The sequence below is a fragment of the Pogona vitticeps genome, chromosome 3 (genome assembly GCF_051106095.1).
Source record: "Pogona vitticeps strain Pit_001003342236 chromosome 3, PviZW2.1, whole genome shotgun sequence".
Classification (NCBI taxonomy): domain Eukaryota; kingdom Metazoa; phylum Chordata; class Lepidosauria; order Squamata; family Agamidae; genus Pogona; species Pogona vitticeps.
In genome coordinates this window covers 241744494-241816582 of record NC_135785.1, presented here as the reverse complement: position 1 = coordinate 241816582, position 72089 = coordinate 241744494, and the positions used below count along the sequence as shown (strand labels likewise).

At 40.2% G+C, this 72089-nt stretch overlaps 2 protein-coding genes and 1 pseudogene across 4 annotated transcripts; 2 read left to right on the top strand and 1 right to left on the bottom strand.

Moving 5' to 3' along the window:
* Nucleotides 1–11424: 11424 nt before the first annotated feature.
* MTMR6 (myotubularin related protein 6) lies at nt 11425–43336 on the bottom strand. 2 transcript variants are annotated; one of them, XM_078390022.1, is made up of 14 exons: nt 43236–43336; nt 29506–29622; nt 26029–26191; nt 25754–25911; nt 23770–23898; nt 22680–22814; nt 21826–21958; nt 19953–20062; nt 17616–17741; nt 16995–17044; nt 16628–16828; nt 15291–15425; nt 15074–15200; nt 11425–13935 (listed from the first exon to the last, which is right to left on the bottom strand). In XM_078390022.1, the coding sequence occupies exons 4-14, from the start codon at nt 25805–25807 to the stop codon at nt 13672–13674; spliced, it is 1464 nt and encodes a 487-aa protein (XP_078246148.1). In that variant the 5' UTR covers nt 25808–25911; nt 26029–26191; nt 29506–29622; nt 43236–43336; the 3' UTR covers nt 11425–13671. The 2 variants fall into 2 exon arrangements, with proteins under 2 accessions (XP_078246148.1, XP_072849819.2); XM_072993718.2 differs by lacking the exon at nt 43236–43336 and adding an exon at nt 38435–38568.
* LOC140706242 (U2 spliceosomal RNA) lies at nt 28599–28702 on the top strand (annotated as a pseudogene).
* A 73-nt stretch (nt 43337–43409) lies between the features above and the next one.
* On the top strand, nt 43410–71786 carry NUP58 (nucleoporin 58). Of its 2 annotated transcripts, XM_020788541.3 has the most exons (16): nt 43410–43658; nt 44989–45125; nt 46215–46241; nt 46541–46690; nt 49094–49228; nt 50738–50848; nt 53856–53880; nt 54223–54288; nt 54577–54751; nt 56151–56230; nt 56770–56888; nt 57873–57955; nt 58966–59167; nt 64460–64558; nt 66648–66743; nt 69648–71786. In XM_020788541.3, exons 1-16 carry the CDS (start codon nt 43546–43548, stop codon nt 69815–69817), a joined length of 1788 nt encoding a protein of 595 aa, XP_020644200.3. In that variant the 5' UTR covers nt 43410–43545; the 3' UTR covers nt 69818–71786. The 2 variants fall into 2 exon arrangements, with proteins under 2 accessions (XP_020644200.3, XP_020644203.3); XM_020788544.3 differs by lacking the exon at nt 46215–46241.
* Nucleotides 71787–72089: the final 303 nt, after the last annotated feature.

Below are 72089 nucleotides of genomic sequence, written 5' to 3'. Positions count from 1 at the left end.
TTCTGTAAATGTTAGGGGCGGGGAGGAATAAAATGAATTTTGATGGTCCATATGTTCTCCAGACGGGAGATAAATCTCAGGGGCAACAATGATGGAGGATAATTTTTTTTATTTTAGAGGGCCATGTGGTGTTAAACCATGGTTATGCATATCTGCATATTTCTGGCACTAGGTTTCACTGACTTAGTGTGAAGATGCTTTAGTGTGCACGATGCTTGTGCCAGACTGGCATATAAAAATGTCAGGAGGTGAAAAGGGCTGGCAAGAGAATTAATGTGTGTGTGTTTCAATGCACTTGTGGTCCTTAGGTGATTTAGAAGCAGGCAGTGAGCTTCTCCCAGCTAAAGAATTATCTCCCCCCCCCTTTTGTTGTGAGTTATCATCTCATGTGTTATGGATTCAGAGCCTATTTACCTTGATTCCTTTTATACCTATTACAAGAATCATTTGATCCAGTAGTAGTTTTGCTTCTTCCCCAAATCCTAGCCTGCTCTGCTAATGCGGCATCACGAGGATGTGTCCTCTGAGGTCTGGTTTTGGCCCTGAAACCTCAGGGGATGATACACTGCTGAGTTAGCAATCCTGGAATGGTGTGGATCATTGTGGGTATGTGTTAGTATGTACATGTATGTGTGAATAGGTCTCCTAGGGCAGAGGAAGGAAAAAGTCAAATTTGAGAGTTACAAGGTTGCCGGGCCCTGGATGAAGTCTGGGTAGTGTTCGATATGGAGGATCCAGCCTCCTGTATACACTAAGCACCAGCATATGCTTCCTTTTGATAGATACTGCCAAATATAAACACCATCCTTTTCACATACTGCTGTATTAACATATTCCTCTGCCTTTACCCGTATTCTTGAAAAACCATAGGCAGCCTTCCTAAAAATGCGTACCTGAAGGTAGGGCTCGTCCACACTGTCATTCTGAGGTTGCTCTGGCTCATTCTGGTGCTTTTTATTGCAGATTTCAATATCCCAGTACTGGCTTCCACACATGGGAAGGGTATTTTTTTATTTTTGCAAAAGCTGTAACATATTTTTTTTTAAAAGCAGAATGCAGAAAAAGCTGCAATCCCAAGGAAACTGAACAAGGTACCCAACCTTTGAAGCTATTCATATAAAACTATATTCTACAGTCTAGTAATGAGGTCAGTTGGGTTGAAACGGACTGGAGCCTTGTACTCATTGCCCAAGTACTGTATTTGTATACACTGTGATCAGTATGCCTCTTGGTATTCAGCTGATGTTTACTTTCATCTGCTTTTGAAAGACACTTCCCAAACAGGCGGCCTTGACAAGTGAAATTAACCATGTTTTGTTTGACTAGCATTTCTGGATTTTCTACAAGCTGTTGATCATTCCCTTTGGAATCTTTCTCTGCACACATCAGGAATGAGGCATAAACAATACAAATATTTGTGATAACTCCTCCCAGATGGAGCAGTGGTAGGACTGCATGGTAATAATTTGCAATGCATCAAGACATGTGCTGACCTTTTTTTTTTAATTCATGCAGGGACTTTGCTGATGCTAGTACCACATATATAGCCTTCCTTTTGCGTATTTTTGCTGCAGCCTGTACCCATTTTCCATCACCAGAACTTACACATCTGTTCGGATGGGTCTTCCACTCCCACTCCATGGAAAGGTCTTCTTTTGATGAGACTCTCATAACACCAAGCCAAGAGTTCAGCTGTGCAATTTACCCAGTATAACTAACAAGAAAGCACATATCCTTCATGTTACAGGCTGGCACCATGGTAAAAGGAAGCTATTATCACAAGACAGGTGGTCAGTGAGGCCAGCCCTGCTGCTTCTGGTGACTCAAAGGTATGAACAAATCAGCCTTGTTCTGAGACTTTACATTTATCAGCTGAGTTTTGTTGTCCTTTTTTTGGATATAGCAGGGATAGTATCCGGTAAAAAGATGTGTCCCTGCTAGAGCAATAGACATGTGTGGGGATAGTTCGTTTATACCTGTGCAGGTTACGCAGAAATGCCTGCATCTGCTTTGTTTACTTAATCTGTACCCCAGGAAGGATTCCTGTGCTATTATTCTGCCTTTTTACAATGCTTTTTTAAAATAATGTGTTGTACTGCTTTTTAATATGCAATAAACTTAACCCTTTCTCAGAAAAAAAAATCCAGCCTGCTCAAGGCCTTATCTTCTTTGCAAGCATATCAGAGATCTTCCTAGCTAGAAAGGGGAAGAATGTACTTGGATTTCTGTTTATTGAGTCCTGAGTTCTAGGGAAAAGAACAGATACTCCATGACAGAAATCTTCCAGTTTGTTGAGTGAAAAGGGATTTCCTTCATCTCTGGTGGGAGAAAGAGGGCTGTCAATTTTACTGGTAAATACATTAGGCTCTCTGTCCTCTTGCAAAGACCCAGCTGAAGGGAAAACCTACAGATCGGCTACAAGGAAAATGGGTGTGAAACGTGTAGGCAAGTGAAAATAAATGAGTAGCACTTGATAAAATAAGGTACAGCTTGACAATTGGGTCAAAAATAAAAAAAATGAAGTATTTGCCAAGCAAAAATGCTAGTATCTCCCCCCCCCCAAATAATACACAAACTTAGTCTAAACCAGCGATGGTGAGCCTATGGCATGCGTACCACAGCTGGCACATAGAGTTCTCTCTGTGGGCACGCAAGCCATAAGTTGCCATCGAGAAATACTTACCCATCCTCCAATTCTGGATTTCGGCACTCCCCTTTGCTGGTGCAGTGATCCAGCAGAGGGATGCAATGGCGGCCATTACCAGTCTAGCCCAACAGGGATTGGAGGACTGGTAAGTATTTCTCTGTTAATACCACCCCTGGGGGGCGGGGGGAAAACCAAGCATTTAACCCTTGCAGAGCAAGGGCAGTTTTTTTTTTCTAAACTAAAACTTCAGTATTCAGGTTTAATTGCAGTGTTGGCCCTTTGAAATAAATAAGTTGGTTTTGTGTTGCAGTTTGAGCACTCAGGCTCAAAAAGGTTCGCCATCACTGATCTAAACTGATGGGCTGCAGCTGACCATTTTTAATTGCAGAGCACTTTTTCCCTTTCCCAAAGTGTGTCAACAGAGCAGGTCCGTAAAACCAATTAATCCTGTGCTCTACTTACAAGTGAATTAAATTCTCTGAATATTGAGGGGGGTCTGCTGATGCAACTTTTTGCCTATAAAGCAAGGAGAGTGGGCCTGCACGTGGCAATTCTCCAATGCTTGCCGCATGAGCTCATTTACTTTATGCACCAGTTAGTCAGCCAGTGGGAAGAACCAATCAATACTTGTGGCACATTTTGCAAACCAAAAAATGTTTTAGGTTTGTCATGTTTTAGAGAAAGCAGAAGAAATGGCTACACAAGCTTTAGAAAGCAGAATTGCCCTCTAAAGCATAATAGACGGCCTAACTGGGGATTTAAGGAGCAGAATCATTTTTAAAAGATAATTGTTCACAATATAAAATGCATTTGAAGGAGGATGTTCACCCACAGGCCAGCCCAGGGAGCAGTCAAAGAAACACTTTACTGTTGCTATGTCCTCAATTGAGCTGAACTTGAATTCTTCATTTGTTTGTTTGTTTGTATGTACAAACAAACAAACACTATTTACCTTGGGAAGTTATATTTTTGGGACTATAGTTCCAAGACTACACCCCAACTGCAGAAGACTACTGGATTTTGATAATTCTTCATTCCCATGGTCTGTTTTGGTGATTTCCTCTCCCCCACTTCAAAACACTCATTTCCAATTGTGTCACCCTACAGTCTGCTTATTTTATCAACAGCCATTTCTGTCCCATTGTAGCAGATGAGGTGTGCAGTACCGTGGCATCATCCTATGAAATTCCATATGGAGAGAGGTCTTCAGGAGCATCCTTCCCCAACTTGGTGCCTTCCAGATGTATTGGACAACCATCATAATTGGTCATGCTGTTTGGGGACAATGGACTTGTAGTCTAACACAATCCAGCAGCAACTGCATTTACTCGGTAACTGTTTCACAACCACTCATCCATTCTTTCCACAGCACAGCTAAGGAGCAAAAAAAAATAAAAATAAAATAAAATAAAAAAGCAGGCCCCAGACTGACTGCTTCTTCCTTCTGTATCTGGGTTATAAACTGGGTAGTTGACTTATTTGCTTCCATTTGTCCTCTTTTTCCCTTTCTTACATCCACCCCCTTTTTAAAAAACAACAATGAGATGAAGCTGAGAATTCAAAAGAATGAGAACATATGTGGTGGGCTGACCAATCATTTCCATAAAGGAGGCAGGCAGGAGTGGGCTGGCTGTGGGTAGCTTGGACCTGAAGTCCATAATGGCCCATTTATCCTAATGGATGACCCTCTACTGCTAGGCAGGTAGTTGATAACAGGAGCTCTGTAACCAAAGACAAATATAGAGCCCTACATAGACCCTACACATGGCAAATGCACAAGGATCTGGAATGCTGCCAGGTGAATGGAGATATTCAGAGATGGAGCTTATATGTGAACCCTTGTCAATTTGCTCATTCTATACATGAGATGGCAAACGCCTGCATAGAGCTTATGTCACCCTCCTAGCCTGCTCTGCTTGTGTCTCCTATCAAATTGCTGTAACTGTGCAATGTAAATACATCATTATGTTTTGTGTACATGTTGGGATTTGGGAGCATCACACTTTGGAATAACTCCTTCCCAACTGCCATGAACAAACTCTGGTCCCTAGCAAAGGTCCTATTCTTTTTTCACTGAAGAATCCAAGTTAGTACAGAATCAATCAACTTCACTGGCACACTGCCTCACAATCTGGTCATGCCAGGCAGTATAGCTGCATGGTTGAGTGATTCTTGTGATCCTGCCTGCTCAGAGGGGAGGAGGAGGAGGAATAGAAGAGTTTACACAGACCATCCACACTTTCCATGCTGGAGACATGATAGAACATGTTTCCACCCCCACCATACCCCTATAGTTATGGATAGTGGCAGGCAGATAAATAAAGAATCAGGACTAAAAGTATCACATGAGGACGAGAATTTTCAGAAAGCACACATCCAAAGAGCTGGAGGTGTACACAATGGCAAGTGATGATGAATTCATATACGATCCGCCATTCTTATGTTTCCCTGTGCATATATCATCTGCAGGGTCAGTTTCCCCCCCCTTCCCCCAACACACACTCCATTAAGGTGTCCGCATATAATATGAGATGAAAAGGCAAATGATGGAAGTCTGGCTCCTCGGCAAGAGCCATGAAAGGGAAGAGCCAAGCAGTGCTTTTCGAGTTCAGTAGCTCATGAAAAAGCCCAGAGAACTACAGTATAAAAGAGGGAGCAGTAAATCAGTGGTCCTACACGGAAGCGGGCTTCTGAATAGAACTTACAGTTAATAGACGACAATGGTTCTTAAAAACCACCACCAAGACACCAAGTGTCTTTCAGAATGCAAATGTTGGTGAAAGAACCAATCCCACCCCCACAAACAATTTAAACTCTACCCTTAACTTGGGGAACAGAGGAAATAAATGCAGCCCATACCTTTTGTGAATATACAAAATGGTAAAAGGAAAATCTGGCATGAGCTTGAAAATCAGATGGTAAGATAAAAGGACCCAGAGCTGGAGTGCAATTTATTAAACTTGCGCCCGTGGTGGTAAAATGGCTGCATTTTAGAAGGAGCTACACTGTCTTGTTCAGGCTGGACCAGGATGGGTTGGATTTTAAAACCCCTGTTTGAGAATACCACCACCACGGACAGATTTAAAGCCACCTTTGAAAAGCAGATGTATTGGACAAGGAGAGGGGCACAGGCAGAGGGAATTATGTTGTAGAGAAACAAACATGGATTATGGAGCAGGAAAAGATACTTTGGGTAAGTGCAGATGCACACAAATGACTTACGGAAACCGTGAGAAACAATTCTTGGAAAGGTTTGTGACTGGGAAGGGAAATCCTTTCAAACCTTTTAAATTCAACCCATTTAAAGCCCCCTGAGTGTTTTAAGCTGCTGTTTTCTTCAAATTGCTTTTTTAGCATTCTGCCACACGATTATAGGTAGCTTACGAGTCTCTCTGCAGTTTCATCCCACTGTTGATGATATACATACATTTCTCACACTGTGGTGTTAACATCTAATTTTCCAATATGCCTCATAGTTCATGGCTCTGCAAGGCTGCATGCAAATAAAGTGGACACTAAGCAAGCCTTGAGCAACTCTTCACTCTTCCTTTACCAAAAATCAGAGGAGATACACCCAGTGCACTGTAGTTCAAATCTTAAAGCTCTAAATGGAGCCCAGCTGCATGTACCAGAATCTGTTATCTGTATCTGACCCTGTAAGTCCATTGGATGATTGATGTTTATTTGTGGGGTTTATTTCTTAGGATGTTATTTCATGTTTATTTTATGCCTACATTACTTCGGATGAAAACCACCCACAGCACTGCCCAGAACTAACTGGTGCAGTATAAAAGTAAATAAATCCTTCTTCAAATTATTTGACAGCATTTCTAGAACCCTTTACTTCAAGAACATCTGTGGATCCAAGGTTGGGAACCACTGATTTAGACAGTGAAAAAATGTGGTGCTAGAGAGCATGATTCCTCCCATTGATGTTTACTGCTGGAAAGATGTGGATCTGCCCGCATCCCCAGGACCAGGGGAGGGGTAACACCAAACTTGATAAATAACAAGTATGCAAAAATCAGAACATAATCATCCTAGATGTCTACTTGTAGTTTTTTTTTGTTTGCTTGGATGGCCGGGTATGGGTTTGGGGAGCTCTGAACCATTGTTGGTGTTTAGTTGTGTCCGACTCTTTGTGACCCCATGGATCAGAGCACGCCAGGCCCTCCTGTCTTCCACTGCCTCCCGGAGTTTGATGAAAGTCATGTTGATAGCTTCAATGACACTGTCCAACCATCTTGTCCTCTGTCGTCTCCTTCTCCTCCTGCCTTCAACTTTCCCAACATCAGTGTCTTTTCCAGGGAGTCTTCTCTTCTTATGAGATGGCCAAAGTACTGGAGCCTCAGCTTCAGGATCTGTCCTTCCAGTGAGCACTCAGGGTTGATTTTCTTTAGAATTGATAGGTTTGTTCTCCTTGCAGTCCAGGGGACTCTTTGAACCCTATTTTACTGCAAAACCATCACTCCTGGAGACCCTAGGAACAGAAAACCAGCTTTTGTTTTTCACCAGAAAAGACATCTGGAGCTACACTTTGCCCATCAAAGGTAAGCAGGCAAAGACCTTTCCCTCAGTGACTGGCTACCCAAGTGTGATTTTTAGATGGATTGCTATGCTTTACTTGATTTGACTGAGTCTTTAGTGCTACTTGTGTTTACTGTTTCTCAGACTGGTATTGTTTGATTCTTTTTTTTTTTTTTTGCATACTTATTTTTAGCTTTAGTATTGTCTCTTAATGATGTAAACCACCTTGGGTCCTTTTTAAGGAGAAAGGTGGGGAAAGTAAGTAAAGCATACAAATATGGACTCTGTTATTACTGAGCAACATTCCAGGAGAATTTGGTTTTCCACTGTCACAGAGCTGAGAAATGCTGTTTTTTGGATTACAACATCCAAAACCCCACAACTAACATGAGCTAGCATTTCCAAGCTCTACCCCCCACGCCCAGAAAAATCAGATCAACAGCACCCTGCAGTACTGTGGATGGGTAGAAAGCAGCTGCTCCTGAAGACACTACGTATAGCATATTCAAACAGATACACAATCGCACAGAAAACACTAAGTGAGGAGAAGAGTTGAAACACCAGAAAAGATAATCAGAAGGTATTCAATGGCTCCATTTGTATGTTGTTGTTTCTAAAAAGCCAATACCTAGATCTTACAATTCCAGCTTATTTCTCTGTCTTGGTAAAGCAGTTGGGGAAATCTTGTTGAGCAGAGAGTGGATGGACAGGCTTCTTTTTATAATAACAGCAACGACTGAGCATTGTGTTATCTCAGTGCTTTCCAGATGTGCTGTATTACAACAGGAGTCTAATGAAAAGGTCTTTGGCTAGGGAAAGGGGAGATTACCGCAGCAAAAGAAGATAGCACAGGGCCAATTCACTGAAGGGCTTCCTTCCATGCTAAAGCAAGAACAGGATCTGATCTTTTCACATTCCAGCCTACTCTTTGAAGCGTACAATAAAGTCTTTTTGTTTCAAACTGCAAAGGAGGCCGAGGCTCTGCAATGGTAGGGATGTTCCTGCCTCTCTGTGTGGGTAGATGCTTTTAGGTTGCAGCATTTCTAGATTCAGGTCACTAGTAATTGGATATGTATGGAAAATGCACAAGCTCAGCAGAGCTCTGCTGCATTTGCTCTTATGCCCATTTGGCAGCTGCCTTGCAGAACTCAATGAATGTAAATGGAAAACTCCAATTAAACACAAAGAATCCTACTACGCAATTAAACCCTGCCCATAAGGCTTTTAGAACAGTACCTATGTGCACCTGGGAGAACACTTTAAAAATTAGATTTCTTTCTGCAAGATTTTTTTAAGAATTAAAGAACCAGAGCTTCTGCAGAGGTGGTTTAATCATTATGATGAATCCAGCCAAATACAATTCCATATTTAGGCTATTTTTTGTGTTAAAGATTAAATTAGAAGCACACTTTTCACATAATGTAGGTGTAGAACCCAGAAACTTCAAAGCAATGCTTCAGTCTGAAATAAGACCTTCTCTTGAGTCAGTTACTTATGGGGTACCTACTTGAAACAACATGTAAATGAGGGATTGAAGTCTGATAAGTGAGCAAGGATGTTCTTAAAAATGTAATTCATAATAGTTTGCCATTGTCTTCATTTGCATAGTATTACCAAAAGTTAAAATCACCTTCAGCTATTGATACTGTCCAAGCTGCCCTTCAGAAGTTCCTCTGTTGGTGTTATTGGCCGAGGCAGCCGTTACTCTTGATGAGGGTGGATGCATCTGACTGAACATTCCATATTGGATGACTGGTAAGACTCTACATTCATAATGGAGTCTTGTCTCGTGAGGAACCAAACCAAACAAACCAAGAAGGAAAAATTCCCAAAAGAAATCAAGGGGGTGGGGATAGAATCCAAGCAATAATCCCAAGAGGACAGACTAGCAGGCAAACCTCCCCTCACAAACATTAAAAACATGAAAAAAAAGACAAGAAAGGTAAGGATTCAATATGGAGGACCACATGCAGACAGACAACAGCAATTCAAGATGGAGGATACCAGGAGCTCAGTATACAGTAATCCCATATGGAAAGCTGAAACAGCCCTCAAGCCCCCAACATTCTGATTGACTGCTGAAGCCCTTCCTTGTACCACTATTGGAAGGGGGGGGGGAACCCTGATAGAAGACAGAATGAAAAGGCACTGAAAGATTACATAAAAGTGGGAACACGGAAGAGACATGAATGTCTGTATCCCTCTTTTGTAAACATGGAATAGAGAGGGGGGTATTTGTATATGAATATCCCCCCCACAGGTGTAGATAACTCACAATTCCACTGATGCCGTGAGCTCCAGACTCCCTCCCTATCGCTCCGGAGCTCGCAATGGATTAGCCACTCTCTGACCTGGCAGAGGGGGTTGTCATCCCGCCTTCTGCCAGGAGTGGCTAATTCATCATGAGCTCCGGAGCAATAGGAAAGGATCACGGAGTCCATAGCAGCGGTGGAATTGTGAATGGTAGGTCCATTGTGAATGGGCCTTCATTATCTGCACCTGTGGGGGGATATTCGTATTTGTGTACAAATACCCCCGACTCTAACATGGAATCATTTGTGTTTAGAAGCTCTCTTTCACCAATGGTTGAAAGAACACAAATTACATGAAAGAGACCCTCTTGTGTGTTTCGGGTCTTTTGTTGAAACACAAAAGGCCCACTCCTAACAATAGTGTTGTCTCCTCCTCAATTCCCAGTTGTTTATATGACACACACTATGTTATTAGCTTCTAGGCCGTTTGATACATAGTGGTGCTTGCTTCTGTAGAATGTGGCATCCTGGAAGAAGGCATGGCAGACAAGCTGGAACCCTGAACAGAAGCATTTCTGCAGGGAGTGGATATAAAACACCATGATTCTACGGCCATCATCTCTACATATTGAATATGTAGCCACACATGCTTATTCCTTGAATCTGTAAATAGCTACTAACACAACGTCTTTAAGATATCCCGCCAGGTATATGTAAGAGAAATTTGAACCACTGGTAGTATATAAAGTACTGCTTTAGTCAAAAATGAAATATAATGGCTGCAGGCATTTAATAGTTTTGCATGCTGCAAAGCTTGCTGCAATTCCTGTGTAGAACTCAGCTCTTGAGTATCAAAGTTCTAGAGTAATATCCATTAAGTTAAAAATAAGGCAAACTTCCAATTTCTCTAGAATTCTTCATCAAGCAAAGATGGTACAAAATCTGGGTTTAAGACAAGAAATCAAAAATGGGGTTAAACCTTTTGAGAAGAAAGTCATAGGTCCATTTGCATGGCAGCTTAAAATAAAACTGATATTACACCCAGAGTGAAGGGAGACACAAGAGTTTCAATTATTATGAGTTATCCAGTCTGATTTTAGTTTTGTAACTTGCAAGTCACAGCAATGACTGGGTTAAAGTGGACTAGGGCTTGAAAACTTCAAATCCCTGCTTGGCCATGAAACTCACTAGACAACTTTGGGCCAGTTACACTCTCTCTGACTGACCTACTTCTCAGGACTGTTGTGAAAATAAAGAGAGGCGCTCATTGGAGGAAAGGTGAGACAGGATTATAACAATTAAAAATAAATGTATGTCCCATAAGTCAACAGATGATGCGGCCATAGGTCTTTTTCTTCTCCCACATGCTTCATATATTTCTGTGTCATAATAATAAAAGAAGTAGAAAAGGAGTATGTTCAGACTAAAATGCACTATCTGCAACTGATTTCAGTGTAGTGCAACCTCAATCATGTCGAAAATCTGGAGACAGAAACACACAAGTTCCCTACTGTTCCAACAATGTACTTCTCAAGCTCACATGGATCTCATCAGTCAATACTTGTGTGTTATATGAGGAGTCAAAGTTATGGCAGTGGTTCTACAGAAGGACTGAGGATTCTAGTGGATGAAACATTATCTTGTGTCTTCTGAAATCACGTTGTTTTATTTTTACTTTTTAGTTAATGGCCACCAGGGATCAGGGAGTTTTTCTTAGAATTGTAGTGAACCGGAATGGGTGGCTTAATCAACTTCTCCCAAATTGCAGTCACAATAAAAATGGTTTACCCTGTTAGTTGGCATTAGCCCTAAAGAAAAAGGAGGTTCACCTTGGTGTCAATGAGAGCTTTCTTGCTAAAGCTAACAGTAGCTATGTATTTTCTGACAGGACTGCAGACAGGGAGGAAGGGGTTAAATCTCCCCATGTACCACAGTTCTGATAAACCCATGATGCCCTGTAGCAACTAAATGCTTAAATAAACAAACAAACCAAAGATATAACTTCAGGTAATACATTTAACATCAAATATATTTTTCCTGGAACATTCATAACAAGAATGCTTTCTCCCCCATTATGCAAGGATTAGTATAAAGACATTAATTATGTAGGCCTACAAGAGGCCTTATATGCAGGTTATTTTTATAGGTATTAAAAATGCACACAAAACAGTGAAACCACATTTAGCCTTGTATTTTCAGTGTTTTAAGTAACATACCGACCCACAGCAGAAAACTAGGAGAAACAAGCAAAAGGCACAGATTTCTCTAGCTGCATATTTCCCTCAAAATTAATGTCAATGCAAAATTTGCACCTTGTTTAAAATGGCAGGAAATGCGAGAATATACAGTTGATGCAGGATTATACAGTTTATGTAGGATTTATTACACCAAATGCTGGAATTACCTTTCTCCTCTCACACACCATTGGCAAAAACATCATTAAGACAATGCTGAAGAATACATGCCTTCAACTTCTTCCTTCTGTTAACACATCACAATGAAAAACTTGTGGAATGACCTGTATTGCTCCTGTTTATGAACAGCAGGATCCCCACTTGGGGCAAGGGAAACACAACCAACTCTGTGTCACGTTTTGTTGTGTGCCGTGTGGCCAGTTTTGAACAAACAGCCTTCAGGGATTAAAGCGAGTCTAAACTAATTTTCACTTTGAGCCAAAGAAGCATTTGATCCCTCAGGTACAAATCAACCTACTCTACCACCCAGGGAGCTGTATACCGCAAGGCGTACATGTTTATAACCTCAGCTCTCAAAGCTCATTTCTTTTCTTTCATTTGGACCGTAAAAACAAATTAGGAAAAGCCAACAGAGGAGGATCATGGACTGAAAGCAAATCCAATCTCTATTCTGGTCACCAAGAAACAACCATGCTGGGAACACATTTGATTTACCTATATGAGATATACAACATAACCCTCCTAATCAAAGTCATCTTGTTAACTAGAGATCATTTCAATCCCAGGTGGTATAACTACATCTTGAAGATGTGATCATTAACAAGCTTTTAAAGCAAGTGGCTTTAGACAGACTAGAGCCAGCTGGCCTGTAAACTTGGTGTCTTTTCTCCCTCAGTTCTCAAGCAAGAGAAGCTGCTCACTCTGTTATCTGAGGGCAACTGTTCAGCATTCCTACTGATTAAGAGTGGCACCTTTTCAAAGAGAAAAAACCCAAAGCTGCTTGTTTTAAAAACAGATCATCAAAAGGAATAAAAATCATACACCTAGCCACCAGTGCAGTGAAGAATAGGTGCTGCTCCCAAAATCGTATTTTTCTTTGATTACCTAAATTGGTTTGTAGGCAGCTGCCAAATACGTGGAATATCCAAAAGCATAACCAATTTGAAACAAAGACTTTGCTTACTACCGGTTTTGTTCTAATTGAAAGGAAAATACATACACAGTCTACAGGTACACAAAGATTACAAATCTCCTCTTACCACTTTCAGCTAGCCAGGGAAGAAGTATGCAGAAAATGCACAGCCTCATGGGTGCAGTTTCAATCCATTAACAGTGTAGCCAACCAATTTTTCAGATTATTATAAAAGGACATTTAAAGAAAAGGATCTGGCATTCTATAGCTACTGATGCAGACAAATATGTCCATAGGCAAAAACTACTAAGCATCTTCCACTTAGATCTTAAATCTAATTGTATTATTCTGATGGAAACAAATTTCAAGAAGTCCCTGTGCATTCTCTGAGGTATTGCAGACTGAAAAATATTAAGAATAGCACTTTCTAGTATAATATACAGTACTTTCAATGGCAACTGAGTTATCATAAATTTAGTAACAAGCATCAGATTAAATAGCAGCACACATACACTGTATACGCACAAACATATATTTACATTCAACAGTCCCAATAAATAGCCTATTTAGTGTGAGAAGCATCTCTTCAGAGGCCATTAGCCATTTGGCAATAAACACATTAAAGAACATTCTGAGTTATCTAGTGCAAACTGTCATGTTATACTATCCTAGTTAAACCGCTCCGTTCAAGCCACAGAAGGTTTACTAAATTCACCACAATTCTTCTGATACTCTTAAATTCAATTACTCCCCACAGTATGCCTTTTTTAAAAAACCAATGTGTAGTTCTTGTCTACATTAAGGAGGCTTTCCATTACTCTTTTTTTTGGGGGGGGGTCATGCTCCAGGAGACCAGTCTCATAATGCCCTTTCGTCTTGAACTTGCGTTCTTCCAGCCCACAATGCGCTATGTGATACTCAACATGTCATTTTTGCTACTCCATACTCCAGAGTGACAACATTGGGCTCAGCTTTAGAGAGTTCTTCCATGTATTCGCTGTACCGATTGTCTGCTGCATTGGAGCCCTCTACTGTTCGAATGCAGTCACTGCCATGTAAGATTGGCTGCTCTTTCTTAAAGCACGGAGGCGTTTTCAGGACGAGGGACCCAGGACTAACAGACTGCAAAGGCTCCTTGGTGAAAAGTGTATCCAACTCCTTGTTTCCGTGGCACTCAAGTTTCTGGGTACAAGAAAAATAATTCCAAGTAACTTGTTTGGTGAAACCTTTCCTTTTCTGCCTTTCCAGATTTGATAAATGATCAATAACACACACTCCCTTACCAACTGGACTTTGATCTTTTATATCAACATATGAAGTTACCCTATAAAAGTCAATTTTGTTTATTGAGCCTACTACTATTCTTTTACTTCTTTTACTATTTCTTTGTAAAAAAAATAGTAGTATACTACTGTTTCAGATTGTTTTAACTGAAGACACTAGGGAATGAACCTTATGCCAGTATCCAGTATCACCTTTTGCCCCCCAGAAATATCAGGTTCTTCCAGAGGTTGGAAAGTTGCTTTTAATAAGAATATCATGACAATGCTGAGGCTTGTCCATGACATAACAGAGGGAGGATGGTATTCTGTGACTTCAAAGTAACTTTCCAAGCTCCAGTTCCTGATCTTTCCTCCATCCTCTACTGCTCATCAGCAACAGTACTACATGCACCAAAAGATAATTTTGCTTCTCATCTGTTGTGGACAGCATCCCTAGGTAACTGCCCAGGTAATCTGCTAGCAGCTATAGAAATGAATCCTATAGCAGCAAAAAAATAAACCTGAACACACGAAGTGTGTTCTAAAATATGGGCTAAAATATGGCTTGATTGAATGCAGAATGAAAAAAGGTTCTTGTGTGGGAGAGGGGAAAGTGCAACCCTTTGCATACTGTTGGACTCCAACCCCCATCATCCCTCACCAATTACTATGCTGGCTAAGTATGATGGGCATTGCAGTCCACCAATATCTAGAAAGCCACACATAACCAATCATCCTTTATTATTGCATATGCTGGCCAAAAATGATGGATTTATTTGGCCATATACACAACCCATCCTTGCCTTAGCGGAAAGCACTCCCTGATTCTTTCCAGTCAAATTGTGTGCAGGTATTCTTGAATGGGCTCAGTGGTGAAGTGCTAACTTTCTGTTACCAATAACAAAAAAAATCAAGAAGTTCAAAACAATAGAGAGAAAATGATTATTTTCAAAGGAATATATGGGATGTAGCCTATAACAAAGGAAGGACATTTTCAGAAGAAAGCAGTTCTATGTCAGAATCTAAAATAAAAAAAACAGTTATTTGCTAATACTCACAGCTTCCAGTTCCTTAATTTCTTTCTCCATAATTTTGTTTTGTTCACTCAGGGTCATGACATGTTTGAGGATAGACTGCCTTGGATGCATTGTGTGATCAAACTGGTGATACATATTTCTCCAAAACCTGTAGATGCCAGCAACATTGTCATTTTATTACACCACTGTGATTGATTGATGGCATAGAAAAATAAATAAATATAATTTACATACTTACTTAAAATTAAAGGATATTGTGTCAGGCTCCATGACCGTAAGTGACTGAGAAAAATTCTCATTGTAGAAAGGGTTTAGATATTTCTGGTGTTCATCCAGAAGGAAAGGCCACAGTGAATAAGTCTTCTCTTTAAGCCTCAAGGTAAAAAAACTCTTAATTAGTTACTATCATTTTTGTACCATTATAATACAGCAGCAAACTCATCCATTTCATGGACACCAGCACCTAGACAATGGCTAAAATCGAGGAAATCTTCTGCACACATCTCAAGCTCTAAATATTAAACCAGAAGAGGCAAAAATAGCACACCTTGCTAAATGGATGAATGCTGAAGAATGAATCCCACCTGGACAAGACTCTAGCTGGACCATCTGGAAGTCACTTAGACTTTGAAGTGAAGTAAGAAGATCAAAAAATAATGAAGTAAAATGGGGCTACATACTTGGATACAGGGCAAATGTTCTGTGACTATGGAGAAATTCTATCAATGCAGCACTTATGTACATGCAATTTATGCCCCAGCACGTGTACAAAAGAAGATTGAGCAAATGGCTAAAATAAGGCTCTTGAAAAAGATGGCTTCTGGTCAAAAGATCTACCAATCTTCATATTTTAATTTGTTTTTAATTTTACCTATATTTCATATACTTACATAATTTTAAATTGTGTAATACTCTGATATGAAAAAAGAAGGAAAGATCTCAGTGGCAAACTACACATGATTTGGATTGTGTTACATTCCTATGGATCAGAATTGCTGCTTCTTTTTTGAAATTGCAATGATGTGGAGAACTATGATCTTGAAGCAGTGACTGAACTGTGGTCACAGTGCCACAACCCATTTTCTTTTAACTGGCCTCTTCACACAGTCCTTCTCCACAATGCTGTTTCCTCAGTTCCCCAATGTGGAAGAGGGACAACAGAATCAAACACTTGTGCTTATTTATTGCTTTGGAAGACAACTTAAATCATTTAAATGGAATATATGGGGGGGGGGCAACTACTAAGATTCTCTCTTCCTGGAGCAGGGATGGGGTCCATGAGGCCATCAAGACATTGCTACACTGAAATTCCAAATAGTCAACAGTATGGGATGGCAGGAGTTACAATCCAATAATATCTGAAGAATCACAAATTTCCTACCCCTCTCCCAAAGAAATACACTCTCAGGAAGGATTTTAAGCACTCGCTGTTTTCTAATTGAGCAAAGCTTGCTCTCCTCCAAATGTTACCTAATGTCTAAATATTAGACATAGGCAGGCTGTCTAATTCATTCATCTCGGGGAAAATGGGAGATGCTGCACTGCGAATAACAGATTGCTAATAAAAAGCCCTACTTGAGTTCTTCCCGCTCTTTCTGGCAGTTTCCAATGAAGTTTCCAAACTGGCATGAATGGACGTGTTCGTGGATCTGAAGGAGAAAAGCTTCATTGTACTCAAAAGCTTGGGGAAACTGCTCTGTCAGATGCCAGACGCTTTCTAAAAACTGGGCAAACACTGGTGAGATTTCCTTTGGGTCACCATCCAGTTGACCACATCTATAAAATATATTCAATGTTAATGAGAGAGAAAAAATCATACTTTAAGATCGTTGTTTTACAAATCTGTATAGTTTTATGCAAATATATACATTAGATATTAAACAAGATGAACCACAATTCATTAAGCAGTTTAACACAATATCTTTGTAACAAGACATCTTACCTGTCTGAAAATTTGTGTCCAAAAGCAATCCAGTCTTTTTCTATCAAAACCTGGGGGGCGGGGGAATACGTTATCCACTTTACAGTAAGCTTTACATAGTATCTCTGAGGTCACATTTCCCATGTTGGGTTTCTGAACTAGACTGCTAGAGCAGAATCCAGAAGAACCCCAACTCAAAATATATAATACACTTCTATCTACAATCAAGAGTTGCAAAGCAAAAAAATACAACCAGTTGAACCAACACGTTTAGTACTTAAAATAAGGACAAGAATAAAAGCAGCATTTTCTTGTACAGTTGGACCTCTATTTCCTGTTCACTAAGGAATAAACAGAACAATTGGATTTTTCCAAGATGATACCGGAAACCATAATAATTATAAAGTGCAAGTACAACCTGTGTCTTACTGACATAAAGCTTTTTTTTAATCTGAATTTGGGTCTTTTCCACATATAGCATAAAACAGACCTTTGTTTTTGCTTGCTTTCATTTGAAAAATTCCACCTTAATCTGCAACATATATTCCAATAAACTCTCTATGAGCAACATCATGTTTTCCAATCTATATGTATTCTAGCATGCATCTACTAAAAGCAACTTCATGTTCTTTTGATACTCACCATGAATCCCTTAATTGTTCTGTAAAATGGATCCAACAGTACAGATCCCAGGGAACACACTTGAGACGTCCGGTCCCAACCGTCAGAGCAATGTACAAGGACACTTGCACCCTCAAAAGCTATGGCCTGTGAAAATGAGAAGACTTAACTTGCATGTGCCACAGAGACGACAACAAATGGTTCAAATACATAGCCTCTTCCCTGTCTCACCTGAGCCTCTGAACACTGCCTCCTAGTGCTGTCTTAACTTGGATCTGCTCTAGTTGTGCCAACAGATTGCAGCTAATTTTCTTGAACAGATCTCTGGTTTTTCCCTTTCTATTATTTTCCTCTATTTCTTTGCACTGTTCATTTAAGAAGGCCCTCTTGTCTCTCCTTGCTGTTCTTTGGAAGTCTGCATTCCATTTTCTGTAACTTCCCCTATCTCTCTTGCATTTTCTTTCCCTTCTCTTCTCTGCTATTTGTAAGGCCTCGTTCGACAGCCACTTTGCTTTCTTGTCTTTTCTTTTCTTTGGGGTGTTTTTTGTTGCTGCCTCCTGTACAATGTTACGAGCGTCCATCCATAGATCTTCAGGCATTCTGTCCACCAAATCTAGTTCCTTAAATCTGTTCTTCACTTCTACTGTGTATTCATAAGGGATTTGGTTTAGATTATACCTGACTAGCCCAGTGGTTTTTCCTACTTTCTTCAGTTTAATCTTGCATTTTGCTATATGAAGAAGATTATCAGAGCCACAATTATCTCCAGGTCTTGTTTTTGCTGACTGTATAGAGCTTCGTCATATTTGGCTGCAGATAATACAATCAATCTGATTTCGGTATTGCCCATCTGGTGATGTTCATGTGTAGAGTCACCTCTTGTGTTGATGGAAAAGAGTGTTTGTGATGAACAGCTTGTTCTCTTGACAAAACTCTATTAGCCTTTGCCCTGCTTCATTTTGAACTCCAAGGCCAAACTTACCTGTTGTTCCTTTTATCTCTGGACTCCCTACTTTAGCATTCCAGTCCCCTATCATAAGAACATCTTTCTTTGGTGTCAGTTCTAGAAGGTGTTGTAAGTCTTCATAGAATAGGTCAATTTCAGCCTCTTCAGTATCGGTGGTTGGTGCATAAACTTGGATTACTGTGATGTTGAAAGGTCTGCCTTGGATTCATATTGAAATCATTCTATCATTTTTGAGGTTGTATCCCAGTACAGCTTTTCCCACTCTTTTGCTGGCTATGAGGGCTACTCCATTTCTTCTACGGGATTCTTGCCTAGAATAGTAGATATAATGGTCTGAATTGATTTCACCCATTCCCATCCATTTTAGTTCCCTGATGCCCAGGATGTCCATGTTTATTTTTGCCATCTCCTGTTTGACCACATCCAGCTTACCAAGGTTCATAGATCTTAAATTCCAGGTTCCTATGCAGTATTTTTCTTTGCAGCATCGGACTTTCCTTTCACTTCCAGGCACATCCAGAGTTGAGCGTCCTTTCGGCTCTGGCCCAACCACTTCATTAGCTCTGGAGCTACTTGTACTTGTCCTCCACTCTTCCTCAGTAGCATATTGGACGCCTTCTTACCTGAGGGGCTCATCTTCCAGCGTCATATCTTTTAGCCTTTTGTTTCTGTCCATGGAGTTTTCTTGGCAAAGATACTGGAGTGGCTTGCCAGTTCCTGCTCCAGGCGGATCGCGTTTAGTCAGAACTCTCCACTATAAACTGTCCATCTTAGGTGTCCCTGCATGGCATAGCCCATAGCTTCTCTGAATTACTCAAGCCCCATCGCCACGACAAGGCAGCAATCCGTGAAGGGGTTAGCATTGGTACTTTTATTATTTACAATGAATTGACATCTGGCACCATGGTGAATTTTTTTAAAACATAAAGTAGAGATTTTATTTACAACAAGCACACATCTCTTTGGTACTTCTGTTTGGGGGAGGGTAAGGACACGAAGGGATCAGCACAGCCCACAGCTTAAATTACTCAAGTCCCTTCACCATGACAAGGCAGCAATCCATGAAGGAGATGTCACCACTACCAAATCCTTTTATTAAACAGAGACTGAAACTGGGTCTTTCTGCATGCAGAGCATATGTTCTGCTACTGAGCTACAGTCCCATTTCAAACTGGGAGAATGGGAACTCTGAACATGATAGAGTGCAGAACCTCCTGGAATACTCCAAGTTCTAAATTATTTCAGTAGTAAGACAGAATGAAGACAGGTGTGGCTGCGGTACAGGTAAAAAGCCCAGAAAATAATAAAGCATGCAAACTAAGAGTTGAATTTCCTGGCATGTATTATTGGCATTTGCCATTTCCCCTAAACTAAAGGATGCTAATAATTACTTTGGATAGGAAGATGGCAGCATCCAAAACGGCTTTGATGTGTCGCAGCCACCCAGAGCTTTCCAAACCGGACAGAAAGTCGTTGACTGACAGCCCTCTTGTCCCACAGACTAAAAAGAGAAGAAATTTAGTTGTTAAACACAAATGGCACGTTGTTCCCAAGGGATTAAAAATTACCAAAGTGAAGACTTTGAGCATGCACAAAACCTGGAAGTATGATGTATAGAGAACACCATGAAAAGAATGGAAAATTTTGAGACTTGCCAAATATAAGTAGATCTGTCCTTACCCCCATTTATCAACATGACACAAGCATTTATCAGAAGAGGATGTTAAATTATCTGTGTTGCTGGGAGCTTGAATGAGTTTCATGGAGCAAAAAAGGGCAGTTCTTGGGTAGGAAGCAATGGGTGTGTTCACAAAGCTGCCAGCAATTGTGGAAAGTGCATTCCACCCCTCCAGTGTCCCATTTATCTGCTGACCATGTATGCGGTGGCAATCTGTAAACTGTCCCTTCAAAAAGGCAGTTTAATTCTTTAATTACATCCTTACTTTAAAGGGGTACATTCATCACAAAATGGTCTCTTTGTGTGTTCTTAATGTTCTGATCAAACTAAGTATTCAGTTACATATTAGATTTCATAGATCAGGGGTTCCCTACCTTGGACTGCAGCTCCCAGAAACTCTGGTGGTAAGAGCTTCTGGGAATTGTGGCCCAAGAACACCTGGGTTCCCCAAGGTTGGGAGCTGCTGCCCTAGGTTTATCTTGTTAACTAACTTACCTGCTCTTTTAGAAGTAGCCATTTACTCAGGCAAACACCAAGTTAGCTCCAGCAACTACAACTGCCACCAGAAGTGGCTTTTATCTCACTTTGAGCAATGGGTATGTTACAAGCATTGTTCAAGTGGATGGAATAAGCTCATGAGAGCTTAACTTTTCATGTGTAAAATTTAAGTGACAATAACAAGCTACAGTTACTAGGATGCCAAAACAAGATCACATGATGTTCTGCTTATATAAATAAGCACTTGCTGTCGGTGAAACAGATGCACATTCTGTTCAGCAAACACATTTCCTCAATTCAAATAGATGGCTGCGGCTCACAGAAATTCACAAAAGTTGCCTAACCTTCAGTTTGTGCAGTATAAGCAGTCTTTTAGACATAACAGTTGATCCACTCTGTTCTGTCTTCTTTTTTGTGGCTTGGTGATCACATAATTTATCTGAGCTTTAGGTCTATTAACAGTCAAACAGTAGAACTGCGTTCTTGTTTTGCCATTCCACCTACTCTTGCCAGCGTCCAACAAGCTTTTGGTGTCCAACCTTCTTCTCCTCTCTTTTTAATGTTCCTTTCCTTTCCTGCCCCCTGAGTGATGGGCGAGCCACTCCTTGCCTGCAGCCCCATCTCACTAAGTTTCCTATCCCCTCCACTTCCAGGTTCCAATGCTCCCGAGCGCTCCCCTTTTTCCTGGGGAAGCCTTTGGGAGCCCTGGAAAAGGGGTGAGTGGGGAACCTTTGATAGTAAAACAATTGCCACCATATCACCAGCGGCAGTTCTAATCACAGTGGTGGTAATCTGGCAATGATTTCTATTGAAGGCTCTCTACCACCATCCCAAGGCTCCCAAATGCTTCTCCAAAGCAAAAGGGAGCCATGGCAAGCCTCTAAATCAAAAAGGAAGTGAGACAGGAAGCTTTCAATTCCTTTAAATTAATTATTTCCAGCACCCAGATGCAATTTATGGCAGAGTAATAACAAGATTTTGCACACTGATTCATTGCTTTCTCCAAGAAGTCCTTTAGACTTTTTACATGAGCATCATTGTTCTTATTTCAGCTCCTTTATATCACTTACAAACACCTATACACATACCTTCCAAAAGTTTCTGCAGGCTGGACCTCATTACATGGATGTTTTCAATACCAACAAACTGGAATCTAATATTGGAATAATTATCTTCATTTTCATAGCCTTTACCTGCTGCTCTGTTTGCCATTGCATTCAGCTGGGGGGGGGGGAGGTGAAATAAGCAAAAAAAAAAAACCTTTAAAAATTATTATTTATTTTTGCATCCAGAACAGTGCTTAATTGGGAGCGAGAACTATATTATAGCCTTCATATTACATGACTTCCGGACCATATAGAAGTTCTGCTTGTCTTCGTAACCTCTCCTAACAAAGGCAAGCCACTAGCTCTGCTGAATCTCAGTTCATTACAGTGGGTAACACTTCATCTTGTGTTTGTACATAGGGAGGAAATAACGTTATACTATCTAGCTGCATGTTACACAGAAAAGTTGAAAAGTTATGAACAAGCACTATCAAAATCTATGCTGTGACTGGGATCAAAGATACTTTAGGACTTCACAAACATAATCTGCTTCTGAAAATATTTTCCATTTTCAATATGCCTTACTATGTCACATAGAAAACTGCTCTTTTGAGAAACACTCGACTAAAAGACTCTTGGAGACACAGAGTTAATTGCACACTTCACTGAATCTTGGACAGGCTTTCAGTCAAATAAGTCAATCCTTCAAAACATATTTTTAAAGAATATAAATGGATACAAAAGACAGAAAGGCAGGTTCAGTAACAGTAGTTTTCCTATGGGAAAATGCAGCTGCTAGCACATTCTGGGTAACAGTAATTCCAACTCATTCTTCCCAATTCAGAACTAAAGTATCATTTAATACTGAAAATCAAGCAGAAAGGAAAGGTACATACTTTAGGTCTGGTGTCTACAACATACATATAGTTATTAGTAGGATTGGCTTTACTGATTGCTTGCAACATGTGTTCATCCTCCAAACATCTGGCACTGAATCCTGAGAGAGGCTGACTACATCTGCAAATGGTAGCCTAGTGAGAAGACAAAAGGGATGAACACAAAAATAACAGTACAGAAATATAAAATCTCTTAAGGGATAATAATAGCACACTGAGCTTTTAAATTTAGCTTTTCATCTTCTTGTTACTGTAACAAAAGATGAAAGGTAAAACCACAACAGTGTGGAGTGTGAACATGGGATGCCTTCAGGGAAACACTCTCCTTCCCCAACTAAAAACTGATATACTGAGCATATTTTATTATTTCCCATTGTGACTGGTAGAAAAGGTTTGCCCTTCAGTGATAAAGCTAAAGACTGAAGAGGACAGATACAGACTAGTTGCTTAAAGACAGACATGCAGTTAACAATATATACGAAAGTATATTTGTAATGGTGGCTGACTGAAATCAACTTCAGTACTGAAGATGTGTTATCGACTAATAACTGAAGTCCCATTGTGTAATATAGTAAGTTGCAATTAAAGCAGACACACTGAATCAGTGGAAATTATAATAATATAATTTATTGTCATTGTAAGTACTGTATATACACAGTATACCCATACAACGAAATTCACATTCAGGAGAGAAGTAATTACAGAAGTAATTACAGTAGTAATTACAGATTACTACTCATTAAATCCCCACTAATTCAATGGGCCTACCCTAGTTGTGACCTACTACTTTAAGCAACACAATTTCAGCTTCCTAGAGGATATCCTAAAGTAACAACAAGTTCAGATTCTTCAAACAGTGTGAATAACTGCAATACAAAACGTTAAGCTGTAAAGGTTCTTCAACAAATTTAGTAGAGGTAAGAAGGACCTAACTGAGAGGGACATAGCATATTATTACACACCACTATCATCCATTTTTGCTCAACTACATACACCTAGGGACCTAGGTAACTATACTCACCCTCTTGTCTTTTCCTGTGTTGGAAAATGGCCGTTAGCCCACTTGGACTGAAAGGAAATCAGACTATACCTCATTAACTTTATGATAATATGACAGCACAGGGAACCTTCCTTTGCTTCGGAACTTAGAACTGCCAACAATTATAGGCTTGCTTGCACTCCGGGGAACATAAAGTTCTCTGGGATATGTTTCACAGATCTGCAGTGGGGAAAAAGGAACTGAAGAATTATCACACATTTTAAACATGGTGTACAAGTGACAGCACTCCCTGAAATCAATGGAGAAGGCCTCACAGGTAGAACTGTCTGAATGCCATTTCTGCCAGTTAGCTGGATTTGGGATTGTCTGATCTAGCAGAATTCTGATACTGGAGCACTAGAAAAATTCTGTGAAATGAATCCTGGGGTAAACTGAATGAAGAAACAGAATGCAGTCCCAGGCATAAAAAGGTCCACACTTTAGCCATTCCTCTTAAGGCTGATGGTAACAAGAGTGAAGAACAGCAGTAGCATCTAAATCAGGGGTCTCAAACATGCAGCCTGGGGGGCATTTGCGGCCCCCCAGATGATAGTTTGTGGCCCTCGCCTTGCCTGCCCCCCCAAAGTGCCCACACATCATCTGCTGTCAAGAGTAAAAAAAAAGCCTTGCCTCGCTCGCCGGCTCTCTCCCAAGACAGCACCTCTTGCACCCTCCATCCAGAACTGCAGCCTGCCAGCCAGCCCACCTGTCTGTCGGCTAAGGAAACTCCTGGGTGGCTTCCTCGGGCTCTGATGCGGCCCAGCCTCACCCAGACTCTGCCTCTAGCGGCCTCCAGGTAAATTGAGTTTAAAACCCCTGATCTAAATAGTAGATAATATTCATATCTTAGCACAATCAGACCAATCCACCAACACATATATGTGGGGCAGCTGTACAGTTGCCTCATGAAACCCGTTAAAAGCCTTCTTCAAGATGCTAGTTGTTATGCATACTTGAAAACAAATAAAACTATAAATAATAAAGCAAAATAAAATGGGGTACTTCTCACTCTCACCCTGATGTTTCCAATAGTTAATTGATCTATGGATTTCCACAATAGTTTCAGCATTATTTTCCCAGACAATTTACAGATAATGGATTATATTGTTTTTCTAAAGTTAAAAGTGTGCAAATAAAGTGATGAATGCCCCTACAGAAAGGAATTTTTTAAACCAGAACTGCTACTAAAATTTACCATAGGCAGGACAGAAAATAAAAAGCTATTAAAAATGCAAGAAAAAATAGTAAATGCATTGTTATCTGAGGAACCTTGTCAGTTATAGTGCTGGCTTTGTAGCCATCAAGATTAAAAGCAATGGCAGACAAGCTAAGGAAAATCTCTGAAATAAGAGAAGGGTAATACAGAAGAAGAAAACTGTCTAGCTAGGAACTTGGAGTATGGTTGTTGTGGGTTTTTCGGGCTCTTGGAGTATGTCTGTGTGTGTGTCTGTGTGTCTGTGTGTGTGTGTGGAGTACTAGAAAATAAAATACCTCAACTACCTGATGCAGAATATTCAAATAAAATAGCTCAGCTAGCTGGTATAAAATATTCAACGTAACTCAGAAATTACAATTTAATAAAAGGTTTTTGTTAAAACTAAGGAAAAAAATCAGGAACCAGGGATATGGAAGCATTTATTTCAACTAAAACTCAACTTCTGACGTTTATCCTGCTCTGTCTCGTCTCTACTAACACCAGAGTTGGGCAAAGTAGCTTTAAAATTGGTGCAAGAAATGAAGTTTCCAGAGAGCACCTTTAAAATAGAATTATTATATAATGACGAAGAGCAGGGTGCACTCTTCAAGCATCATTATTCTAGCAGCAAGGGCAAGGAGTGTGACTCCTAATCTTAGACTTCAATTCACAGGAACCTAAAGGAAACTGACTGGATAATTTGAGAGTCATTGATTCCAGATATGAGCAAATACCTCCCAGCTTTCAAAGCCAACATACTCTATACACAGAACATAGAAGCTTAAGAACTAACTAAGAACTAACACTCAGCATAAGTCATAACAAGTTGTAATTTATTACCTTATAATCACGGTTTGCATCTGATAAATGCCAGTCAGAGTTTGGCACACCCATCCGATTGTATTCCTCTGCCAGATCAATGATCTGCCACCCTTGCACCCTCTCCACTTCATTCTGCTTCGGGTTGTATGAGAATGCATACAGCTCATCGTATCTTGCTAAAAAAGAAAAAGAGAGGAAGACAAGAAGACTCAGCTCAGCTGTCCAGCCTTAAGACAAAATGCATAGGAACCTCTGGATCAATTGCACTGTGATATGGAGGGCAGTCACCTTACCTGGCCTTGAAAGCTGAAGCAAGGAGTTATAAATATCATGACAATCCCTTTCTCTGGGAACAATGAAGTGAACTACCCTGAAGTTCTTGCACTGGATCACTAGGGGGCAGCCAGAAGTAGTCAAGGCAAGTTTTTCCACAGCAGCAATATGATGGTGCAGTATCTGTAACACACAAGAAGCCACAAAGGCTAAAAATTACACTAATGGAAAAGTACTGACCATAGGAGTGTTCAAAGACATCTTCACAAGCCACAGTTTCCATAGAAGACACACAAACTCTGAATGTACATATAATATTACAAGAACAATGATAAATAATCATATGTCATCAGTCAATTCTGACTTATGGCAATCCGTTTCAGAGTTTTCAAGATTGAAAATACTCAGAAGTTGTTTACCATTTCCTTCCTCTGCGGGCACCCTAGCATTGTGAAGCTTGCTTAAGGCTTCACAGGCTGGATTTACTTGGAGGAGGCAGGAGGCACAGCGGGGAATCAAACTCTCAGCCTCTGGCTCCGCAACCAGATACGTACCTAAACCATTGGACTTTCCAACCAGCTATAATATTACAAGAAATCACACCATAACTATCTTTTTATCCTTCAGTCTCTTACAGAGTTTAAAGATAAAAGGCAAATTCAGTGGAATTTTGACCTTTTCACTAATATATACACACTACACATTGACAACTTTATTTCAAATTTCCCCTTAGATTCAAAAGAAATTTATCATTTGGGATGACCAGACTATAAGTAGGGGCTCTTATTCAAGAACACAATGCAAGGCTCCTTTGAGTCTTAGCCTACACTACACAGCAGTGCGCAGAGCAGGACACAAAGACAGAGATTCACACACAGAGGCGGCATGGGAAATTAATACAATGGTCCTATAGTTAATGCACTCTTCAGTGTCATCTTTTCTGAACAGGGGAATGCACATTGAACGTTTGCTTCCAATCTGTAGACCATTGTATTGTTTTCAATGTTTGTTGCCATAGCATTATGAGGACCTAGACAGATTCCGTCTCTATAACTTAAAATAATTCTATAAGTATCCCATCTACACCCAGTAATTTATTTTTTCCAACCACTTTGACAGCAGCTTTCACTTCACTTTTTAAAACTGCAGGTTCTTCATTACACAACTCTTCTTCAAAGGAATCTGTTGCCCTTGTACCACATCTGTACAATTCCTCAGTATAACATTTCCATGTCTTCATTTTATCCTGGTCAGATACAGTGGTGCCTCGAGTTATGAACTTAATCTGTCCCAGAAGATGTTTGTAAGTGGAAATGCTCGTAAATCGAAGCACCATTTCCCACTGAAATGCATGGGAATGGGATTAATCTGTCCCAGCATTTTTAAAAAATACCATAAACAAACAAACAAACAAAGCACACAGAAAGCTCCATTGGAAGGCACTGGGGCTTTAAAAAACACACAACCAAAAATAAACAGAGCAAGCCCCAAAGGCTGCAAAAAAAACCCTCCCAAAAAATAAACATTGAGCAATCCCCACGCTGGGACTGAAAAAAAAAGCACAGAAACATAACCCCCCCTCAGCCCAACCCCCCCCTGCAATTCCCAGCCAGAAGTTTTTAAAGAGCAAAAAGCAGCACCTTATCAGGCAGACTGAAGCCTCCTCTGATGGCACTCACTCCCCGGCGGATGGCAGCCGGCAGTGTAGTGGGCCCTTACTCGTGAGTAGACCCGTTCCTTCAGTGGCCCTTACTAATGAGTAGACCCGCGCCAGGGATGGGCAGGGAGCGCACCGGCTTCTCATGCCCAGCGGCAAACTGGAGATGCCCTGCCCCTCCTTCCTCCTCCTGCACCGCAGGAGTAAAAAAGCTCCCTGACCCCCTGCTCTGACCATTGGGTCAAGACCTACAAAGAATCAGCCTCTTTACCACCAATGGTTTGAATTTCCCACCTTTCCCCCTGCCTTTTTCTGTTCTTACATCGAAGCTCCCCTCGCAATTTGAAGCAAAATTTTGTGAGCGGTGCTGCTCGTAAGTTGAAATGTTCGTAGGTAGGGGCATTCGTAAGTCGAGGCATCACCGTAGTATGTTCACCTATCAATCTTTCAGCATCCCTAATATAAGTTTAAATTTCCCTTTTATTTCTTGGAGCAAATGGAAGAATTCTTGTTTTTCCTCAATTGTTGTTCTATTTCTTTGCACTCATTTCTATAATATTTCTCCTTTTATCTATGTGATTGTTGCTGAAAAGCTACATTCTGTTCCTACTTGGCACTTTTTTAAATTTTTCCTTCTTGTCTGTTTTTAACAGTATTTCTTCAGTGATCAGTCTAGGCTTTTCTTTTCACTAACAGAATCTTTCCCTAATAAAATCTGTGGTTTTAAACCATACTTCCTTTGGCTCAGGGTCAACTGACATTAGTAACATAAATCTGTGCTTTATATGTACTTTAAATTAATCATAAATGTTGTTTACATTATATTTTGGCAAAGGGTGGATAAAAATGAATTATTTTTAAAAATCAAATTTATTTGAATTAAAAATCAATTTTTTATTCAAATTGTCAAAAAATCTAGTTTTTTAGCTGTAAATCGCTTCTCGGCCTTTTAGCTAAGATCAAGTGTAGAAACTGATATTGAAATTTAAATTCTGATTTAAATAATGATCCACCCTGTTTTGGCACTAGGATTCTTTTATTGTTCTTTTCCAACTTCAGACTAATTTTTAATATAATCAATTCATATCTACTACCACAGTCTGCTCCTGGTTTTATACTGGAAGAGAGAATAAAAGTTCTTCATCTACCATCAGGAGATACTCATGTATACAGTCATCTGTCTGGTTACCTGAAGCATGTAATTGCACTAACCTGGTTGGTTGTTGACTTCACATAAGTCTATAAGTCCCTAGCAAATTCTATGATTTGCTAGTGAAATAATAACATTATTTCTTTGCAAAGATTAAAATTAAGATGTAGAAGGGGGGAGTAAATTACAGTATTCAGAAGTCAGTAAAATGGGATGGAATTATACAGCTTATGACACAATACATGGAACACTTTAAAAAACATCAGCTTGAAGAATCAGTTTCCAGTTTTACATGTGAAGGAATGCAACTGTGTGTCTTGTATCTTAGCAAGGCACAGAAGGAGGCAGTGACAACAATTCTCATGCTTAACATAAATTCCACAAACATGCTGTAACAATATCTAGAAGTAGAGCTACAGCTCACAATTCCTGAAAGAGTGCACTGTAACACGTTGAAAAAGTGAGGATTAAAATCAGCAATCTCATGGAGGTGCACAATTAAATAGTCATTTAAAACAATCAGTCTTTCCATCTCTCACACATAAGGCCACTTGCAGCTGCAAACCACTGGCATAAACCACAATAATGATTTCAGGGAGTTGTCCACATCCGTTCACTTCACCCAGAAGACATAAAAAGCAAAGTGTAATTAAAGAAGTAAATGTGAGAAAGTGCACTCAGAATGCTTACCCATGTTTCCTTCTGGTTAGAATCAATAAACAACAGATGAGTTGCCGTGAGATAAAGAGTTCCTGTTTGTGACTTGATACTGGTGCTGAAGCGGTCTAATAATTTCACCTGTTCAACCTGTGAGTGAGAGGGGAAGAAAAGCAATATACTTCCATAAGGTGTAGCTGGATGAGTCTGCAAATTGCTGCCCTCACTGTCTGAAAAATATCTCTCAATTTAGACCTTTTCTAAGAGTGATCTATCCTCTGCCCCCACAGAAGGGAAAGGAAGGAAGGAATGTGCTCTGGCACCACCCACTGCTGACTTCAACTTTGCCCCTCACTTGCACATAACCTATGTTAAATTATCCCAAGATAATAGAGCCCTTGAAAGTTATTTTTTTAAAAATATTTCACTTCTGTTTTGGCCATGACTTAAGACTCATCCCTTTCCCTCTTACTAAAGAGAATACCTGAGAACACATTTTCCCAGTATAGTATTTGCACTTGCAAATCTTTAGCCTTCACAGGACTCTATAGTACAAATGCATGTACTAAGCATGTGATGTTTTAGTGCACATCTATATGATGCAAGAAATCATACACATACAGTAGTGGGATGAACAGCTCCATCAGTATATTTTCTGAGTTTGCATTGTCCAACTCATGCTGATTAAGATGACAAAATTCTGCCAATGCCAGTAAAATTCTAATTGAGCAGTAATTCTAAAACAACTCGCTTTAGAGACTTCTTTTGCCTAGGTAGTCTCTGGTGAGGTACTTGGTGATGCCTATAGTAAAAGTGGAGACTCTAGATAAGTAATGGAGAGTCTCAAAGAGTAACACATCATGTCAAAGAGGAATAATTACCACACCACTTTGACCACATCAAATCACACCTGATTTCTGAAACAAAGTAAGGTCCAGTCTTGTTAATACTTAGATGGGAGATCATCACAAAGTACTTTGGATATCCAGGTAGGACTAGGGAAAGGATCCTGACTAAAACCTCTGGCAGTCAGAACTGAAGTACTAGGATAGATAGGCAGACTCAGTATAAGAAAGCTTATGTCTGTCTTAGAAAAACTTGCAGGAGCATGTAAAGCATTGTGTTCAATGTGTATTCATCAATCTTTAAACTGAAGACTGTGGGCTAAATCCAGTAGCTAGTCCTAAACAAAGCATGCTCACTGACTGAATGAGACTTAAGCCAATACATATACAGTATAAGCTCCATTGATTCAGCGAGTCTACCATGTCTGGGACCAACAACTGGATTTAACTCACAGCCATGTTTTCGAGATTCTGAGTGCGCACAGCTCCTAAATTCTATGTGCTAAGCAGCTAAAGAATTCGAATTTGAAATACAAAGTAGCAAGAGAATATCCTGCATCAGCAATACAGAAAACTGCAGTTTCTGATATCCTAAGAAAGGTTTTATGATTGCTTATTCTACTGTTTCGTTTTCTAAAGTATTGGCAGCATGAAAAAGTAAATATATCTTCCTTATAATGTTCAGAAAAGTGAGGAAATTGGGAAGAAACAGATAAATAGTCTTTCAGTTTGTGTTTTCAATCAAGTGTGAAATTAAAACAGCTTCCTGTGGACATTCTATGCAAATTTACATTGTAAACTATTTAGAACTATCTATGCAAACAAACTGGATTAGAGCCTCAGAATGGAAGATTGTGGGGGAGAGGCAGAAATTTGACCATTTATAAACAACTGCAATAACTTGCTTCACTCAGTTATCCTGTATCTTCTTCATAAGCACAAATAAAACGCCAGAGGAGGGCAACTGTAGCTTTCCATATATTGTTGGATTGCTCCTCACATAATCCTTTACCACTGAGGGTGGCATGAGCTGATGGGAACTGCAGTTCAAGAACAACTGGATGTCCACAACTGTCCAAAACTGCTGCATACCAATAAATATTTACTTATAAATGTCATCTAAAATAGTTTAGCTGTACCAGCAGCTATTTATATATTTTGGGTCATAGGAAAAAGAATTTAAAAATGAAACCTTCCAGAAGGTGTTGCCTTTATGTTATAAAACATAGCTTTATTCCTTTTCTCCATAATTTATTTATGGTTAGTCCGATGAAGTCCTGTAAATGATAATTTGTGGAGGAATAGTAACCTAAGTGGCAATTGATTTTTTTCTACTGTCTGATTATTTGCATTACACATCAACAGAGTAACAGACAATCCATAAAAAAATAAAATAAAATGTTGAAACTGAAGAGCAATGTGGCATAGATGCCATTAGTTAAGAATTAGTGAAGAAAAAAGGAAATCTGCACTTCTTTTAAGCCCTACTAAACAAAATGCTGCATAAGCCATGTTGCATTATGCTGAATTCACCAACACAGGCAGTCTGAACCTATAACAAATAGCTTTTCCCCCTAACAGATTTAAATGTTTCGATGTACCTTAAAATGGAATGCCATTCAGGATGTAAATTATTCCCCATATTATTTTTGTGATAAATGTTGCTTTCAAAATACAGGAGACTTTTCTTCAATATTCTTCCTCAAGAAATAAAAGAGCAATTTCCTTAATCTTCGGGAGTAGACAAAGGATTAGAGCCTGCTTCCTCTTCCCATCTGATATAATTTTGTCAAAGCTAAAGATACCACACACCATCACTTAGCAAAAGTGTTATCTGTCGTGCTGATACAGCATATTATAATGGCAAGCATATGTCTAAAGGATTTAGAGTTTCTAGCACACAACTTGCATTTTCAAACAACATCAGAGATCCTCTGCACTGCAACCAAGTTTTAACTGGAATGAAGTAATAAATGGTTGTGGAGTAAACTTTTATTTACTTCTCCATGTTATGTACTTTATCCGTACCCCTCCTTTCTCCTGGAAAGGGACTCCAGGCAGCATACAACAGCTTCAAAATATATGCTTAAATGCACAATAAATTAAGATGTCAATATTAAAATACTATTAAACCAAATAGTGTTAAAAAATCATTAGGTAAAATATAAAAATAAATGCAACTTAAAACAGGGGGGAAATGCACCAGTATCTGGCCAGCAAGGGTGTTTTGCTGCCATACTGATGAACCCCCACAATTTTTTTAAAGAAGGAAGGGGGCAGAGAAATACACAAGAAGAGGAAGGGATATGCCCCGCTGCAAGGGTGTAGATAAACATGCTGCATCTAATTTAACCAAATAATGTGGAACGGTTAAAAATATATGAACCACTATCACAAGATGTGTCACGTGACCACAATGCGCAACTCTACAGGAAGCAGAAGACATGAGAAAACAAGGGGGTATTACTGTAGTGGGTCTGCAGCCTAAGGTATGTGCCATTTTAGCTAAGTTAGATATTTCCAGGAATGTGTGCCACTGGAACATTAGCTTGAACTCCTATGCACCACTGAAGCCAGGACATGCAGGCTCATGGATGAAAATGCAAAAATAAAGATGACCTCAAATACAGAAAAATATAAAATAACACCTGAAAAAAATATGGAAGCCAAAGGAAAATATGCAAAAACAGAAACTTATAGAAGATTTATAACTCTTAATGTGTATAACAAAATCAAGGAGGAAGCAGACATATTTTTGAAAAAAAATGACAGTGTCCACTACCAATTGTCAGGAACAATTCTTTGATACGTGTGGAGTAATTTTACTGTTTGAAAATAAAAACTTAGACCAAATTTGATACTTGACCAGAAGTGCAAAAATCTGGAATCTACAATATAGTGAATAAATCTTGGCAAAGGTCCTGGACTAGGGGGTGTATTTACAAAGTATTAACAGTAACAGACATTGATGATTTAGATTTTAAAACTACACAGAAGCATTTAAGTATTTCTGGAATCAGGAAGGTAATCAATGAAGAACTATTAAAGCATATGAATCAAGCCAAATACGAAACAATGCAGAATGCCTGAATCAGCCTTATAATGAGAAATAAAAAGTAGATTGCTACAGCTGACTGTATAAGGTGAAACAAATGAGGTAAAAACTCTGAAGAATCTGAGAGACTGGTTTGGATACAACCTCAAAGCACTGTTTTGAGCTGCTGCATTCAAGATGATATCCAGCTTCTGGTACAGAAGAAGACATTTTTTACCTTATAGCCAATATTTTGGATTTTGGCTAGAGGTCAACCATGACCACTGAAATACTGAACTTGATTTATTGGTTGATGTATTGTAGAAGGTATGTGGTGCTGTAAACGTGTGTGCATGTTTGGTCTGGAATAAGATGAAGAACCAGAGAGAGAGCAAACACAAAGATGGATACCAACAAAACCATAGGAATTATGGGACTTTACATTTCTGGCTATAAGCCCTCGTTGTGAGAAATTCAACTACTGAACTGTGAACTTTTTGAACTATGCTTTCAGTAAGTTGACAAAAACCATCTGGTGCTAATTGAGGGAATAGAGCAAAGTTGGGGATTAAGAAGACCCCGGCACGAGGATCCTCCAGAGCAAGCAGATTCCACACCTGTCTAAAAGCATTCCATACTTCACAACAGGTGATAAGAACCATATATCTAGGGTAGCAGTGGCGAACCTATGGCACGCGTGCCACAGCTGGCACACAAAGCTCTTTCTACGGGCAGGCGAACCATAAGTCACTGGATCACTACTCCCCTCCCCCCCGCAGCCAAACCTGTGGAGGCAGCTGCAGTTGTGGTGCTGACACTTCAACAGGTGGCAGGCCAGGATCTGGAGCAGCTGGGGCTAGTGGCAGATCCAGAGTGGGGTCTGGAGGCACCTCCATGCCTGGGATTCCACCTTCCACCGTCACTTTCGGTTCCGCCACCACCACTTCTGGTTCCACCATGGCCCACCGCCCACTGGGTTTTTTTTCTTTTTCAGTTTGGGCAGTTTTTAGCTATTCCCTATGTGGACCACAGCAAACTATGGTAAGTTCTTAAAGAAATGGGAGGGCCTGACCACCTTATCTCCTGAGAAATCTATATGTGGGACAGGCAGCAACAGTTAGAACTAGATATGGAACAACTGATTGGTTCAAAATTGGGAAAGGAGTACGACAAGGCTGTATATTGTGTCCCTGCTTATTTAACTTATATGCAGAATACATCATGCGAAAGGCTGGACTGGAGGAATCCCAAGCCAGAATTAAGATTTCCGGAAGAAATATCAATGACCTCAGATATGCAGATGATACCACTCTGATGGCAGAAAATGAGGAGGAATTAAAAGAACCTCTTGAGGGTGAAAGAGGAGAGCGCAAAAATGGTCTGAAGCTCAATATCAAAAAAACTAATATCATGGCCACTGGTCCCATCAATTGATTAGGCATCCTTCAGTCTTGAGAGACTATGGTAACGTGCTCTGTATGGAGGACTTGGAACAGCGTCTAGTGTGGCTGAGAAGGCCAATTCGAGAGTGACAATCCCTTCCACATTGAAAACAAATACAATCTGTCCCCTGTCCAGCTCCCTGATTTGGCTAGTTTGGGGACTGCTTCTTTGCCTCAGACTGCTGTACAAGTGTCTCTTCAAAATGGGAGAGGCCATTATGCACCACCTGCTTCCAGGCTGAACACTCAGATGTCAAGGTTTCCCATCTGTTGAGGTCCATTCCTGAAGCCTTCAGATCCCGCTTGCAGATGTCCTTGTATCACAGCTGTGGTCTCCCTCTGGGGCAATTTTCCTGCACTAATTGTCCATACAGGAGATATTTTGGAATCCGACCATCAGCCATTCTCATGACATGCCCAAGCCAACCTAGAAGTCGCTGCTTCAGTAATATACACATGCTAAAAATTCCAGCACATTCTAGGACTACTCTATTTGGAACTTTGTCCTGCCAGGTGATACCAAAAATGCGTCGGAGGCAACACATGTGGAACGTGTTCAGCTTGCTCTCCTGCCTTGCACAAAGGGTCCAAGACTCACTGAAGTACAGGAGTGTGCTCAGGACACAGGCTCTATAGATCTGGATCTTGGTATATGCTGTCAGCTTCTTATTAAGCCATACTCTCTTTGTGAGTCTAGAGAACATAGTAGCTGTTTTGCCAATGCGTTCATCCGCTCGACATCTAGGGAAAGGGTGTCAGAGATGGTTAAGCCAAGGTACACAAAATCATGAACAACTTCAAGTTCTTATGTAGAGATGGTAATAGAGGGAGGTGAGTCCACGCCCTGGCCCATGACTTCTGTTTTCTTCAGGCTGATTGTTAATACAAAGCCTTGGCAGGCCTTGCTAAAACAATTCATGAGTTGTTGGAGGTCTTCAGCAGAGTGGGCAACAACAGCTGCATCATCAGCGAAGATGCATCGACTGGTCCCATCACCTCCTGGCAAACAGAAGGGGACTATATGGAGGTAGTGATAGATTTTACTTTCTTGAGCTCCATGATCACTGCAGATGGTGACAGCAGCCACGAAATTAAAAGATGCCTGCTTCTTGGGAGGAAAGCGATGACAAACCTAGACATCATATTAGCAAAGACATTACCTTGCCAACAAAGCTCCGCATAGTCAAAGCTATGGTTTTTCCAGTAGTGATTTATGGAAGTGAGAGCTGGACCATAAAGAGGCTGTCCGCCGAAGAATTGATGCTTTTGAATTGTGGTGCTGGAGGAGACTCTTGAGAGAAAGAAATCAGCCCTGAGAGCTCACTGGAAGGATAGATCTTGAAGCTGAGGCACCAATACTTTGGCCATCTCATGAGAAGAGAAATCTCCCTGGAATGCTGGGAAAGAGTGAAGGTAAGAGGAGAAGGGGACAACAGAGGATGAGAAGGTCCACAATGTCCATAACTGATCCCAACTGATCTCTGTTTTGTAAAGCAAACACCAGAATTTGGGGGACTGCAGCTTAATTGCTCATTCATAAAGAAGTTTACTCAGAAGAAAGCAGAACCTCCTTTGAATCAGAGTTCAACCCTAGAACCTGCTATAGGTCAGAATATCACATGTGAAATAAGGATAGCGTGTCTGCCTCTGAATAGCTGCAGAGTTGTTTCCCCTCCCTACCAAAGAGTCGGCATCACATGGCAGATTAGGTATGGGAAAACATGCCCTGCCCAGTTTAATGGGATTGACTCCCTTGGCAGCATGCCTCTCTTTAAATGTTATAGCCGTAATGTTATTTACCTAGAAATAGCTCCATAGGTTTCAGTGGAAATTGTTTGCACGTTAAATATGTTCAGCCTAAATGACTTCATTTATTAAAATCTTTTATCAAGAAGCTGTGAAGAAATTTTCCTTTATAGAAACAACAGAAAGTCTTGGAAGCATGACTGTATTCTTATGCAATGTACAAAGACTGAACTTTTTTGCCTTCCTTCTCAAATGTTCCTCTCCCCAATGTTCATCCTATTGAACAGGCATTTAATCTTGCTTTTTATCTTCTGAATCCTCTCTCTTTCGTTCCTCTCTTTCAGTTCAGCCTATTGCCCAACCACATTTCTTGCACCCAAACATACTGTAAAATTACAGCTCTTCCTCATGGTGAGTGCAACTGAGAGCTAAATTGTGAAACACTGCAATGGAAACAACGGCATACTGCTTCCTTATTTGTCCCTTTCTACAATTTTTTTACCCATCTGTGGTTCTCTCTAGACCAAATTTCAGTTGTAAGGTAGTTTGGAAATAGATGATACTACAGGTACATAAATAACTTTTTCAAAAAATGGAACACACTCAATTACTGCAAAGTAAACATGCATGCAATTTAACTACATGGATACAAGTCTATGAATTTTTACCTAAAATTGACAATTGTGTGCTGTTAAGTCAGTTGTGAGTAATGATAACTCTTTTCCTATTTTTCATATTTTTCTAGGTAAAGAATACTCTGAGGTGGTTTACCATTTCCTTCTTCTGCAGGCATCTGCAGCTTATGCTTCTGTCTCCACAGCCAGATACCTAACTCAGCCAGCATACCTAACAGTAAGTCCCATTAGAATCAGTGGAGAATAGAATTGCAATATATCAGATAACTGGAGCCTAATTTTTTTGTGCGCCAAATACTAGATGAGCCTCTCTCACACAAAAACTTATGCTATACAGTAATGAGAAGTTCAGTTTCAGCAGTCACAAAACTGTATACTGATGGCACCTTGAGAGACCACTAAATCCAGTGGTCCCCAACCTTGGGCCTCCAGATGTTCTTGGACTTCAACTCCCAGAAATCCTGGCCAGCAGAGGTGGTGGTGAAGGCTTCTGGGAGTTGTAGTCCAAGAACATCTGGAGGCCCAAGGTAGAGGACCACTGCCCTACGATATAAACCGTTGCAAATTAAAGCAAGCAGCCATCAGCTAAATATGACAGAATAGACTGCAACCTTTAAGACATTCCTTCACATCTCAAAAGGCAAGACAGAAATGATTTAAATAAATTAATAAGCTAGTTTTATATCCCTTTGCTGCTGCGACAAACTTAGGCCGCAATCCTAACACACTTACTCAGGAGTAGGTCCCCCTGCAGGACCCAATGTTGCTCACTGCTGAGCCTTGTACTGCATCACCGCGAGTCTATATAGCCTTATTAGGAAAAAGGTCCCATTGAAGGTAACAGACCTTCCTCTTGAGGAGGCACAGGGTCAAAGCACGGTTGCCCCCAACCAGCATTCATCTTGCTGCTGCCTGAGGGCCACCCCACGCCTCCACCCCATTTTGAAATGGCTTCGTTACATTTGCCGCGTCGCTCGGACCACAACGACTATACAGTATTGGCAAAACGAGCTCATTAATTTGCTTCCAGCAGAAGCCGGGCAGCTCCCAGGCCGAGCAAAGATAAGCCCAGCTAGTCATGTTTTCCTGACAGGCCGCCTCTGGCTAGCGGTCGGGCGCTCGAGCCGGGAGAACGACCTCCCTGCCCACCGGCGCACCCCGGCCGACGGCAACCACAGCAGGCGAAGCAAAGGAAAGCCGCCCCCCGCCCCCGCGCAAAGGCTGTCAGACGGGCCGAGCGAAGAGGCCCGGCTCCAGTACCTTCGTGGTGCGGATGTGCTCCATGATACCGCCGCGCCCGAGGGGACCGCCGCCGATACCAGCAACAACCGCGGCGGCTCTTGCCACCGCCCCTCTTCAAGGGGTAGAACACCCGGCGTCTCCTGGAGACGCTTCCTGGTAAATAGAGGAAGAGGCAGAGAGAGGTACCGTAAAATGAGGTTGGGAAACGGCCGCCTCACTCTTCCGCAGCGCCGCCTACCGTGTGGAGGACCCAGTTTCTTGTTCTTTTCAAAGTTCCCTATTGACATGCCCAATACTGTAAATATGTACTGTACGTTTCAAGAATTAACAAAGAACGGTGACAACAACAATCTCCCATCTCCACCACCCAAACCCATAGCGGTGTTGGTCCGTGGAGGAAAAACGCACAAAGCAAATATAATCGGAAAATGCCTGCATTATGACCAATCAAAATTCCGAAATAACGTGCAAGCTTCTAAGGTCATCAGAACGCTTCTTTATTAAGCTAAGTGGCACCCCCAACCCCTCCCCCCAAAAAGGTATGGGATGGGAGAAGAAACAGGGAATGTCCAAGAAATAGTCTAGATGTGTTACAGTTGTGATACTTTGAATGTAAATATATGGCATGAGGTTGGGAATGAAAGAAGAATAGTGCATTTCAGGCTGAGGAACTGACGAACTTCCATATTGTTGACTTATGGAAATGAAAAAGTATTTTGTACTGTATATCTTACATTAGCACCCATACCCTACATCTTCAGTTCTGTTAATTTTGATGGAGCAAATGTTTCAGATCAGCACACTTAGGAATCAAATCTTTTTTCATTTCTACTTTGTTGTTATTGTTTGTCATTTTGATTCTGATTTGTGATGACCTTTCCTCAGGTTTTTCTGGAGCAACTCTAGAACTGTGCAGCTTGCATAAGGATACACAGGCTGGCTCTATTCCCAGGCTCTGCAGCCAGTTATGAGGTATTTTATATATGTGTGAAATCTGTCTTTCCTTTAAAAAACATCTCGAAAAGGGGCTGCCCCCCCCACCATTGGTTTGTTACAGAAAAAATAAATAGAATGTCTACCTTAAAATACTTAACATCTGTATGCAGTTTTACAACATTTTTGTTAGTACTAATAAAAATTACTGCCACCGTGGGTTTTGGATTTATTTAAGGTTCTCTATTTATGGAAAAGAGTCTCCTGCAGGGTTCACCGATCAGTGTCTGCTTGTCAATAATGGACTGGATGAGGTTGAATACTGTAAATTGAAACTTTGTCCAGACAAGGACTAGATTATCCTAATGCACTCTATGTGGGGCTGCTTATGGCAAGTGTTAGGAAACTTCATTGGGTCCAAAAAGCAGCCGGCAGATTACTAACTGGTCACTGGGATCATATAACCCACCCTCCCCTGGTTACAGCAGCTCCACAGGCTGCCGATGGGTTTCTGGGCTGAATTCAAAGGGTTGGTTCTGACTTATAAAGCGCTAAATGATTTTGGCCCAAGCTATCTCAAAGACCACATCTCCCTGCTCGAGTTTTTAGATCAGGACAGGCTTTCTCTCAGTCCCACCACCTTCACAGGTGCATTTGATGGGTATATATGGGAGAGAGCCTTCTCTGTGGCTGCTCCCAGACTTTGAACCCTCCTCCTATAGGAAGCTAGGCTGGCCCCATCTTTGCTTTCCTTCCACAAGCAAGTGAATATCTTTCTCTTCCGGCAAGCTTTCCCTGAGACCCTAGTGACCTGAGTGGGTTTTTTTTAATGGATTATTGTACCTTGCTGGTTTGAATGTGTTTTGGTGTCACTTATGTTTATGAATATGGTATTTGTTTGATCCTTTTTAGTATCTGTATGCTCAGTACTGTGAGCTTAAATACCGTCTTTTAATGATGTAAGCTGCTTTGGGTCCTTTTAAGAAGGAAGCCGGGGTAAAAATATTTTAAATAAATCAATACTGAATTTGTAGAATATGGCTGGAGAAACTGTGTTACTACCAATTACTGCTACTGTTGAACAGTTGCTGGATTTGTCAGGGACATGTCTGAGCTGTACTTGATACCGTTTCAGGCCTAATCTCTGAAACTCTTGCATTTCATGGTCTTTCTCTTCCTGTATCTATCACAATCTAAGTGATGGAGGTCACTCATTAGTCATCTGACTAGGGCTGGATTGATACGTTTTGCTGCCAGAGTCTAAAGATAAGATCCTATCCATTCCCCTTAGGACCCAACTAGATTGACTTTTCCTTGAACACTGGCAATGGGACAGCATCCTCCACAACAGCAGTCCCCAACCTTTTTGGGGCTGCAGATAGGCTGGGGGGAGCGAGCTCCATGTGTGGTGGGGGCACCCCTGTGCGAGCACGGTGGGTGTGTTGCACAAGCATGACACCCCCCCGCACCACGGGCACGACACAACCCCCACAGGCATGACATGCCCACCACATGAGTGTGACTTGCCCACCGCGCGTGTGGGGATGGCGGCAGAGATCCGTATCTGCGGCCCAGTTTTGGCAAGGCCACGGACCAGGGGTTGACAACCCCTGCTCCACAACACCTAAAACCTACCTAATCTAGTTAAGGACATAAAGTTCTGGCCATCAATAGAAGGGAACAGTCAGGGGGCTCAGGAGAAAGAAGCCTGAGGATTATTGTTATTGTCCCTATCACCTCACTACCCTGAGGCAACTGCCTCACTCTGCCTAATGGTAGAGCCAGGCCTGCATTTAGCAAACTAGACACCCCAATGCTACAGTTAATACATTTGAGAAGGCAGATGGGTACTGATTGGTAAACTGGAATGCTTATGACATCATCCAGCTGGCCAATCAACTGGAGAATTTTGCATAACAAGAGTGTCCTGGGATACACAGCATGTTAACTAGCTGGGAAAGAGTCAAGTGCATAATCCTTTCCAGTTTTTACAGATGAAGCTACTTGTGGAAAAGATTCACACTAACAGCGATGTCAAGGAAGACTAATCCTATGAATCTGGGGCTTCTCTGGAGGGGTGGCTCTAAGACTAACAATATAGTAAGGTAAAAAAACCTTCACTGCATATTTAGGTCAGGATGGGATGTGATTCTCTTAGCAAGGTCTGTTGTAATCTGCGGCCAAGTTGGTACTGACACTAATAAGGTTTTCAAGGTAAGTGGGGGGTGGTTTTACCAGTTCTAATACCCAAGTGAACTGCCAGGACTGAGCAGGGATTCGAACCCAGGCCTACTGAGACTTAGTACCTCATTTTATCTACTACACCAGAGGTCCCCAACCCCCATTCTGTGGCCCAGTGCCAGTCTGTGCCTGAGCCAGACCGGGTCAGGGAGAGAGACCTCCCCCCACCCCTGAATGCACACCCCCCACAGCCTGTTTGCGCCTGTGCGTGAGCACACCCCCACAAGTGCTGTGCTGCCCTTTGCGCATGCGAGTGCTCCTTCACGCATGTGCACGAGCACAGGAGTGCCCCACCTTCCCCAGCCGGTCAGTGGGGCTAAAAAGATTGGGGACCGCTGTACTACACTATACTGGTTATCTTTTAGCAAGATTTCCAGTATCCCAAGGCGGTACTTCAGTAAGAGTGATTTAAATGTTTTTTTAAATACTGCATGAGTGTAGTCACACTCTCAATTTATTCCACTTCTCCCTCCTTCGCTCCCCCTTTCATTTTGCAAAATGTGTGTTGCTGGAGTACAGCCCCATAAATAGCACAGTACCATGCATACTTCAGCTACCCTTAGCTAGTGGGTAGTTGAAGTATGCCTCAACCTCCAGTAGGATTGTTGTTCTTTAGTGGTTAAGTTGTGTCCAACTCTTCGCGACACCATGGACCAGAGCATGCCAGGCCTTCTATCTTCCACTGCCTCCTGGATACGCAGATGATACCACTCTGATGGCAGAAAGTGAGGAGGAATTAAAGAACCTCCTAATGAGGGTGAAAGAGGAGAGCGCAAAAAATGGTCTGAAGCTCAACATCAAAAAAACTGAAATCATGGCCACTGGTCCCATCACCTCCTGGCAAATAGAAGGGGAAAATATGGAGGCAGTGACAGATTTTACCTTCTTGGACTCCATGATCCCTGCAGATGGTGACAGCAGCCACGAAATTAAAAGATGCCTGCTTCTTGGGAGGAAAGCGATGACAAACCTCGACAGCATCTTAAAAAGCAGAGACCTCACCTTGCCAACAAAAGTCCGAATAGTCAAAGCTATGGTTTTTCCAGTAGTGATGTATGGAAGTGAGAGCTGGACCATAAAGAAAGCAGACTGCCGAAGAATTGATGCCTTTGAAGTGGTGCTGGAGGAGGCTCTTGAGAGTCCCCTGGACTGCAAGGAGAACAAACCTATCCGTTCTGAAGGAAATCAACCCTGAATGCTCACTGGAAGGAGAGATCCTGAAGCTGAGGCTCCAATACTTTGGCCATCTCATGAGAAGAGAAGACTCCCTGGGAAAGACCCTGATGTTGGGAAAATGTGAAGGCAGGAGGAGAAAGGGACAATAGAGGATGAGATGGTTGGACAGTGTCACCGAAGCAACCAACATGAATTTGACCCAACTCCGGGAGGCAGTGGAAGATAGGAGGGCCTGGCGTGCTCTGGTCCATGGGGGTCACGAAGAGTCGGACACGACTTAACGACTAAACAACAACAACGGACACGAAGGGATCGTGCAGCTTATGCTAAAATCCCAGCGGTCTCATGGACTTCTATGGGTCACTTTCATTGTCGGGCCCGATTCAGGGCGCGTGGATTGTCAGTAGGAATGGGGAGAGGGAAAGGCTCCCGATTGAAACCCGGAAGTCTGCTTTCCCAATTTTCTTACCCCTTTCCTCCATCCGGGTTACGCTGGTGCCTGACGGTGTCCCACAGGGTTGCGGGATCTCGCGCGTGCGCAGAGAGTGGGAATGTGCGACAGCCTTTTACTTTGGAGTCACTAGAGCTGCGCCTCCGACTGAGGTGTTCGAGCGGCTGAATCTTCCCGCCATTTGAACTTCCCGCCTGGGAGGATTGCGAGTTTCGTCGCCGTGGCTGTAAGAAAGGGCCCCGGTTCAGGTCGGCTGTCTTTTCCGAAGGCGTCAGCCTAGCGAAGCCAAGGGCTGCGTTTTCCGAGTCTTCCCGCCGCCGCCGCCGCCATGTCGGCGGGCTTCTCTTTCGGAGCGGCGACGTTGCCTTCGGCCACCGCTGCGGCTGCCGGGACTGGAGGGGGTGGCGGCGGCGGCGGCTTCTCCTTCGGGGCCACTCCGAGGTAAGTGAAAAAACGGTAACGAAAGCCCCTTTTCCTCCCTAGGGAGAGGGAGAGGAGTGGCTTTTAAGAGGCGAAGGACGAGTTTCTATACTGTTGCCCTGTGGAGTCTTCTGTTGTTTTTCTTGAAAGAGGCGGCACGAATTCCTAAACTAGATTAAAAATAAGTCACTTGTCTGAAGCGCCTTCCGCTGTGGACGACGTGAGGGGAACTCGGACTGGAAATGGACCTCAACGACATAAATAACAAAGGTCCAATATTGGGAATGAAATGCCCTTGAATACTTAAAAAATTGCGAGAAAGAGCCCCAAGAAAGAGTTACAATACCCAAGGCATAAAGTTGCAATCGCATGAATACTTGGGCATAAACTCTGCTGGACTCAGTCGAACTTTCTTCTGAGTAAAACATGGGTGAAAGTGGGCTGCATTCTATAAGGAAGGCTGGCTAGGAGCAGTCTGCAAACTGCTGTACTTGTTTTTCCACTTGAAGAAGTAAGGTTTATAAGTTAGGTTGTCATTATTGATTTTTTAAAAAATAATCTTTATCCAGCAGCAGTGTCTTTAAAAAAAAACACGGAGCAACCAGGTTGCATTATTAATGCTGCTTTTCCTGCAGTTCTGAAATGCTAGGCAATGAAAAAACTTTTGTCGGGTTCCTGTAAATGGTGGTGTTGGAAAATTCATTCAAGACGTTGCAGCAGTTAACATGTGTTTGTGATCCCTTTGGACTTTACTGTCTTTTAAGTTTCCCTTCCCAATTTATTCAATCGTAAATTTCATACTCATATTTAATACATATTTGGCATAGTGGGATGTGGCCCTCTTTTACCTTCAGGATATTCTGTTCCATCCTTTTTAAAATCTGATGCTATTTTTTGTAGTGGTCCCATTAACTCAATGAGCAATGGTCACTAATTAATGATGAGTTTTGCAAAATACCTGGAGGGCACCAAACTGGTATTCTGTTCTGTCTGCACCCATTCCTCAGTGAGACCACATTCCATAGTCTCCGAGTACATTTAGTTTCATTGGGCCATTTTAGAGAATTTATTTGTTATTGTGTATTCTACTTAATTCTTTTTCTTTTTTGCAGTTTTGCAAACCTTTTCCCCCTAACTCTGCTTAGCATCTCACTTTTTTGTAGGAGTGATACAATTTTGGCTTCGTAAGGATGCACAGTTATAGAACTGAATCTGCTGTTAGTGTGTGTTTTACATGATAGTGAAGGGAGATACCTTAGTTTGTGTTTTGGAACACTTTAATAAGTAATAAGTAAAATGCTAAAAATACATGAGTTACATTTTGCTAATAATTATTTATCTTATAATTTAGCTCAACTGGAGGGCTTAACTTTGGGACACTGGGCTCCACAGCTACTGCAACCACAACTACTCCTTCTGCAGGCTTTGGAACTGGACTTTTTGGCTCAAAACCTACCACTGGCTTCACACTAGGAGGGACTAATACGGGTAAATATGCTTTTCTGTCCTGTTGGAATGAGCATTAAATTGGTATCTTTTATTATTAGCACCAGGCTGCTAATGATGAAGAGGAAAACTAACGAAACATGTATGGGTCACCGAATTGTGCACACAGTTCTATGAATCAAGCTGGATAGCTTAGTGGTTTAGTTATCTGGCTGTGGAGCCAGAGGTTGGGAGTTCAATGCCGCACTATGCCTCCCTGACAGGGGCTGGACTTGATGATCCATAGGATCCCTTCCAGCTCTGCAGTTCTTAGGAAGTGAAGCTATTCTGTATACAGCAATGACTGCAACTTTATTATTCTAACAGCAAAAGTAGTTGTTTTGTCTATAAGAAAAATAACAAGATCTGTATTAGAATAGTACCTTTATCAGCACAGCTCAGAGTTACAAAAACTATCTGGCTTTTGACATTAGGCTTAAGGAGTCCCAAGGATGTCCTTGTAAATTGAGATTGTATAGAACAGTGGTTCAGATTAATATTCCCAAAAACATGGATCAAACATTTTGCTTTTAGAAGTAGATTTATTAAATTAATACTTAACATATATGTCCTTCAGACATTTATTTTTCATGTTAATTATTTCATTTTTTAGCAGACTGCATATCCATTTCTGCTTGAACTAAAAGTTACAACAGTACTGTATAGATTATGTTCATTGGTGACATTGGTGTGAAATAATGCCTACATGACATGAATGGCAAGATTATGTGATGCTCCCAATTCCACTTCAGCACAGTTGAGTCTGTGGGCTTGGCTATGACAGTAAGATCTGCACTGGTGCCTTATCTTCTGACTTGGAAATATGCAAGAGACTTCAAATGCAGCATAGTAGGCAGAAGAGGGACACTTTCCTCAAACAAAGTCTTTACTTGTTTGCTGTCACTGTAGTGAATTGAAGATTTGATTTTCATAAGAAATGTTCGCATATTCTTTTTGAAAGTAAGCTCTTAACTTCTTTAGTATTGCTAGAGCGGCTAAAAGGCATTAACATGGTACTTTGTAGATAAATCTGTAAGGCAGTTGCCAACGTAAGTGTGGTTTAAATTTAGTTCTATTTCTATCACTACACAGGAACAGCTACAAGTATAGGATTACTTGGTAAGCAAAATACATTAATTGCTAATTTTGCTTTTTCTTCTTTAAACTAAGTGTGATGGTTGGAGATTGTAACATGAAAAGATGAAGACCAAGTGGTCCCCAATATTTTCCTAACCATGGACCGGTTGAGGGGGTGGGACACCCCCACGCTTGCTGAGGTTATCCTCTAATTTTTGTAATTAGTATGCACATGTGGAGTAATGCAACTAGGAGATAATTTTCACTGGGTCCACTCAGTTTAAATGAGGTCATGAAAAGAGACATCAAAGCAGGCTTGAAATAGAACTATTATTTTACAGGAACACCTGCAACTACATCTGCCTCTACCACAGGCCTTAGTTTAGCATTCAACAAGCCTGCAGGATCAGCCACACCATTTGCTTTGCCAATAACTTCCACATCTTCTGGACTCTCTCTTTCTTCTGCCCTCACATCAACTCCAGCAGCAGGTAATGCAACTGTAGTTTTGTGTTCAGACTATGTTTCTTTCCATTTTGTCGTATCTGCGTACGTTGAATTCTTAGTATCACTTACTTATTTGTTTACTTAATTTGTATCTCATATTTTTCCCAAGAGGGACAACCCATAGTGACTTACAATGAATTGTAAAATAAAAATAATGGAGTAATTAAAGACATAAAAACCTACAATATTAAGAAACAAACATATTAGTACAGTAATTGAAAGTAGTAAGTGAGATTCCCTTAAAACAATTTAAAACTCATTTAAAAAGATAAAAAGACAGTTCCCTTGTTAAAACTCCTTTCTAGCAGCAAATTGGTTATTAAAGGCCTGCCTAAAAATTCTTTGCTTGATGGTGGAAAGACAACAGAGAGAAGGCCATCCTGGTCTCCTGTGGAAGGGAGTTCCAGAGCCTGGGAATAGCTACTGAAAAGATATGCTGTGGGGGTAGAGATACTGAAAGAGAGGCTTCCCTAGAAGATCTTAAAACGTGGGGAAGTGCACATGGGAAGATACAGTCCCTCAGATCGCCTGAACTAAAGAAATTCAGAGCTTTATACATCAAAGTTGGCAAAAAGTTTGCCTAGTAACAAACCAGTAGCCATTGAAGCTGTTGTAACAAGGAATTTCTGTTCTGCTTGTTAACCAGTTTGGTCAGGAGTCCATAGCATTCTGGACCCACTGATATTTCTGAACATTTTTCTGAAGCAGCCCCTCATAGAACACATTTGAGTAATCCAAACAGATGTTATTAAGTAATGTATTACCATTACCAGATCAGACAACTCAAAGGTTGCTTATTGCTGTTGCACAATTTTTAACTGTGCAAATGCACTTCTGGCTACCACTGACACCTGAGCTTCTCAGTGCAATGGTGAATCCAGGAACATTACTAAATCTCTAACCTGTTTTTTCAGTGGGAGCTTAACCATATCCAGCACAGGTAAAATCCTGCTATTTTGACTGCCCAGGAGCACTTCTACCTGTCTGGATTAAGCTTCAATTTGTTTGCCCTCATTAAATTCATTAGTGATACCACACCCTGATTCACAACCAGAATAACTTCTCTGAAATTGGGTGGAAAGGACAAATAGAATTGGGTGTCATCTGTCTACTTGTCAGTGAACCCCTAAGCTCTGGACATTTCTTTTTCAGTGGTTTCATCTATATGTAAAATAGTATGGGAGGCACAATAAAGCCCTGAAGGACTCTACAGGCCAACAACAGCCAGGGTGTTGAACAGGAATCCCTCAGCATCACCTTCTAAGTTTGCCTCTCTAAGAAGGAATTGTGTCCCAAAACGCTGGCTCTATGGCTTGGAAATGGAGATGAGCACCACCCCCTAGAGTCGGACACGACTGGACTAAATGTCAAGGGGAAACTTTATCTTTAAAAAAGAGCCCCAAGGCCCCTTTCCAGAGAGATGACCCAAAAGGATAATCTCTCACTGAAAATTACTGACAGAATCTAAAGCTAAACAGCTAATCTCAGATGTAACAGTACTGTTCTGATGATTGCAAAGAAGGTTCCTATTAAAAGATGGAGTGAGAACAATCTGATGTTAGATATGCTAGCTCTACTGAACTGAAAGTTTGTGATAGTTGTATATTATGACTGACCACAGCTGGTAGTATTCTTAAACACTCAGTGTTTATAGCGGTGTTTCTTACATTAGTTATGATATTATGCAGTGTAGAAAAGTAGTAAGTTGCAAGTGTAGGAAGCACTTTCATCTAGTAAGGGGCACAAAAATCTCTGTCTTGTTTCTAATGAAAATCACCTTAACTGCCCTAAAATGAGTGCAGGATTGGAGGATTTGCATCAGACCCTTGCACCTCTATCATCAGTGTCACATGCTGAGATTATGACACTTCCCATTCCCCAATAGAGTTTTTAGGGTTCTGTATGAATATCTCTGAAGGTATGATTGCCCTTTGTTGCTGTGGGCTTGTTGTGCCCTTTTTTGTGAGGCTATACTCTCTTGTGGTGGCAGTGGTTTCAGTTTATGGAACACCTTTGGAAGTATTTAATCGTAGTCATGGAATTCTTGCTTCAGGAAGTTTGAACAGCTTGCAGGAATCAATAAGACCTTATGGCAGTTACAGAGATTACGAATATGGGCTTACATGTATGTGGTGATTCTAAGTCCGAGAAGTCTAGGGTTAGTAGATTCTTTGACTTTGTTTAGAAATACGTCCTCTGTCATGACCCTCTGGGATAATTTAATGAATATCCAAGGGTTAGTTTGTGTAAGTGAATAAATTAAGTGACGGTAACACCAAGTAGAAGAGTTTTAGTGCTATAACTGAATTCAAGAAGTATGCGTAGCAGATTTCTGGTAAAAAATGGTGTGTCCCTTCATATAATTATATTTCTACTTAATCATTCAGGATCTACTGGATTTACATTAAACTTGGGAGGCACAGCTGCGCCAACCACAAGTGTATCCACAGGACTTTCTCTGGGAGGAGCTTTGGCTGGCTTAGGAGGGACACTGTTTCCAAATGCAAGCACATCTGCAACAGGTGACATTCCTTTTATGTGTATCTGTCTTTTAGCATTTTTTCAAGATGTGTGTCTTATCCAGACAGTTTTAAGATGTGCATTTTACCTCTTCTTTTATGAAAGAAGTGAATAATAATTGTTGTCAATCTGTTATGCAAAAATTCTTGGGGTTTGTGGTCACATACAGTATAAAAATTAATTCATTACTTTGAGCAAAATTGTTTGTACTTCTTGGAAACTCGCTTTCGAAGAGGTAGCCTTGATAGTTTATTCTATCATGTGTAGTAACAACAAAACAAATGAAAGTGTAATCCAGAGAAACTTACACTGAAATAACTGTTAATTTTTAAGGTGCCGCAGTACTATTTTACTTTTCTCCCTCTTCATGAAAACTACGGTAGAAATTCTTATAGGTTCAACACCAGTGGTTTGACAAGATCTTATCATGTTTCTGTTATGAAGGCTGCAGAGCTGTGCAGTCTTACACAGAAGTCAGTTGCATTTAATTAGATGGGAATTTGATTCTTAATAATCATGTCCTGAATTGTGCTTTAAAACATCTTGCTGCCTTCTGAATGTGCATGAAGTCAGAGTACCACAATAGGCTTCTTCCCCTGTTGTGGTTGACAAGGCAGGAGGAGGCTTGAGTCAGGATAACTATGAAGTTTGATGATATTCAGAGGATCTCCAAAGCTCTTTGTGGCATCATACAATATCTCAGCTCAGTCCTCTGTGGAAGGGAGGGTAGAATTTGTGATAAACTTAAATTTTCATTGTCTAACCAAACCACAGAACTTGTGGATGCCTGTTGTCTAACACAGTAGTTCTTAACCTTTTTGAAAGAAACGCCCCCTTGAGCCATTGAGGAAGTTATCATCACCCCCCTCCCCGCGCTGATATCTTTTTATTTATTTATTTGTTTATTTGTTTATTTGTTTGTTTGTTTGAGACACTTAAATCCAATGACCCCTGAAAACAAAATTCAATTCCAAGAAAATGAAATGCCCCCCAAAAGTAACATTTAATGATTTAGTTGCAAGTGAATTTTAAGACGGAAAAAGAAATATAAAAAGGGCATAAAAACAAACTGCAATGCAGGAACTAAAAATTTCAAGACGAAAACTATGAAACTAAATTAAGATTGGAGGAAAATATATATTCATGCACACTGCAAAAAGGCTGCAGCCATCTTCACAGGTTTGGCTTGCTCCAGCGCCCCCCTACCGCCCCCCTTCTGCTCCAGCGACCCCATGCCGCCCCTTTTTGTTTTACTGCCCCCCTGAAAAATGAAATCGCCCCCTGGGGGGCATTATCGCCCACGTTAAGAACCACTGGTCTAACATAACATCTGTGTACAGCTTCTCAGGGCTTCAGTCAATAATTGTAAAGATAACATGCCTTCATCTTGCTCTACTGGCAATTTGATAAAGACTTATTGCTTTAAAACAAAAATATAGTATGAATGCAGCTTTTAATGCTGATATCTGAAAATGCCAAAAAATCTCACACCAGTTGCTGATTATTTTCAGGGCTTGGGCAGAATGCTTTTGGTTTAGCTCTTGGGACAACTGCAGCACCTGCTGCTACAATCAGTGAAGGCCTTGGAGGCATAGACTTCAGTAGTTCTGCAGATAAAAAAAGTAAGTTTTTACAGAGTATTTGGAAGGTGAGCTTCTTGAGGGTAATCAATCCACATTAGCAAATGAGTAAAGGCTTTTTAGCCTTTTGTTTCTGTCCATGGAGTTTTCTTGGCAAAAATACTGGAGTGGCTTGCCAGTTCCTGCTCCAGGTGGATTGCATTTAGTCAGAACTCTCCACTATGACCTGTCCATCTCGGGTGTCCCTGCATTGGTATAGCCCATAGCTTCTCTGAATTACTCAAGCTCCTTCGCCATGACAAGGCAGCAATCTGTGAAGGAGCCCTTTGTGGCATCTTGAGAGTCACCTGGACTGCAAGGAGAACAAACCTATCCATTTTGAAAGAAATCAACCCTGAGTGCTCTCTGGAAGGACAGATCCTGAAGCTGAGGCTCCAGTACTTTGGCCGTCTCATGAGAAGAGAAGACTCCCTGGAGAAGACCCTGATGTTGGGAAAGTGTGAGGGGAAAAAGGAGAAGGGGACGACAGAGAACGAGATGGTTGGACAGTGCCATTGAAGCTACCAATATGAATTTTACCAAACTCCGGGAGGCAGTAGAAGACAGGAGGGCCTGCCGTGCTCTGTGGTCACAAAGAGTCGGACATGACTTAACGACTAAAGAACAGCTACAGCTTTTTCCTGTAACTCCCAAGGAGAGCAATGAATGTCTACAAATACTATTTTATAAAATCGATTTCTGTACCTATTTGTCACTTTAGCATTATGATTGCTGCAGAACTCATGCTTCTTGCTGCTGAGCAAATGGTAATATTATTACTTTTATCTGGAAGTTGAGTCATGGCAACTGAACTTCTTTCTTATTAGGTTGAAATATTTCACCACTCATCCAAGTAGCTCCTTCAGTCAGAGGAGAGTTGGTAGAAGACCCTTGATATATCCTCCACATTGGTTTCATTTCCCCCTGTTCTGAATAGGCTTGTTAGATGGAACAGGGGGTGAGTGAAAATGCCACTTCTGCAGCACATCTCCACCCAGTGGGCCTTTAACAAGGCAGTGTCCCGACCGAACAGGACAATGGAACAGTCTGAGACCCAGAGCCAACGAAAGAACTTGCTCATTCCTTACATGGTGGCTATGTGTGAAAATCTCAAAAGGATTTTTGGTAAATACCACATACCCATGCATGTCAAACCGATAAACATACTAAAGCACCCAAAGGACACCAAAACAACAGAAGCAATGTAGTATATGCAGTTCAGTGCAATGAGGAGTGTTCAGAGCTCCACATTGGAGAAACTAAACAGAAGAATGACCCAGGAGGGGCAGTGGCTCAGGACCACAATCAGCAGTGTTCCTTCATTTGAAGGACAAAGGAAACTCATTTGATGGCGGAGATACCCTCATTTTGGACCATGTATATAGAAAGTTCCTCACTCAACAGAGGGGGAGGCCTTAGATACAATCTGTCTCCTATTTATCATGCTGTCCTTTCATCCATCCCCAGAAAGATCAGGACCACACCCATCAGAAAGACCACTGTTAATGACTGTATCAGGGGTCTCCTACCAACTGAAGAAGCTACTTGGATGAGTAGCGAAATGTTTCAACCTAATAAGGCAGAAGTCCAGTTGTCATGACTCAACTTCCAGATAACCTCACCTGGATGACTGAGAATCTTCACAGATATACTGTTACTTTTAGTACTGATTTATACTTTTTATACTTTATGGGGTGCTGTGCATCTTGCAGTGACTGGAATCTTGTTGAGTGGCAGTGGATTTTAGTAGTCGACAAGCATGCTTCTATTTAATCTCCACCTTGTCATCCCAAAAGTAGAGTCTGCCTGTTTCAGCTAATAAGGTTTCCACTTACACAGAAGGTACTAAATACCTCTGTACAGAAACTCCTGAATTGTTGACTCATTCATGTGATGGACTATTGAATGGGTAGTTTGAGTGAATAGGACAGTGTGTGCAACTGTCCGTAGGTTAAAATCTAGCAGCACAACCTATGCTGCGTAAGGCTGGTGATGTCATCAGCCATTGTGGATTTCAGAAAATTAATAATTTCTGGTCTTCTCCTTCCTCTACAAGGTGAGCCTTTTCATCATGAGAAAAACTCTAGGAGCCTGGGATGGAGTGGGACAGTTGTTAGTTTCCAAAATTTTACCACCAGCAGTGATTCTCAGAAACCAGCAGTGATTCTCAGATTCCCCTCAGTGAAAAGGATCCCATGGAAGCCCTGGGACCTTTGAAGGGGATGAGTTATGTTAATTGTTAGGAAAACAAATTATGTGTACTGAGGAACAAGTGAAATCACCATTAGATATGTTTAATAAGACTGTTTTAGCTGTAAAGAGGCAATATTAGCGGTTGCTTGTTGAAATAAAAAATGTTACTGGCCTTGTAACTGGTGAGTTAGGCTTAAATTCATCAAGACCTATGTCAGGTAACACCTATACATTTTAAACTTGCCCACAAGATTTCTTGTTGTTCATACTTGTATGGAACACCCACTTTCATTATTAAAAGAATTCTCGGGTGCAGAGAATGGGATCGATTACTCTGCTTCTGTGGCAGGATGGGCATCACAGTCCTCCTTGCCTTCATGTGCCCCTTGTAAAGAGAGGAGCAATTTTGATGTTTTCGTGGAGGCTTTCACGGCCGGGATCTGTCCTCTGAAGATGCCGGCCACAGAGACTGGCGAAACGTTAGGAAGAACCACTTTCAGAACACGGCCAAGAAGCCCGAAAAACCCACCACAACCAATTTTGATGTTTCTTTGTGCCTCTCTGTTCTGATCTCGACTGTGTGTATGCTTGTACTTTTTTAAAACCTGAAAATTACTCCTGATCACTTTTTAAAAAATATATGAGGAAAGGACCTGTTAGGGGTACAACATTTGAATTCCTTTTTAAGTATGATATTAATCTGAATATTTCTTGTTAGAAAATCCAGTGAAGGTGCTTATTTTTAAACAAATCTATTTGATATTTCCTTATTTAAAAATTAAAATATGCTTCTTAATAGCAATATTTTTTCTCCTAGATGATAAAACAGGAACAAGACCAGAGTAAGTATTAAATATTGTTTATGATTTCATAAATATCTGGATTATCTATATAAAATATGCAAAATATTTTTATGACTATATTCATTGGATTTAATGTGAATGTTAGGATCTTAAAATTGTGTACTTAATGTGGATTCTGCAGAGATAATTTCCAGGGAGGAGAATGCTAGACGAAATTTTGCTGATTTGCTTGGTTTATAATATTAAGTGTGGAAGAAGTAGATAAAGTTCAAAGTTGGAATAGAAATTGTTTCATATTGTTCTTTGCAGTATGAAATAAAAACTCCTCTGCTAATTTGGCAGCTTTGTGCTGATAATTTGGAATCTGTTGTCTGTTGGCAGGGATAGTAAAGCACTAAAAGATGAAAACCTACCTCCAGTTATCTGCCAAGATGTAGAAAACCTCCAGTAAGTATATCTTCATTCTTTAGAAATTACATTTGGTTCCAAGAAAAATAATTCCCTTAAAAATAGTTCCCTTGATTAGTATATAAACTTTTTTATTGATAGAAGTACTGATTCTTGACAGTTGTGGCAATAGTGCATACAATTCTTCAGATGCCATGGAGGCAGTTTGGTGGTGGTGATGGTATCTCTTACCTTGCCCAATAAAACATAACAGGTGTTTGCATTCAGATGAAAACTGTTTCTGTTCTGATTGTTTCTTTTTGCCCCTGCCCTGTCTTTCTCACCCAGGAAGTTTGTAAAAGAACAAAAACAGGTTCAAGAGGAAATCAGTCGAATGTCTTCCAAAGCAATGCTTAAGGTGCAGGAAGATATCAAAGCTTTGAAGCAACTTTTATCAGTGGTTGCCAGTGGATTGCAAAGAAACACTCTTAACATTGATAAACTGAAAGTGGAAACTGCTCAGGTATAAGATCTATAACTTAGCTACTGGAAATGGCCACATGCCTACAGTCTTCAGAAAAGTATGCTCACTTGTCTGGCAGTTGTGCATGACTGACCTTCTGTCCATACAGCTGAGAACCTCTTTATATAAGAACAACAACATTGTAATTGCACTAGTATAGAATGTTCCCACATACGGATAAAACTGTCATTTTGTGGCTGTTTATTTTATCTTATCTTCATATCCTTGGAGACTGTTGAGGAAATTAAAGATTTAGTCTCCTCTAGGAAAGTGTGAAGGGACATGGTGGCGCTGCAGGCTAAACCACAGAAGCCTGTGCTGCAGGGTCAGAAGACCAAGCAGTCGTAAGATCGAATCCACGCGACGGAGTGAGCGCCCGTCGCTTCTCCCAGCTTCTGCCAACCTAGCAGTTCGAAAGCATGCAAATGCAAGTAGATAAACAGGGACCACCTCGGTGGGAAGGTAACAGCGTTCCGTGTGACCACGGAAGATTGTCTTCGGACAAAACGCTGGCTCTATGGCTTGGAAACGGGGATGAGCACCGCCCCCTAGAGTCGAACACAACTGGACAAAAATTGTGAAGGGGAACCTTTACCTTTACCTAGGAAACTGTGAAGGCAGGAGGAGAAGGGAACTATGGAGGATGAGATGGTTGGACAGTGTCGTCGAAGCGATCAACATGAATTTAACCCAACTACGGGAGGCAGTGGAAGACAAGAGGGCCTGGTGTGCTCTGGTCCGTGGGGTCACGAAGAGTCGGACACGACTAAACAACAACAACAAGCCCCTAACCATTATGTTTATCAAATCCTCTGGGTAAAACTACTGAGATGGGGAGTTTAGTGTTAGGGTTTATAAACACACAACATGACCCTATCTCTGTGTGCTGTTTATTCAGGGTTTTGATGCAGTAAAGAGAATAGTCTAGTTCAACTGGAAACAATGTTGTTAACTGTTATAGTGTAATCAAACAGACCTAATTAGGGGTAGGAAAAGGATCCTTGTTTGGGTTTAATGCTATGTTGTGATTTGTAAACTGGGTTAGGAATGTTGAAGTCATTACTATACTTGCAGCTACAGGTTGCAATGGAAGATAGTATGGCCTGGCCAGTTTTTGACTAGGGCATTATTCATTAAATAATTTCTCGTAGCACATACCTACAGGCTTTTAGTGAATGCCTTCTGGATTTTATGACTATCCAGAATTTTTTGCTGAAGCGTGGCAATTATCGCTTGGCTTTTAATAGGCTTCCCCCCCCCCTTGTGCCCAGTAGACATGCTTATGAAGAAGTTTGTTAGGAATATCTTTTTCTCTGAGATGGGCTTACTTTATACAGAAATTTTACTACTATCAGAATTTCACAACAAGGATGTACAAGAGCCATCTTTCTCCTTATAGGAACTTAAAAATGCTGAAATCGCATTAAGAACACAGAAAACTCCTCCTGGCCTTCAGCATGAAAATACAGCACCTGCAGAGTAAGTATGTGTTTAGACTTTCTGATTATGATGTGCATTCATATATTATGTGTTGTAATTAACCATACATTCCATATGGATTTTATTTAAATTGCCCTTTTTAATATCTGGACTTTGTTTTTCACCCACTGGCATTTCATACTAGAATATTGTGCAAAAATTAAGATTCCGATGATATTGGGAGGATTTGCTTATGATAATGCGAGGGTTTGCTTGACCTGTTAAGAGGGATTGTCTATGCTAAAAGCAAATTGTTTAGTTTTTTAGGAGTGATTAATAGATAAACAACTTGTACCCAGGCTTCATTTTTTTCATATAAATTATGCTTATAATCTTTGGTCAGTGAAACATACATGAAATCAGTAATGAAGTAGTTTCTGCCAAAAAATGTAGTATCTGACAGGGATTATGAGAAAGAGAAAATGAATACATACAAACTTGCCCTGGTGCCTAATCCTTAAAAAAAAGATGAATATTTTTTGTGGGAGATATTTAATCACATTTGTCACTCAAAATGTTTTGAATTGCACTTAATCTAGCTACTTCAGAGCCTTGATAGAACAGTTTGAAGTACAACTGCAGCAGTACAGACAACAGATTGAAGAACTAGAAAATCATCTTGCTACGCAGGCAAACAATTCACATATAACTCCACAAGGTAAAATTTACTTTTCACTTGTTTTCTTAACTGCAACACCAGACACGTCCTCCAGCATTTTGTAAATATGCAGGAATTTTTGATCAGAGATCACCAAGGCAGTAGGATTAACTGTAAACATCACATGGAATTAACTCATTACATTTTAGGCTTGAATGACCTCATGGTCCATTTAAACTGAAAGTGGCAATGCTGATATTTTGGCCTGTACCTAGATCGTGAGCTCCTGTATCCACAAACAGAGTAGTCATCAAATGCCTTTTACTATGCATCTGAAGCACTTTTTATCCGGCAGAAGTAGCTAGAGATCTCCAGATGAACGCTCAGCATGAAAATCATTAGAAAACACTGCAGGCGGCCATTTTTAACCCGGAGGCCATTTTGGAACCGCCGATCAGCTGTTTTTTAAAACATCACTATGTGAAAATCGGTAAGTTAAACGCTTACCGATCATCGCAAAGCAATTTTTTGCCATTAAAAAGATCGCAATGCGATCGCTTTTACGATCGCAAAAAACAAATCGCTATGTGGATTCTTCGTTAAACGGGGCGCTCGTTAAGTGAGGCACCACTGTATTTGAAATCCTGTAAGATCTTTAATTTGATAGCTTGGTGGTAAATTACATAATGGCCAAAATCCTGTTGCTTAGTGTAGTAAATCACATTAGAGCGACCCATAAAATCCATGGAGATTTGGTGAGACAACTACTCCATAAGTTCCATTGATTCAAATGATCCCAGTTAAACTGACTTAATATGCTAAAGTAGGTTGCTATTAGAGTAGGCCTATTTGAATCAATGAAAGTTATGGAGGAGTTGACTCACCAACTCCTCATGAATTCTCAGTGGCCTTACTGTAGTGCAATTTACAATGCTGAGCAACAAGATTTTGGCCAGTAAACTAGATAATCATGGTTTTGTTACTGGTCCCAACATGATTTATATTACAATATCATGTAATTTTTTAAATCCTCATGTTTCACAGATCTGTCCATGGCTATGCAGAAAATTTACCAAACATTTGTAGCTCTTGCTGCACAGCTTCAATCAATACATGAAAATGTGAAGGTAAAATCTGTTTCTAGATGTAATATGGCTTATAAATCAAATTAGACCTATTGTTTGTATTTTTAAAATAGTACTTGTTCCTAATAGGGCATCTAGTGATTTCCCCTGAGTTACAGTTTGTACGTGGTCTGTTTCCATTCTTCTTTCTTTCAAAAAGAAACAGGCTGCTAATAAATTTTCTGAAGGAGTTTTAAGGTAGGAGTTTGCAAGTAGTTGTAGTTCTGGATGGGGTAGCTGTATTAGTCTGTGCAAGCATTATAGGTGAGAACAAATTAAATAAAACAAAAACAAAAATGTGGTGGCATCTTAAAGACTAACTTTTATGTTTTTTAATGTGAGCTTTCGTGGATTCTTACGTCTGATGAAGTGGACTTGTCCACAAAAGCTTGTATTAAAAAGATCTAAAAGTTACTTTTTAAGGTGCCACCACATTTTTTTACTTTTTAATTGTACTTTTTTTTCCACCTATAATACAAATAGTAGACAATACAGCATACATTTTGGCAAAAGGTAAGTTCCCCTTCCCTCTCTGCCAGCCCAAATCATGTTAAGTTATTGCTTTAATTCCATATGAAAATTCCTGCTTATGAGTTACTGTCTCCTTTATCTAACTCTGTGCCACTCACCATCATACAGAGTTGGCCGTGCTCAGGAAGAGTGTCAGGAGTTGCAGTCCAGTATATGAAGAGCCATCTCTCATCTGTGTCTGAATACTTTGAGTTTTTTAGGCTTTTAAAGAAACTGCAATCCAGGTTGAGTCTGGAAACAAAAAGGTCAGATGTGAACTAGCTTTTCAGACTTCCTAGTTATGTGGAGAATCTATAGGGAGGCTTCCCACTCCTGTCTTGGGAGAATGTCTGTGAGAGGTAAAGCTAGGACACTCTGTTGCTCACATCTTCACATGAAATGCATTACAGAATGTCTGCAAATAACTATAGTGATACTCTAAATTAGATCAAATAAGTAAAGTCAGATGTGATGATCTAAAGTACTTTTTTCTTTCACTTCAGATGCTCAAAGACCAATATCTTGGTTATAGAAAAACCTTTCTGGGGGATGCCATGGATATATTTGAGGCTAGACGAATAGAAGCGAAGAAGTGGCAGACTGCTCCACGGGTTACAACTGGACCTACACCTTTCAGCAACATACCAAATGCAGCAGCCGTTGCCATGGCTGCAACACTTACACAGCAGCAACAGCCTGCTACAGGTCTGAGTGCATTCAAGTTATAGCTTTTAGTGTTACAAAACTAGTAAGCTTGTATGATGTTTTATATACAGTCTTCCTTTGTTTTGGAAATCTAAAAATTATGAGTAACAATTCTTCAAAATATAGGTAATAGAAAACACAGGCTAGAGTTAGCAATAATTATACACCTAATATTTAATCTTGTGGTTTTTACATGTTACAACTTGTTTATTGTATTACTCAACCCTTTGGAATGTGAGTCTTTGTCACCTCTGAATCCACATAGGATAATACTTTTTCAAAGATTATGACACTGTTGTATAATTTTTTCTTAATTTGTTGCGAAATTCTAATTCAATTTTATTTTCTTCATGGAAAACCATAATTTTTTTCAAATTGCACTTTGTGACTTGAAGTATGCCTCAAAAAGTGGTAGTGCTTGAGGGCCATTACTCTATTTTTAAAATGGATTTGGCAGGAAAATGTTAAAAGTCGGAATTCAGAATTTTGTGTAAGAAAGAAGGAAAAATGCTATTTTTGAGGTGATGCACATCGGAAAGCATGGGTAAGAATGAAGTAACTGAGGGGAAAGGTGTTGGTTCTCAATTTTAAAAACACTCTTTTATTAGCTGTCATATTCTTAGCTGCTTGAAGCTAGAACCTGAAGAGGCTGCTTAAGGTGCCTACCTTCCAAAAAGTTCTGTATCTATAGGCTATGTTTAGAGATACATGGAAACTAGGCTGCATAAATATCTGACTTACAGCCTAACTCAAGGAATCTAGCTTTAAGTATTGTAATCTCTGTTCTTGATGTACTTGAGGATGTCTGGGTATATCTGTCACACTTCAATTGCACCTTTGTTTGTAGTGCTTGATAGAAAACAACATTGTGCACGCATAACTTACTACCCAGAGAGTCAGTAATTGAGGTACTGTTGTTAAGTAATGGGATCTACAGGGTATTTCTAGCTTTTAACATTTTTGTTAACAGTTCAGTCCTTTAATACAGGAATCCAAATAGAACATGGGAAGGATGAAGGAATTAGAACGTTCCTCTAATTTAACAGTAGCAATATGATGTAATCTTCTACACTTAAAAACCTTTGTTGTATGTTTAAGTATATGACAAATAACATTAGGATGCTTTTTACAGTTTTTATACAAAGGGAGTTATTTATTTGGTCTATAACTACCAAAAGTACTGTATAGTACTATTAGTTGTTGACTTTATTTATTACAGATCCCCCAACTTCAAAGCAAATTTTGAGGGTCTAGGGGACTGCAAATAAAGAATGTGAATCCTCCCCCCAAATCTGTTGATAAAAATTGTGTTCGGGATGTTATTAGGATGCCATATCATAAGTGGAACATAAATGGTTATGAATACTGTACTGCTACACAGTGCTTGTGGGAGAATTTCAGTTCTATAGTCATTCCTCAGATTATACAATGTAAGAATACTTTTGGGTTTAATTTCAGTGTCCTCACACAAGTTCTTAGTGCAAAGTAGAACAGTGGTTCTGTGAACGGAAAGCAGCCGCTGCATTAAAAAACGCATATTTGACGACCCGTCTTGTTTTCTAATGCAGAGGCAACAGAATAGTAATGAATTTCCATCATCATGTAGAGATTTTATTGGGCTTTGAAAATAAAAAAGTGCCAAGAGAACTGTTTATTTGGCCTTGATGTCAAAAAAATAATAGAGTATCCTAAATTGTTTAGGTCTAGATATTGTAAATAACAAGCGTGTCAGAATTTAGAAGTGTGATAACTCAGTGGCTAAAATGAATGTGTTCATTATGCAGAAGATCCCAGGTTCAAGCCCAGATGGAAGGAACTTGGGAAGCAGGGTTAAGTAATTCCTCTGCCTGGAGTTACTGCTGCCCAATATACTGTGCCACAAGCAGAAGCTTGGAAGCGTTTCCTTATGGACCACAACTCTTAGAATCTAATGGCCAAGCCGGCAGGAAGATTGTAGGAGTTGTCTTCCTGCAGGGTCTGTTACGGCATTTGTCCCACCTTCAGTACTGCTTAGCGCATCCTTAAGTCATCAACTTTTGCCAAATTAGCAGTCTTTTAGTTTATCTTTACCGGATATATTGTAATTTGATGTTAATGTGGTTTGGTGTATGTGAAGACTTGTGTTCATGGTGTTATGGGGATTTTCCCTAAAGTAGAAAAGTAACTTTTCTCTGAGGTATGGCAGAAGTCATAACTTGAAAGATATCACTCATTCAGAACTGAAGTATTCAGTGTTAACATAACATGCATTTTGCCAACTCTTGAAACATTTTCTTAATTCCAAATCATTGCCTGTAAAATGGTTAAATGTCTGGGAATAATGGTGCTTGCTCTACTGTAGACCAGCATCTGGTATTTACTTGGTGCAGCCTGTAACCTAGCCAGTTTAGATGACTTGAAGTGTTAAAATACTAACTTATTGTCTCAGTTTTATTACCTTGATAGTTGTGCCATCAGGTAATTATCTGGTGAAAATAGAGTGGTTATAGACTTGTGCATGTAGCTACTAATTGCACAATTAAGATTGTTTGGCTTACCTTAAAGGCACTTTGCTCTAAGACCTTCTAGCACTTAAAGCTTTATTGTTATCATTTGAACTTGCCAAGCTCAACTTAAAATTTAAAGTATTGGTAGGCTCAAATACCTAACTAAATTGGACGTTGTGCTTGAGCTGGTTTTGTGGTTAAAAACCAAGCAATTGCCATTCAGTTGATCTAATATTAATTCACTTTATTTAGTAAACGTACTGACCTGATCAAACTTGGATTTGCACCTTTATTTTCAGTATAGAAATACTTGAGCGATGATGTCCCAGCAAACTCTGTTGGGATCTTGCTGATGTTTACGCTAACTGGCCTTTTAGATGGAAATCCTAAATACACTTACTAGAGAGTAAGCCAGGTTTGTCATGGGACTTATTTTTGAGTAAGCAGGCATAAGATTGCACTAATAATACTTTGTTTATTAAAGTAAAAGTGCTGGGGCAAAAAGTTTTGCTACTGGTAATTATTGTTTAAATTTTTACATTATTCAAAAGTTCCAGTGTTCACTTAAACATTTTGACATGGAAGATCTCTAGCATTATCTAAATTATGTGCACATATCTAATTCTTAATCAAAGTTTGTTTGTTTTTCTGGCATACAGTCATGCTAATTGAGCTGAAGAGTCTGATGGCTTTAACTATGAAATCCTGTTTTTCTTTAACTTGAATCTTAGGTCGGTCTTGAACTTTTTAAAAAACCTTAAAAGCACTCAAATGCAAGCTTAGCTTGGAGGACTGTGATGTCATCAAATCATTAAAGGGTCTTCCACCAATGGTGCCTCCTCCTTAGATAAAAAAAACTGATACATTTCCTTTAATAGAGAACACTGGACTCTGTTTTGTTTTTATGAGAAACCTAGCTGACTTTGGACTGGGAACGTTTAAGGAAGCTGCTAGATAGAGGGATACTAACTTGTTTACATCCAGTTTTTAATCTGTAAATACAACATCACTATAAAAAGTTAAATCCTGACTAAATGAGTTGAACTTGGATCCCACTGATTTTAGTGGGGCAGTCATGGGTTTACTTTGTTCCCACTAATTTCGGGTAGGAACTAAAGTCTAACAACAGCCTTGGTCTAACTCCAGTTCTCTAGGTGGTAGAGCATCCTTGGAATGCAGGTAGAATCTCGACTTGCCAAAACAAGTGCTAGATGCTAGTTGCAAATTTGCAGCTCGTTTGCCCTTTGACTTAATGCTACCTTGAACATAACCTCATTTTTGTGTTAGATCACCTAAATGTGGAGACGTTCCTTGCAAAAGATGTAATGCAAAACAGTGCCTTTTGCTTGATATTTGGTTATCTGTTAAATTAGTGTTGTAGGGAACCTGAATCTCAAGTGTAGTTGCAAAGGCTAGAAGGGGACCACGAACACTGCCTGACCCATACAATTCTGTTCAACATAACCTACAGACTGTCACCAAGATGTTCTTTTCTTTTGTTTACTTGCGGTCATAGATGAATGTGCTATAATACAATAATGAGATAGAGAAACCTGGGTATTTTTAATAGATGAAATCAGTGCCTGGAAAAATAATGGGTAACCCTGAATCTAGAAGTGGTTTTTGATAAAAGACATTTTGGCAAACACTAATTTTTTTGTGCATTCTGTACTAGCACTCTTGGATTCATATGAATCTGAAGACATTCACGTTTAGGAAGCATTTCAGCTAGTGTTGCTGTGCTTGTCATTCACTGAGTGTACCCAAGAACAGAATTATGTGGATTGTACCCTTCACCTTTTAACTTGACAGGAAGTAGACAGATACAAAGAGACAGGCACAGTAAATGAACTTGACAAATCTTTCAAGTTTAACTAATGCACTGATTGCTGTGCTAAAAGTAGGAATACAGATTGTACTGTGAAAGCTGTTATGTAGCTTTTGAAAGTTACTAAAATAACCTCAAAATATTTGTTGTGACTTATTTATAATGAGGGGCTAGTAATAATTCTGCCCCCTTGCACAGAACAAATGAACTAAGGCTGTAAATTTAATTTTGGTATATTTAAAAGTAGACTTTGGCAGTGTGTGTGTGTAGGGAAACCACTGTCCCCAATCTTCTAAATGATGTTAGAAATTTCTGAATCTGAAATTTTTGAATGTATTAAGTAAGGTACACAACTGTGCCTTTTCTGTAAAAATGTTTATTTAAACAGGCAAAATTGGTTGTAAATGTAGCAAAGTTCTAACAACTTAGTAGCTATCATTTTTGTGTGAAACAGTTTGAATTGTCATGTTACTGTGTAATTGACTTGCTCTAAAATGAACAATAAATTTAATAAAACAAAGTCATTGTCTTGTGTTCTATCCACTTGTTTCACTTTGGTTTTTTTAAAAAAAGGATAAAATACTCACATGAGTATTTAATATCAAATATTGGTAACATGATGATTTTAATCATGTTAATGTAAAACTTGATGTTTAAATACTACTTCTAGCCGGTTAGAGAACATTTAGATGTAGTCCCATCAAGGAGCAGAAATTCTAACTTAATAGTGGCATGCTGAGTTTTCATAAAACTATGGTCTCATGCTTTGGCATAATCTAGATTCTTCTTGTATTGCAGAGTATACCTAAGACCAGTTAAGGCACAAAGATAGTTCAGGGAGGAATTCTAATGAAAGCTGGGGTACTTTGGAAAACATTTGTGGTTTATTTTCATTTTTTTAAAATAAAAGAGTTTACATCATGGATCTCTGTTGCGAAAGAGTAAGGCAAGCTTTGTTTTCATTTTTTTTTATACCAGGGCCACAGCCGACTCTGGGAATTAGTTTTGGAACGCCATTCGGTTCAGGTATTGGCACTGGCTTGCAATCAAGTGGCTTAGGCTCTTCAGGCCTTGGAGGTACACTTTAACTTTTTCTAATGTTTCACTGAATAAGTATACAGCACTTCCTGAATTGAAGTAGGCAGCACACGTCACTGGTAGAACTAAATGCCGTCTTGTTTTATGCTCAGTACATGAGGCCAGTCCTTTGTATTATGTTAATTAATCAGAAGCTACTACTAGCCTCTGTTACTATATTGTCAATGTCAAGTTTGGGTGAGAAAGTCCACTATGGGTATAAGCAGATTTTGAGAGAATGGCTTGATTCCCTTCTCCACTTAGCCCCCAGTATTCTTTGATCTTTTTTACCATTCATAAACAAGTTAATTTGCATTGCCATCTTTATTACATATTCCTCCCACTTACTCTGTCATGATCTGTGTAGAGAGCACCATTTTGGCAGGGTGAGATCAGTGTGTCTTCTGTCACTGCTGAATTATTCTAGATCTAGGCTTACAAACCAGTTCTGCTTAGATAGTTGTTGATGGAAGGGGTCATTGCCCAAAGCAGAGATGGGTAAACTGGTGCTCTCCAGAAATTCTGAGCTGCAACTCACCAGCTAACACCTGCCTGGTGAATTATCTGGGGTCATAGGAATTAGAGTCCCAAAAATTCACTCCAAATTCAGACCACCCAACTTGGCCCTAAAACATTCAGTCTTCTGTGCTATGTCTATACAGAGATTTGGACATATATTTAAGGAGTTAGGATGTTCTTGAAAAATTAGTTTTTGATTGGTAAAACATTCTTCTACTTTGTTAAGCCTTTTCTGTCTTTGGTGATATGATTTCAATATCTGTTATGGGAATCAACTGATGTAGGCTATACTTCATTCTGAGTTTTATCCATGATAAGCACATTTGTGAAAAAAACAAAATGTAGTCTTACATCTAGAGAGGTACTGCATTTCCTACAATGTTTAAACACATGAAGAGCTTTTTTTCCTACATTGTGGATCACAAAGGATACTCTTGAGTAGGCGTAGTAATGATGAATGTTTGCTGCTGCGCTGACGCATTGGCAAATCATTACACTTCAGGAAAACAAACATTTTTGTCTTCTTAAAGCTAATGTACAGCGGTTTGGGTGCCCTCCTTCCTACAATGCAGGAAGGTATCCTGACCTGTTTCCACCAACTCTGTCACATAGGTGGGGCTGTTTTGATTAAAGTTGCGAGTATTCTTCAGAATAAAAATACAGCTGTGAGCACTGGGATAGATGCCTAGCCTTATAAAGTAGTTGAGATTAGCTACACTGTATGAGTGAGTTTATTAGAACAATAAACTGAAAGAGACAAAAAAAAGTTTATTAAAGAGTGCTAAGACCCAAATCTCTTAGTCCCTACTGGAATAAAGCTGCTGAAACAATATGACATTGTTGGGTCAACACATAGGTAAGCATCTTTGATTCAGTAGGTCTATAGTAGTTGGAATTGACAATTGGTTTTAGACCTACCGTATTTGCCGGTGTACAAGATGACTTTTTGGCCCTGAAAAACATGGCTCCAAGTGGGGGGGATCTTATACGCCGGGTGCACTTCCAGCAAACCCTCGCTCTCTCCCAGCGAAAGGAACCAAAAGCGGCAAAACGAACTCTCCCCATGATGCAGCCAAAGCAGAATCACACATGCGGAAGAGGGGGTAGTCTTATACAGCAAGTATATAACAAACTACATTTTGAGTGGAAATGTTGGGGGGTCATCTTATACGCCCAGTCACCTTATACGCCGGCAAATACGGTAGTTCAAATATTATTACATCAGCTGCATAATGCATACTTGTCATTGCATACATTACGGTTGTATAATTTTTGTGGGGCCTCAGAACTTTTGAGTATTCAGTAGAGGAGTACAGCCCATAGGTTATCAATGAGAAGTGGAGGAATTAGTCAAACTGAGTATTCTTGCTCTCCCAGTTCTGTAAGCTGCCACATCTACCTGATTGAAGTAGGAAAAGTATGGCACCTGTCTGAAGTGATGCCAATTCAAGCAGTGGGAGTTAGAAGACCAAGCTCCACCCATTTATTGCTCTAAATAATTGTCAAACGTGCAATCCAGCCCTATGTGTATCTTAACTTGTATTCCATGTCTCCACTACTGTTCTGCTAGGATTTGGAAGTAGCTCTGCTTTTGGAAGCACTGCCACAGGTGCACCATCGTTTGGATTTGGAGCTACAAATAAGCCTTCAGGAAGCCTTAGTGCAGGTTTGTTTTATTCTGAATGTTAAGGTATTTTAAGTCAATCAGCATTAAATGGAACAATAGGGATGTGCTATTCTTTTTTTTTTTTCCTTCCCTTTTTTTTCCTTTTGACTTCAACTCCCAGAATTCCGGCTCACAGACAACTACATTTCACTCACCCAGGAGAAGGATCTTGCTCAAAGGCTCCATGACCTATCTCTGGCCTAACTTCCTGTTAAAAATGGTAGCTGCCCCTTTGTCACCTAAGAATCCTAGAGCACCTTGAGAGGTGTAATGCCAGGTTGTATAGCCTGTATAGAGGGCGCATTCCAAAGAATAACACCTCCCAGGGAGCCCTAGAACTCTCAGGGAGCCTCAAGTGCAGCTTCTTTTTTAAACCAGGAGCTAGGTCCTTCTCCAAAAGAGCAAAAATAGATGTGGGTCTGTGGGTTGAGACTCCTAGAATTTTGCCTAGGGAATTAATAGAGAATTCTGGGAATTGGAATTAAAAAGAAGCATATCGCTATTGAGCCAGCCATCTCAGTCTCTAAAATTCAAATCTTCCATTGATGTCAAATAAAGTTTGGGCAGAAGCTAAGACAGATGGGTTTTAGACGTACTCACCTATTGAATGAACATTTTTAAAGTGCAATTCTATAGATCCAGAATCTTGGATTCACTCTCCTTGTTCAGCATGCTCAGGGAAATCTTAGGCTTCTTCTTAAACACTAGCTGCTTCTCAATTCTACATAGCAAAGGTCTCTTGAAAATGAGAAATAATTGAAAGATATTCCTTGATGTGGCACAGGGATCAATGGCTTAAAGAAAAAAGACAAAATTCTTATGAACAACAGTTACGTGCATGTAGGCTTTTATTTCATTCTTGACCAGCATCTTCAGGAGTGAATTGTAGTGATTCCAGACTTCGACTTTTTATAACTTTGTTCAACAGAAATCTCTTTAGATGTAGCAATACTGTAGTCAGCTACAATTTCCTCTAAATGTTATATATCGCAGTTAGGTTGGGCTAGCTTAACCTTAAATAAAAGTCTAAAGATCTTTTTGCTGATCTAAAAGTTAAAGCTAAGAGAATCCTTGAAAAGTTGATGTGAAATGAGTAAGTTTGAATTAGAAAACATGGCTGACTTTTTATCTGTATGTTAAATATTTTATTTATTTATTTAATTTATATGCCGCCCACACTACCCAAAGGTCAAAGTTGAAACAGGTTGGAAAAGTCAAAGGCCTAAATCCAGTGTAACGTTAGGAGAGAAAAACAGTACATTAGCAAGTTCCTTTTTTTCATTGGCACATGCAGTAGCACAGTTGATTTTGTTACTCTCTGCATCGGCATGATACAGCTTGTGAAAGTGGAACCTGCATCTGATCCTCCCTTCCTTTGTGTATAGTCCAGAGCAAGATGTTTGAAAATGCAACATGATTTGTGCTAGTGCAATAACATAACTCCTAGTCAATGTGAATTGGCTGTGCTTCTGTTGCTATGTTTTCAATACTAGCTTGTTTCAGTTCATCAAAAGAACTCACTACAGTTTGGTTGTAGGTTTTTCGGGCTGTCTGGCCGTGTTCTTAAGGTTGTTCTTCCTAACATTTCACCAGTCTCTGTGGCCATGCAGTTAATTAAGTGGAATGCAACCCACAAAAGGTTTTGGCCTCACACATAATTTAATGTTCTGCGAGACTTTGTAGTATAACATGTGCAACTTGTTCACATTTTCTGTCTTCATTTGGCTATACCAGGATCTATTTTCTGGACTTGTCCTAACCATAGGCTTCTAGTCTGTTTAAGGCAGTGCTTCATTTTATGCCATGTTACATCTAGAAGCGCATACACTCTTCTGACTCACATTTCCTTTTTCTCTTAATGCATATCATGATAAATTTCAGAATTTACTTGGTATCCTGTACTTTAGGCAATACCAGTTCATGACATAATGTGGAAGTTGTCTGCCATCCGCTCCAACCCTTCCCTCTAGGATCTGACACCTCCCCCGGTGCATCTCTCTAGAGAAAATGAAAAAAAAAATTACCCTCCCTCCTCATGTAAAAGTGTGTGTGCTGGTTATTCATTGATTTATTTATTGCACAGAGCAAGGTTAGTGGAACCAAACAGTGTAAGCTGGAATGTGTGAGGAGAAGAAATATGCCCAACTCTTGTGGTGCGATGATTAACTACTTACAACCTGAGTTCAGTCTCAACAGGTTCATGTAGCTGGCTCAAGGTTGACTCAACCTTCCATCTTTCTGAGGTCGGTATTTATTTATTTATTTATTGGACTTATATACCGCGCCATAGTGCTACAAGCACTCTCCGGGCGGTTTACAATTTTAATTATACAGGCTACACATTGCCCCCCCAGCAAGCTGGGTACTCATTTTACCGACCTCGGAAGGATGGAAGGCTGAGTCAACCTTGAGCCGGCTACCTGGGATTTGAACCCCAGGTCGTGAGCACAGTTTTAGCTGCAGTACAGCGTTTTAACCACTGCGCCACGAGGTACCGAGCTTGCTTTAGTAGTGGTGGCGGCAATGCTTTCTTGAGTGTACTAGTAGAATGGACAAGGAGAGACTGGCTTTGAATAAGACATGGTGTTCTTGGTGGAAGGATGGGCATTAGGAAACGATGTCAGCTTTTGGATTCTCCACTTGTAGCTTGGAATCTTGCCTCTGTCCAAAGCAGTGCAACCCATCCTGCCACAATTCCCTTTGCCATTAAAAAAAAAAAATCTGCAGTGCCCTTGGGTCTACTGTTAAAGTAGGCACATTCTCACAATGGAATTGTATGAACTCCCTGAAATGACGGCTGTGTAATATAGGACTACAGTTTCACTCTTAAAAAATTGACTGACTTAGATTAGCACATGGTTGTAGTATCTTCTCACCTGAAAATATTTTCCCCTCCTCTACAAGGCTTCGGCAGTTCGAGTACTTCTGGGTTTAACTTCAGCAACCCTGGCATCACAGCATCTGCTGGCCTGACATTTGGGGTGTCCAATCCGGCATCTGCAGGCTTTGGCACAGGAGGACAACTTCTCCAGCTGAAGAAACCTCCCGCTGGAAACAAAAGGGGGAAAAGATAAAATATGAACGAGGCAGCCGGCTGGGTGGAGGAAAGTTAGGGTCGGAGAAAAATGATGCATCCAGTTAGCTGGTCCTGAAATAATCTATTTTTTTAAGCGGATTCTCTGTGTCCTTGAAGGTTTATAACATTTTGCTACTCCTTTGCATTCTGGTTTATGAAGTGTAATTGTAACAAACAGCTATTTTTTTGCAAATAAGGTTCACATAAGAACTTTTTTTGTCTTTTAGATATGTATTTCATTATTAAGGACTCTGTAAATCCATTTATTTAACATAATGTTAGCAACAGGATATTTTTGTCAACATGCTAAAAACCTTATAGAGAGATGCATATTTGGTTTCTTTGTACAAATAAAGTATATTCTAGTACAAATGATTGAATTCATATCTTCTGTTTCTTGATATGACCTCTTTAAAACTTAGGATCATTTTGTGTATATGTATGTAAATATATACAGTACAAATGCACACTTGTGTACATATAATACATTGCAAAATTAGTCTCATAAGACAGAATGTTTTCCCATTTACATTTGGTTAACCCCTTCAACATAATGTTAACATAGCAAAGACCAATTGCGACATTTACTAATACCCATAGGACACTTGTTTGGTATGTACTTTTCAATTTCTGTTTCCCTTTCAATGCTGTAAATGAAATGGGTGTTCATAAACATTATTTTAAGATTCATTTGATTCAGAATTGTCACTATATCTTTAGGTTACAGGGCTTCAGAAGGATTTTTGAGAGGTGCTAGATGATTCTGAAGTAAACTGTCTGGGTAAACTGTTCCCACAAATAACCAGCTCAGGCAATCTGTGTAACTTAATACTGTAGTTCTTGGGGATGATACAGTTCCACAGTAGAGCATGCTACAGTGCAGAAATAGGTGCTTATTTTTTTTTATCGGCACCATTCCCCCACATTCTGCTGTTTACATGAGCAAGCTAGTATACATTTGCATAAGGCAGGACTATTTGGGAGAAGTTTCACTTCTCCCATGGAAGAGAAACTGAGATATTCTGGCCTTCACCAGACCATTTTAAATGAATAGATAGCATCTCTCTTTCTTGAGTTGATGCTTATCTATCTTCAGGCATAGTAATTTAGCTGTGTGCTTGAGAACACAACTATTCCACATAACAATAGTATGGATCTCATGTTAGGGTTCAGACTGCAGTATCTTTGCTTGTTGATTTGTACAGTATTTCTAACTCACTGGCTGTTTAAAAACAATAGCAACAGGAACATTTATTGCCTTAAATGAGGAGCTATAGTCATAATCCTTGAATGTCTTTGCCGGGCCAGATCCCATTCATTTCAGCAGGGCTTGAGCCAAGCCACCTCTTCATAAGTTAGCCTTTCTGACCATTGCTGTGTGTGTATGTTTGCATTTATGTCTACGTACAAATAATTTTGGTGAAGTCTAGCTTTTTTTTTTACACTATATTTTGTATATAACTCAAGTTAATTTTCATCTACACACTTTCAGATAAAAAACAGTACGCACATAATTTTTGATTTTGAAGTTGGCTGCTTTCAGTTCTTGAGTTCTATTTTTGTAAGTTACGGCTGTTTTGTCAAATGCTAAAAAGTTATCTGGCAGATATGTGAGTCTTGAATGTGACAGGTTCAAAAGTAAGGGAAATAGTGCAGGTTTTTTTCACCTTTGTACACATGTATTAATGGCATCTGAAGTATAAGCACTTTTTTAAAAAGAAGCTTTTAAACTTGTCAGGAATAAGGGAAGCTTAAAACATTTTCTGACCACAGTTTTTTTAAAATTTCTGTTGGGCTTCAGTTAACAAATCTGATATATGTATGTTATTGCTTTTTAGAGGATTGAAATGTTGAACCACTAAATTTCCTTGGTGTACATAGTCTGAGCCTATTTTTTAAAACTGTGTTGCTGTCTTTGTCCTTATGTGCAGCATTTGTTCTTCCAATAATAAAATTGTTTGAAGTGAGTCATGTTATTATTTCTGGTTTGTTTTATTTCCCCTAAATTGTGATCTCCTTCCCCACCCCCACCCCACATGGAGTGGAAATCAATAAGTTTGATTCAAACAAGATGATTCTTCTGTCTGCATCTGTTTTAGTTAATGTAACACGTGAATCAGACCATCTCTGGATTTAGGTTGCACCAATTCCCCTTTCTCACAGTGAAAAGATGTGCTGTCACAATACTTGGAATGGCTGCTGGTGGATGTTCATTAAATGGGATTTTGATCACAGGACTAAATCCAACTGTTGCCTTGCAAACATGCACT

What these genes read in the sequence shown, in the direction of transcription:
- MTMR6 (XM_072993718.2), bottom strand. Translation starts at nt 38,458, where the DNA reads ATGGAGCACATCCGCACCACGAAG. An exon ending in TTGTAGACACCAGACCTAAA is followed by an intron (nt 21,959 to 22,679) that starts GTATGTACCTTT and finishes CCCCCCCCCCAG; the next exon opens with CTGAATGCAATGGCAAACAG. An exon ending in GGACACAAATTTTCAGACAG is followed by an intron (nt 16,829 to 16,994) that starts GTAAGATGTCTT and finishes TATATTTTATAG; the next exon opens with ATGTGGTCAACTGGATGGTG.
- NUP58 (XM_020788541.3), top strand. Translation starts at nt 43,546, where the DNA reads ATGTCGGCGGGCTTCTCTTTCGGAGCGGCGACGTTGCCTTCGGCCACC. An exon ending in AAAACAGGAACAAGACCAGA is followed by an intron (nt 53,881 to 54,222) that starts GTAAGTATTAAA and finishes GTCTGTTGGCAG; the next exon opens with GGATAGTAAAGCACTAAAAG. An exon ending in GAAAATACAGCACCTGCAGA is followed by an intron (nt 56,231 to 56,769) that starts GTAAGTATGTGT and finishes CACTTAATCTAG; the next exon opens with CTACTTCAGAGCCTTGATAG.